Genomic DNA, 71,494 nt, shown 5'->3' with positions numbered 1-71,494 from the left:
CCCCGTGTCGCCCGTGAGAGCGACGCGGGGGTCGGACTGGGCAGGTAACACACTCATATAACATTTAACGTGTCATGCAAATTGTACAATTTAGATTTACCCTTAACTACTTCCGCAAAAAAAATTACCCTTATATTTTTTTGAGATAAACGAAAACTTTATTCATTAGAGATAAAAAGTACATCGTTTGTGAGGGTCATTACAATTTCATTTACAGGTTCCTCAAACCAATCAGAAATTAACGAAAATCTAGCTAAACTCGCAAGCTCATGAGCTACTTTATTTGCTTCTCTGTTACAGTGTTCGAATCTAGTAGCAACGAAGTCACAAGCATAATGAAAACAATCGTCGAAAATTGCCGCCGCCGCACCCGCCGACTGTCCTCCGTTCTTCATGGTATCAATCACCTCCAGGTTGTCCGAGTTAATAATAAGGCAATTACATCCCGCCCTTTGCGCCAATGTTATACCAAATTTAAGAGCTGAGGCTTGCGCCATCAACCCATCTGCGCAATAGTCAATCTTCCCGTTCCCTCCCGCGATAAACCTACCTTTTTCATCTCTCAAAACCGCCCCCATCGTGCCCCTAAGTAGGTCGTGGTCAAAAGAAGCGTCAACGTTAAGTTTCACAAAACCCCTAGGAGGACATGACCAACCCCCCTTTTTCATAGAAGCCTTGGGGGATGATGCATTTACGAAGTTTGACGTAAGGGCTAGAATCCCCATTGAAATTTGAAGTGCATTCTGAGTTGTCTCCTTGTGCACTAACTTTCGTCTTTTCCACCATAGATACCATGCTGAGACAGCAATCATTTCACGCACATTGTGATAACCCATTATCCTCAAATCTTGGTCTGGCAGAAGTAGTAGGTATTGCAGCACCGCCTCTCCAGCAAGGTCAACCTTGCAAGCTTTATCAATGATATCATCCATCCCCAGCCTTGTCCAAACCTCCTTTGCTCTACTGCAAAGGAAAAGCATATGCTTTGTATCTTCAGAACCCTCAGAGCAAGTAGGGCAAATGGGCGTGACCTTCATATGTCTATTTGCGAGCGTAACCTGACATGGAAGCGTTCCATGTAATGTACGCCATATAAAAAAATTGACTTTTGCCGGACACGATAACTTCTTACTCCAAGTAGGATTAACTGTGCTTCGCCCCATCCCATTAGAATGTCTTAGTCTACTTCCATATTGATGGTCCCACTCCACAAAATAAGCAGACCGAACCGAGAACATACCATTTTTCGTATAACTCCACAAAAAATTACCCTTATCTACTTATCTTCATTCTGGAAAACTAAATTTAATTTGTTCACAGACGCAGTCATTTTAACAGTGTACGATTAACCAACACTAATGGACACCGATTTAATTATCTCTAGTGGAACAGGTAGATATGTGTTAGACTCAACATGGGAAAAAAATGTGGAAACCGTTTTACATTAAAAAAATCATACAACTTATAAATAGTTTTTTTTTTAGAATGCTCTCATATCTTATACTCCCTCCGTTTCATAATCTTCTTGTCGTAGTTTTTGTTCAAATTGAGTCCAACTCGTCACAAGACCTATATGGCCATAAATCTTGCATTATAGAAATGGTAGAATTATACAGCTTGATTATTCAGTGGAAAAACCAAACATACAGCATACTGATACCACATTGGAAAAAAAAATCTAACTACATATTCATCATACAATAAGAAACACGCGTTAACTTTATTGTCCAACATTAAAGATCCAAGTAGGTATGACGAGCGTAAGCAACTAAACATTGACAATTTATAATTAAACAGTAATACAGACAGCAGAAACCGTGTAAAGTATCAGCAATCCTCCTAGTCACTACCGTGGTTCTCAACCATGCACACCACTGCGCTTATTAACTGCCCCACAACTATAACAGCCTGCTATTTTCTGAAACACAAGTTCTGAATCACCAAAGGAACCACCAAACTGAGGCCACACACAGGAAATGCAGGATGCGATCTTATCTATGTGGTGAGGATGGGGGGAAGGTAGTCCGACTTGGTGCCGAGGATGCGGGCCCGGGTGTCGGGGAAGAACTCCATGCCCGGCAGCTCCGTCACCACGCCGTCGCTGGCGACGCCGATGGGGTAGCTCAGCAGGTGGCCGGGGAGGTCCTGCTCCAGGTCGTCGCTCGAGTACATGTCCCAGTACTTATCGGCGATCCTGTTCACCTTCTGCACGCAATCGACGCTCTCCGGGCGCTGGAACACGTCGTCCAGCATGCCCAGGTGCTCGTACCACAGCGCCATCCGGAAGCCGTGGATCTGGCCCCGGGCCGGCTCCCTGTTGGCTAGATGGTATGGCTGGTAAGCGCCCATGGCAATCTCGGAGTCCCGGGCGCCGTCCATTGACCTTTGGTTGATGTTTGCAGAACCAATGATGATGTACTCGTCATCAACTGAGAATGGAAGAGGTGAAGTTAGTAGCTGGGCTAAATAACACAAGAGAACAATATAATCGGTTGCTCAATGATTTGCCAACAGGAGTAACTAACCAGCGATAGTTTTTTTTTCTGTTGATTTTAAGAGACAAATCAAGAGCAAGAATGCAATCTTCAAAGGCAATATATAACTGTAAGATGCATATGACAAGTACATTCTGGATATTCAATTCTTTGTGCGAATTAAAAACTGAAGCCTCTGCCTGATCTTTGAAGGAAACAGAATTTGAGTTGCGATCAGTTTTCCCAGTGAACGAGTATGGAAGTATGGATGAACACATGCAAACATTAGAAAATGTGCCGCTTCAACATGCTTTAGTATAGATATAGAAAAGATCATGCAACCCATTCAAAACCCTGATACTGAAATATAATGCAACCCACAGTAAGTAGAACTGAGGGAGTACCTATCATCATTTTGGTATGAACGTAGATCATGAACCTCCTAGCCTCTTGAGCGCGGACGTAATCAGTATCAGGTTCTGGCTGCTCCTGGGGTTCATATTCCCCATCCTGCTTGACCTCACGGTTACCTAGGCAGAAGAAAGTGAGGTATTCCTTGGGGTTTGCTTCAATTCCCTTTGCCTCGAGAGCTTGTGTGATGTCAGTGTACATCATCTCCATTGTTCTCCTTTGCCAGTCCAGAATTGCTTGTACAGATGCACTCTCTGGCATGCCCTCAGGCCACATTGGCACCACAACATAAACAGTAAACCGTTCTCCGGCTTCAATCTTACTGACAATCTTCAACGAAAGCTCCTTAGGAATCACATGCAGAGCACCAATTTCTTCAGGCTTGATTCCTTCAGGTTTCCAGCAGTAGGAACTTCCAAGGAAGTATTGGTTCTCAATGTAGATGAAGTCCTTTGCCCGCCGGATGGCATTTATGTATGCATCCTGGATGCTCCTGTCAATGATTTGATCCTTTCCACTTACAAGCCCAGCCCTTGCAGCTTCCTCAGGAGTATCAGGGAAGCCAAAAGCAGCACCACCATCAATAGATCTGAAGAGCTGGACATTCCATGTATCTCTGTCCTCTGGGAACATGACAGGAGAAGGGGGGATAATTATGTCAGAGAGATCCCTGAGCTGCACGAGAAGATCTTTGCCACCCTGCTTTCTCCATCTCTGCTCGAAATTGTAAAGAACATCCCAGGCAATTGGACCTTCCAATCGGGAATGAATATCATGCCATGGCTCTCTTGGGCCACCTTTGGTGATGGATGCAGTCGCAAAGTTAGGCTGGTGGAAGTCATCATGGTGGACAGTGTCAAGTGTCCTAAACAAGGAGTGGTACTGAGTGTCATATCTTCCGTCGCAGAGGTCAATGCCACCAACGAAGCTGAGTATCCTCCTTTGCTCGGAGCCCTGGCTTGGCAACGCATCGTCAACACATACTATCTTCTGATGGTGAGTGAACATGGTTGAGATCTGCAGATCCTGAACAATGCTGCCTGAATCATCGGGGTTACGAGGGCACAGAACACAGTGCACATCCGTGCCTTGGAAGTAATTTGCAGTCTCCTCATCATGGGTGGCCATCAAGCCATCTCTCTTCAGCAAGCCAACTGAAGTTCTATCATCCCACACTAGCATAAGGACCCGGACACCTTCGCTGGCCTTCCTCTTGAGTAACTCTCCGAGAGTGACATCTCCTCCAGGTTTGGGGCGATTGGTGTCCCTAATCAAGGTGATCTCAGTGTGCACAGACCAGCCGGTGATGTAAATCAAATGCTGAGCATTGCTTATGGCATCAAAGATATCCTCCCAACATCTGGCAGGCTCATAGTTCTTGCCATCCGCAAGCGGAATCTTGGGGATAAAGTTGTCTGGGACATGAGCATCTTGGTACAATCTAACATTGCATCCTTGCCTCTGCGAAAAGAAGGTGTAAGGAACACCAGGAAACTTGACACTCCGGACACCCCTCGCCCAGTTGCGGTCCTTGTCAACGCCAAAGTACTGAAGCTTCACATGGATCTTGCTCTCACCAACAGGCTCCCGGTTGTCATCACAGATTTCAAGCCACCTGTCGATCTCCTCTCCTCCCAGGAGCTCTCCGACAGGCAGGTACGCCCTTCCAATGAGCGTCGCCCCGATCGCGTTGTCGGCCTTCATCGTGAAGATCACATCGGCGGCAAGGTGCGCACAGTAGATGTGGAACGACTCGTACCAGCGAGGGTTGACCGGCTCGTTGCCCAACATCCTGGTACGCCCAACACGAGCTTTCTCAAGATCAATGGTTGCATATAGCTTGGAGCTTCCTTTGCCAACACCGACGGTTTCTTCAATCCCCTCCACAAACTGTCAAGATAAACTTGATGTGTTAGAACATGAAGAGTCATATCATGGACATGACTACAGAAACACACATCGCATACACCAAACTGTGAACCGAGACAAACAGTTCAGGGAATGAAGATGTAACCATGATCAGGCCTAACCCACCTTTAAATTACTGGGAAACTATCATAATCATCTACGACCTCTGTTCCTCAATATAAGACGTTTTGGCAGTTCAATATAAACCGGTAACACGTCTTACGTTTAGAAACAGTGGTGGTATCAACTATGGTAGGCGCAAGCACAGGCAAACTCTAGCAATGATTCTGGATTTAAAAAAACGCAGTGATTCTCTGTATTTTCGGTTACTTTTTATACTAGTAAAAAATGGCTTCCTAACCGCACCATTTTACCATGTGCTAGTGTAGACTAGCACGTCTCGTCGTGCGTGGTAACGATCAATTGATTCGGCTTGGACGGAAAGAGAAAAAATGAAGGGAGAAATCAGAAATGATCCGTGAGTGGGACTGTACTGTAGGAGGTTACCTTGCGGATGAACTTGGGGGCGCCGCCGCTGGCGCGGCCGGGGTGGGAGAGCGACGAGGCCTCGAAGATGGTGACGTGGAGGTTCCCATGGAGCAAGATCTGAGCCATGGCGACCGAAGGACCCCTCCTCCGCGCTCCTGCTGGTCACCTGCCTGCACACAATCCGAGATAGCAGTTAGCTCCCGAAACAAGGGGAAACAACAGGAAAGCGCGCGGACCGGTCGCGACCGCCACCGGCAGTCAAAACCAGAGCGGCAGCAAGCAAGCAAGCAAACGAACAGCAGCGCCCGCGCACAGACTACGTCCAGCCCGCCATAGCCGCAGCAGCACAAGCAGAGACCGACCAGTGAACAGAAGCAGAAACGCACCGCACCGACAGCCAGGAAGCGAAACCGGCGGATCTGGCCGAGAGAGAAGCGGCAGGCACGTATGGCACTACCGCCGCCGCCGCACTAAGCTTAAGCGGCGAGCAAGAGACGGATAGAGAGGCTTACCACCACCGTCCACCGCCGAGGAGAGCCTGCCTGCGTGGTGAAGAGGACAAGAGAGGGGACGGGAGACTATGAATCGGGAGGGAGGCAGATCCGATCGGGCGGTGATATACAACTGGAGCTGTAGAGTCTCTAGACGTGGGAAAAGAAAGAAAAGAGCGTCCGACGCGGCGATTTTTCTTTCCTTCTCTCCCTCCCTTTTTTTTTTCCTTTCATTTTCCTACTATAGTTTAGCTAGAGGGGCGCACGCGGCGGGCACGTCACGGGATAGTAGCGATCGGGGCCGGTTCCCCCGGATACGCGTCGTCTCCGCGGATCTCGAGACGGGAAATCAATCAATTAAGAATGGGATCGAAAATGGGGAGGGAGGGGAGCTATCCGTACTCCGCCCGTCGCGAGCAACTAGTTAATGGAAACCACCACGTCCCGATCAAATCATCCAACCCCGGTGGCCGCCGGTAGCATTCGTCATGATGGCCTCGTTTGTTTTTTAAGTTTCAGATCGCTAACCAGCTCACCGGGTTAAAGCATCACATCTCGTATTTTTTAAAATTTATTTCAGTCTTTTCATTTCAGTCTCGGATGTTCTCTCAGTGGAAGGAGAAATTCTCATCGACCACCAAGCGTCTGTGATGACTTTATCAATCTCAAAACGTTGTGTTGGCTCAGTATCTCGAATGTACTCATACATATAAGGTATATGCGGACTAGCTGATCAACCACCTCCTCATGCCTATACAGATATGGAATTTTGTGTATCTGAGCCCATACATAGAGACCCTTAACGACCACCGATGCAAGATCGTTCCTCCCGTCATAATACTCAATCAACAACTCTAGACTTTTGAATAGCCAAGGATCGTCATGGACAACGCGCTTCCAATCCCTGAGACGACAGAACATTTGAAAGACAAACAAGTTCTCGCCTGTCTCTGTGTACTTTGGCTCATGGGCCAAACTCCACACCGATTTTAGGGTTTCGAACATGGCCGAAGAACTAAAAAAAACGAACGAGACGTGTTCAAGCGCCTGATCACAAGCCATCTAGCTTCAGCCTCATATTGCTTTACTCCCTCCGCCCATGATCACCTAATCAAGTTCCCTCTCCTGCAGCTGCATGTTTTCTTATCATCTCTTCAAGATTCCACTCGGTCCAGCCCTCCGCAAAGGTAGCCGAACTCTCGCCCCTCTCGGCCATCGGGAGGAGAAGCCTTCCAACACACGTAAACTTGATCCCAAGGACCCGTGTGAGTCGCTAAGATCACAATAGCAGTAAACTCTCGTCGATGATTTGGGTCTCTGTTGGAGTAGGATTTTTTTTTTAACATTTGGAGGGAGTAGGTTAAAACCCTAAACAAGAGGGTCGCTTTTGGTGGAGGTTACACCATCAAGAGTCACATTTATGTTGAGTTTGGATATCTATGGCGGAGGAAGAATGATTTTACAAAATCATAAAATTATTCTAAATAAACAGGTCATGTTCGAAATGAAGTCACAAGACGCATTATTTCTAGGCTTCTAGCCCTAGTTCTCCGTACGATCCAGACCTCGGAGGTCACGGATTTATTACAGCCTGCCGATCCCGAGAATAGGCCGGCCGCCCAAGTGGCGAGAGCCTTGACTTGGCCGGCTTCGAGAAGGCGACCGTGCTGGCCGGTGGCGATCGTGCCGAGTGCCGACGTCGTGGGGCCTCCGCCCAAGGCTGGGAGCATCCACGCCCCTGCACGCAAGCAGTTGGACTTGGACCGAATGCCGCGCCTGGATGGATGGTCATGCACATCCCGTGCCGACACCTCGCCTTTACCTACTGTCATTTTCAGTCGTGAACTGATCTGTTTGGCTCGAGTAGTCTCTGAGTGTGTCCCTGTCGACGAATCGCAGTGCGCCACCTAGCAAGGTCATACCGAGATGTCGCTTTTTTCGCTGACGTGTCAGGAACCAGCACCAGCTGGAGGAAACGGTTTTGACCGATCCTCAAATATCTTCTACGGTCGAGATCTGCATGGCCAGGTGAGTCTGCCCCTCACGTTATCCTTTGGATCAGGGACGGTGCTAGGGGTATTCTTGGGTCTTCATGTGAATACCCATAATTTTTCAAAACAGTATTGATTTTGGTAAAAGAGTGACAATTTTTGAAAAATATCAATGATTTTGACAAAATGAATACACATGAATACCCGATTGCAAATTCCTGGAACCGTCACTGTTTTGAATCGTCAGCTTTCGTTACTGATTAATTTATAGACATCAGGGGTTGTGGCCCTTTTCATTCATGGTATCGAGTTGAGTAACTTTTTTTTACTGACATTGTAAGAGCATCTCCAACCGCCGTCCAACACGCCGCGGCGGGCAACGCTGGCTCCAGCGGCCGCGCTAAAATGCAGCGCGTGCAGCTCCAGCAGCGCGCGCAGCTCTCGCACAAACAACATATGCATTCCAAACACAAGTAAAAAGATCAAATACAAGCAAAATAAATCAACAATAAATAGTTCAATTTCGTTATTACAACTCAAACAAATAGTTTATCGTTCAATACAACAAATAGTTCAACAACACAACAAATAGTTCAACAATACAATATCAAACGCACAAATCATGATGCTCTTTGTCGCCCATTCCATGCCCACCATTCCTCAATGAGATCCTTCTGAAGATCATCATGCGCTGCGGGACGTCGGATGGCATGATAGGAGGCAACAAAACGGGACACCCTTTCAGCCCTCCGTCGCACTCGCACGGGATGTCCTAAGAGCTCATACTCAGAGTAGTCTACATCTTGGCCACGCTCATTCTCGATGATCATGTTGTGCATGATCACACAAGCGTGCACGATGTACCAAAGCATCTTTTGATCCCAAAATCTAGCCGGTCCTCTCATAATAGTAAATTGGGCTTGCAAAATCCCAAAAGCTCTCTCCACATCTTTTCTAGTCGCCGCCTGAGCATTGTGGAAATCAAGTTTTTTCTTACCTTCCGGTTTTTTCAACGGCTTCACAAATGTTTGCCACTTTGGGTAGATGCCATCCGCAAGATAATAGCCATAGTTGTATGTACGCCCATTTGCTACAAACTGCACCGGTGGCAAATCACAACTTGCAATCTTATTCATCAGTGGTGACCGGTTGACAACGTTGATGTCATTCAAAGATCCAGGCATTCCAAAGAAAGCATGTCAAATCCAAGTCTCTTGATCGGCCACCGCTTCAAGGATTATAGTGGAACCCTTTTTTTTGCCGTGAAATTGCCCATGCCATGCCTTTGGACAATTCTTCCAACTCCAATGCATGCAATCTATTGAGCCAAGCATACCTGTGAAGCCGCAAGCTTTGTTCATCTCTAATAGCCTTGCGGTGTCTTCAACATTGGGAGATCTCAAATACTCCAGGCCAAACACTTGGACAATTCCGACTGCGAAGCGCTTGACACACATGATGGCTTGGCTCTCGCCCATAGCCAAGTGATCATCAACTAGATCAGCCGGGATATTGTATGCCAACATACGCAAAGCGGCTGTCACCTTCTGAAAGGTGCTATGCCCGAGCTCTCTGGCGGCATTCCTCCTTTGCTGAAAAAACCGGTCATGGCTCGCTAGTTTCTCTGCAATGCGCCTGAACAACTCGGTGCTCATCCTAAACCGGCGACGAAAGTATGACTCGGGGTATGTGGTATTCTCTGCAAAATAATGCCTGATCAATCTGTTGTGGGCATCGATCCTATCCCTCCAAATTTTCTGCCGACCCATAACCAAACCACCGTGCTTCGGTTTTTTATTGATGTGCATAGTTAGGATCGTTGCAAGATCCTCCTCCTCTTCCATATCAAATTCTTCTTCGGAAGAATCATACAACGAACTCATCTACAATGTTTAATACTAGGCTATAAAAACTACAATCAACATGCACCAAATTCATGAAGTTTGAGCAATACATACCTTGCGGGCGTTTTGTCGAACACCTTGCGGGCGCCAAGCGGCAGCGAGCGGCTGCGTGCTGTTTGTCGGAGGACTGCCGCGCGCGAGGGGCAGCGGTGACTAGAGGGAGGCGGAGGAAGCCGCCGCGGCGCGGGGATAGGTCGGGGAAGCGCCGGAACGGTCGCCGGGTGGCGCGGGCGGCGGCGGCGCCACGGCTGGATGGGTAGGTGGAGTTGCGAGCGAGCGCTCGAGAGTCCAGCGTGCGGGAGCGGGCGCAGCAAGTAAGCGGCACGCGATAGCGTTTCGGCCCGCGCGCTGAACTAGATATGCCGCGCGCGCGGTTTTTTCGCCTCCACTGGAGCGCCCGGAGCGGTAGCGCATGCAAAACACACTGATTTTAGCGCGCGACGCTTATATAGTGTGGCTGTTGGAGATGCTCTAAAGCAAACTCAGACCAGAGCTTGAAAGCTCTTGGGAGTTTGGAGAAGGGAATCGACAACACAACCAGAGCTGCCCTATTTTTTGGTAATATAAGGAAGGATTTGCTTTTGTTTTGCCACACTTAGGGCTGCAAACTAGTCGAGTTCGAGCGAGTTGGACTTGGCTCAGCTCAACTCATATTCAAATTTGAGCGAGCTCAAACTAAGTGAAGCTCAAGATCGAGCTGTAGAATATGACTCGTGCAGAGCTTGTAACGATGCCGAGTCGATCTCGAGCTGGTTTCGAGCTAAATGTGAAGGAAATATGCCCTAGAGGCAATAATAAAGTTATTATTTATTTCCTTATATCATGATAAATGTTTATTATTCATGCTAGAATTGTATTAACCGGAAACATAATACATGTGTGAATACATAAACAAACATAGTGTCACTAGTATGCCTCTACTTGACTAGCTCGTTAATCGAAGATGGTTGAGTTTCCTAGCCATGGACATGAGTTGGCATTTGATTAACGGGATCACATCATTAGGAGAATGATGTGATTGACTTGACCCATTCCGTTAGCTTAGCACTTGATTGTTTAGTATGTTGCTATTGCTTTCGTCATGACTTATACATGTTCCTATGACTATGAGATTATGCAACTCCCGTTTACCGGAGGAACACTTTGTGTGCTACCAAATGTCACAACGTAACTGGGTGATTATAAAGGTGCTCTACAGGTGTCTCCGAAGGTACTTGTTGAGTTGGCGTATTTCGAGATTAGGATTTGTCACTCCGATTGTCGGAGAGGTATCTCTGGGCCCTCTCGGTAATGCACATCACTATAAGCCTTGCAAGCAATGTGACTAATGAGTTAGTTGCGGAATGATGCATTACATAACGAGTAAAGAGACTTGCCGGCAACGAGATTGAACTAGGTATTGAGATACCGACGATCGAATCTTGAGCAAGTAACATACCGATGACAAAGGGAACAACGTATGTTGTTATGCGGTTTGACCGATAAAGATCTTCATAGAATATGTAGGAGCCAATATGAGCATCCAGGTTCCGCTATTGGTTATTGACCGGAGACGTGTCTCGGTCATGTCTACATAGTTCTCGAACCCGTAGGGTCCACACGCTTAAAGTTTGGTGACGATCGGTAGTATGAGTTTTTGTGTTTTGATGTACCGAAGGTAGTTCGGAGTCCCGGATATGATCACGGACATGACGAGGAGTCTCGAAATGGTCAAGACGTAAACATCAATATATTGGACGACTATATTCGGACACCGGAAGTGTTCCGAGTGGTTTCGGAGAAAACCGGAGTGCCGGAGGGTTACCGGACCCCTCCCCCCGGGAGAAATAATGGGCCTTATGGGCCTTAGTGGAGAGAGAGAGGGCTGGCCTAGGGCAGGCCGCGTGCCCCTCCCCCACTGGTCCGAATTGGACTAGGAGAGGGGGGGGCGGTGCCCCCCTTTCCTTCTCCCTCTCCCCCTTCCTTTCCCCCTCCTAGTAGGAGTAGGAAAGAGGGGAGTCCTACTCCTACTAGGAGGAGGACTCCTCCTCCTGGCGCGCCATAGAGGGCCGGCCGGCCTCCCCCTTGCTCCTTTATATACGGGGGTAGGGGGCACCTCTAGACACACAAGTTGATCTATTGATCTATTCCAGCCGTGTGCGGTGCCCCCCTCCACCATATTCCACCACGGTCATATTGTAGCGATGCTTAGGCAAAGCCCTGCGTCGGTAGCAACATCACCACCGTCATCATGCCGTCGTGCTGACGGAACTCTCCCGTGAAGCTTTGCTGGATCGGAGTTCGCGGGACGTCATCGAGCTAAACGTGTGCTGAACTCGGAGGTGCCGTACGTTCGGTACTTGGATCGGTCGGATCGTGAAGACGTACGACTACATCAACCGCGTTGTGCTAACGCTTCTTCTTTCGGTCTACGAGGGTACGTGGACAACACTCTCCCCTCTCGTTGCTATGCATCACCGTGATCCTGCGTGTGCGTAGGATTTTTTTTGAAATTACTACGTTCCCCAACAAAATGAGCCCGTAAAAATTATAAATTTATGACGATTATTCCAACGAGATAAGGACACAAGACGACACAACTTTGTACCCCCATCTTGTCATGCTCGGGAGAGATCATCTTGGTCTCTTGGGCGAACTAGCAATAGATGATGGTCTTCGTGGACAAAGAAAAGGAAAACGAAGGTGCATATGCTAGGAACTTATGCCAAAAACAATAGGATATTTAACACATAGTCAACCACGTACCATAATTAGGCCTAAATATTCTCTGCACTTATATTATAACAAAAATGAAGGTGCATAACCTTCCATGTTTGCTGGTAAATAAAATGGAGAGAAATCGTGGACATCATATATGATAACAAATTATCTTATTTCCATTTAGTATTTGGCATGATCATTGAACATAACGATATTGTGTCGAACTATCGAGTTAAAATCGAGTGAGCCAATATTGGCTCAAGATCGGCTCATTTCTCGGTCGAGCTGCATAAAGTGTTCAAACTCATATCATTTCTTTTCGAGTCGATCTTGAATCGAGCTAAAAAATGAGTCGATCTCAAGCGGCTCACGAACCTCGAGCTTTTCTTACAGCCCTAGCCACACTGTTCCACGATTTTTTTAGGATCACTGTTCCACTATTTCGGAGCTATAAGAGCATCTACAACCTGCATATGACAAATATGACCCCTCAAACGCCTGGGACGCGTCCACGGATAGTGACCAGACACTTCTCAAATTAACACAACTGCATCCGAACATATCATACGAGATTCTTAAATCCATACAAAAGCATGCAAACGATAAAACCTACATACTACGTCTAGCTACTCCTCGTCGGAGATGTCGACAATCTCCGTGCCCGGCTCCGGCAGCGGCAGCTGCAACTCCGGCTCCTACGGCGCCTCCGGCTGCTTCGCTCCAGCCTCCTCCTCCGCGTCGAGTTCGGCAAAGAGGCGTCGGACGCCGGGTGCTCCTGCCGGAGGAACCGCCTATTGGCCTCCACATAGGCCTCATCCTAGATGGACTCCGGGATGGCCTGCTGCTCCGCCATCTCTGTGGCTTGGGCGACAACGAACTCTGCCTCCGCCTCCGCCATGTTGAACCCCGGAGCAAGCTTCTCCTCCTCCTTTGGATCCGCCACTTCCATCGGCTCCGGTAGATGCTCTCCCTCCTCCTCCTCCGGCTTCGGCGAGTCCAGAGGCAGCCCGGCAGCGATGTGGGCGGCGCGCCTCCCCTGGATCTCCTCTGCGATCTGCCTCCGGCGCTCCGGCGTCAGCATAGCATATGTCGTGATCTTACGCGAGGAGGCAGACGGGCTCGGGTGGTGGCGCAAAGAAGGAGGAAGTGGAGGGGCTAGGGTTTAGGGACGCTGGACGGCTTAAATAACCGGATTTGGCCTCGGGCAGCAAGCCGGAGTGGCACCACATGGCGTTCACACCGCAGCGACGGAGGAGGCGTCCTTCGGACCACCGGGTTTCCGGGCAATTCCGCGTGGGACCCCATCGTAAGTCCTACGTGGCGGGCACGTCCGGACGTGCCCCATATTTGTGTTGGATATGAGGGGTGCCGATTAGCCCGAACGTTTGAGGCCCGTTTGAGGCGTCTGAGGGAGTCCTGGATTAAGGGGTCCTCGGGCGTCCGGGCTATGTAACGTGGGCCGGGCTAATGGGCCATGAAGATACAAGACAGAAGACTTCCTCCCATGTCCGGATGGGACTCTCCTTTGCGTGGAAGGCAAGCTTAGCGTTCGGATATGAAGATTCCTTCCTCTGTAAACCGACTCTGTATAACCCTAGGTCCCTCCGGTGTCTATATAAACCGGAGGGTTTAGTCCGTAGAGACAATCAGAATCATAATCATACAGACTAGACTTCAAGGGTTTAGCCATTACGATCTCGAGGTAGATCAACTCTTGTAACGCCATATTCATCCAAGATAATCAAGCAGGAAGTAGGGTATTACCTCCATCGAGAGGGCCCAAACCTGGGTAAACATTGTGTCCCTGTCTCCTGTTACCATCGGTCCTAAGACGCACAGTTCGGGACCCCCTACCCGAGATCCGCCGGTTTTGACACCGACATTGGTCCTTTCATTGAGAGTTCCACTGTGTCGTCGTCAAAAGGCTCGATGGCTCCATCTGTCATCTACAATAATGCTGCCCAGAGGGAGGTCTTCCTCCCCGGCCAGATCTTTGTGTTCGGCGGCTTCCCACTGCGGGCCAACTCGCTTGGCCATCTAGAGCAGATCGACAACTACGCCCTAGGTCACCAGATTAGCTTCGGAAATCTGGATTATGTCGCTGATATCCGAGGAGACTTGGTCCTCCAAGGGTTCGCGACCCAGACTTTCGCTCTGGCCTTAGAGCCGGAGCACATCACCAGATCCGAAGACGGGATTCCCGATCCCGCCGGACTCTCTGCGGCTGTTGAGCCTAGTACGGGAGAATCGGAGGAAGTAGCATCACCGGCAATCATCTTGAAACCAGACTCGTCTCCAAACACTGGCTCGGAATCCTCGGAGTCGGTACCGCGTGAGCTCGGCCAAGGGGCCTCTTTCCCGCCGTACTCCACGGACTCTCTTCTCCCTGGCCAAACCTCACCTTTAAGCGAGGCCCTGGACTTAATGCGATCCCTCATCATTACAGAGGGGTGACGTCCGAACTACGCCCAACCCGGACTAGGGGCTGAGAGCGGGGAATTTTACGTCCCACCCACCACCCACTTCATAGCCACTATTGAGGACTTAACCGACATGCTCGATTACGGCTCCGAAGACATCGACGGTATGGACGAGATGCCGGAGAAGAGCAGGCCCAAAACCCACCGTTTACCGGACGCTGGACGGCCACCTCTTCGTATGACATGTACATGGTGGATACACCCAAAGAAGGTAACGGCAATAACGAGAAAAATCCGGTTGAGGATACACCTCCTGAGATACAACCAAAGCGCCGACATCAGCGGCGCCACTCTAAATCACGCCGTGGAAAAGACAGCAATACCGGCACCGGAGACAATAATACTCTGGACGACGCCGAAGACCAAGAAAACCCCGTCGAGCCAACCTCCGAACAGGACGACCGGGAAGATGGGCAAACTAGCCCTGACGAATAGGCTGCAAACGAAGGCTCGGAGGACAGTAATTACCTTCCACTCTCCGAGGATGAGGTGAGCCTCGGCGACGAAGACTTTATCGTGCCTGAGGAACCTCTTGAGTAGGAGCGCTTTAAGCGCGGGCTGATAGCCACTGCAAGGAGTCCAAAAAAGAAACAACAGCAACTTCAAGCCGACCAAGATCTGCTCAATGACAGGTGGACTAATGTCCTAGCAGCCGAAGAATACGGCCTCGAGCACCCAACCAAGAGTTACCCAAAGCGTAAGCTGCTACCCCAATTCGACGACGAGGCGCTGGGGCCCATACCATCAACGCGTAATGCGGCGGACCGACCACCACGTGGTTGTGACAAGACGGCAGCTCAAGCCGAACACTAGCCCGCACTACCTCGCCGTAAAGGTAGAGACACAACAGCTCGGGGATATACATACGACTTACGGCAGGACCTGGAGAATAGAGCAGGTCAGACCAGATCGATCTACGGATCACGAGGGCATGCCCCGACGCACGAGGATGACTATCTAGCCGGGCGTGACAAGCATAACCACATCCAGGCCGAAAACCGCAGACGGACTCCATCCGAACTGCATTGCGACTTGGCCCGATATAGAGGCGCCGCACACCCCCTCTGCTTCACTAACGAAGTAATGGAGCATGAATTCCTAGAAGGGTTTAAACCCATGAATATCGAATCATATGATGGAACAACAAATCCCGCAGTATGGATTGAGGATTTTCTTCTCCATATTCATATGGCTCGCGGCGATGATCTTCATGCCATCAAATACCTCCTGCTAAAACTCAAAGGACCAGCTCGACACTGGTTAAACAGCATGCCGGAGAACTCCATTGGCAGCTGGGAGGACCTGGAAGACGCCTTCCGCGACAACTTCCAGGGTACATAGGTCCGACCTCCGGATGCCGATGACTTAAGTCACATAGTTCAACAGCCCGGAGAGTCGGCCAGGAAAGTCTGGACTAGATTCCCGAAGGAAATATGCCCTAGAGGCAATAATAAAGTAGTTATTTATATTTCCTTATATCATGATAAATGTTTATTATTCATGCTAGAATTGTATTAACCGGAAACTTAGTACATGTGTGAATACATAGACAAACAGAGTGTCACTAGTATGCCTCTACTCGACTAGCTCGTTGAATCAAAGATGGTTAAGTTTCCTAACCATATACATGAGTTGTCATTTGATTAACGGGATCACATCATTAGAGAATGATATTATTGAATTGACCCATTCCGTTAGCTTAGCACTTGATCTTTTAGTATGTTGCTATTGCTTTCTTCATGACTTATACATGTTCCTATGACTATGAGATTATGCAACTCTCGAATACCGGAGGAACACTTTGTGTGCTATCAAACATCACAATGTAACTGGGTGATTATAAAGATGCTCTACAGGTGTCTCTGATGGTGTTTGTTGAATTGGCATAGATCGAGATTAGGATTTGTCACTCCGATTGTCGGAGAGGTATCTCTGGGCCCTCTCGGTAATGCACATCACTATAAGCCTTGCAATCAATCACTATAAGCCTTGCAAGCAATGTGACTAATGAGTTAGTTACGGGATGATGTATTACAGAATGAGTAAAGAGACTTGCCGGTAACGAGATTGAACTAGGATTCGGGCAAACAACATACCGGTGACAAAGGGAACAACGTATGTTGTTATGCGGTTTGACCGATAAAGATCTTCGTAGAATATGTAGGAACCAATATGAGCATCCAGGTTCTGCTATTGGTTATTGACCGGAGATGAGTCTCGGTCATGTCTACATAGTTCTCGAACCCGTAGGGTCCGCACGCTTAACGTTCTGTGACGATCGGTATTATGAGTTTATGTGTTTTGATGTACCGAAGGTTGTTCGGAGTCCCGGATGTGATCACGGAGATCACGAGGAGTCTAGAAATGGTTGAGACATAAAGATCGGTATATTGGATGGATATGTTTGGACATCGGAATGGTTCCGGATGAGTTCGGGCATTTACCGGAGTACCGGGAGGTTACCGGAACCCCCCGGGGAGTCAATGGGCCTTAATGGGCCATAGTGGAAAGGAGGAGGAGGCGGCCAAGGTGGGGGCGCCCCCCCCCCAAGCCCAATCCAAATTGGGAGGGGCGCCGACCCCCCTTTCCTTCTCTTCTTCTCCCCCTTCCTTCCCTCTCCTACTCCAACTAGGGAAGGGGGAATCCTACTCCCACCGGGAGTAGGACTCCCCCCCTTGGGCGCGCCTAGGAGGCTGGCCCTCTCCCCCTCCTCCACTCCTTTATATACGAGGGAGGGGGCACCCCATAGACACACAAGTTGATCATTGATCTCTTAGCCGTGTGCGGTGCCCCCTCCACCATAATCCACCTCAGTCATATCGTTGAAGTGCTTAGGCGAAGCCCTGCGCCGGTAGCTTCATCATCACCGTCATCACGCCGTCGTGCTGACGAAGCTCTCCCTCGACACTCAGCTGGATCGAGAGTTCGTGGGATGTCACCGAGCCGAACGTGTGCAGATCACGAAGGTGTCGTACTTTCGGTACTAGGATCGGTCGATCGTGAAGACGTACGACTACATCAACCGCGTTGTCATAACGCTTCCTCTTACGGTCTACGAGGGTACGTGGACTACACTCTCCCCTCTCGTTGCTATGCATCACCATGATCTTGCGTGTGCGTAGGAGTTTTTTTTTTGAAATTACTACGTTCCCCAACAGTGGCATCCGAGCCAGGTTTATGCGTAGATGTTATATGCACGAGTAGAACACAAGTGAGTTGTGGGCGATAATAGTCATACTGCTTACCAGCATGTCATACTTTGATTCAGCGGTATTGTTGGATGAAGCGACCCGGACCGACATTACGTGTACGCTTACGCGAGACTGGTTCTACCGACGTGCTTCACACACAGGTGGCTGGCGGGTGTCAGTTTCTCCAACTTTAGTTGAATCGAGTGTGGCTACGCCCGGTCCTTGTTGAAGGTTAAAACAGCACATGCTTGACGAAAAATCGTTGTGGTTTTGATGCATAGGTAAGAACGGTTCTTGCTCAACCCGTAGCAGCCATGTAAAACTTGCAACAACAAAGTAGAGGACGTCTAACTTGTTTTTGCAGGGCATGTTGTGATGTGATATGGTCAAGACATGATGCTAAATTTTATTGTATGAGATGATCATGTTTTGTAACAAGTTATCGGCAACTGGCAGGAGCCATATGGTTGTCGCTTTATTGTATGTAATGTAATCGCCATGTAATTGCTTTACTTTATCACTAAGCGGTAGCGATAGTCATAGAAGCAATAGTTGGCGAGATGACAACGATGCTTCGATGGAGATCAAGGTGTCAAGCCGGTGACGATGGTGATCATGACGGTGCTTTGGAGATGGAGATCAAAGGCACAAGATGACGATGGCCATATCATATCAGTTATATTGATTGCATGTGATGTTTATCCTTTATGCATCTTATTTTGCTTAGTTCGGCGGTAGCATTATAAGATGATCTCTCACTAAATTTCAAGGTACAAGTGTTCTCCCTGAGTATGCACCGTTGCGAAAGTTCGTCGTGCCGAGACACCACGTGATGATGGGGTGTGATAAGCTCTACGTTCACATACAACGGGTGCAAGCCAGTTTTGCACACGCAGAATACTCGGGTTAAACTTGACGAGCCTAGCATATGCAGATATGGCCTCGGAACACTGAGACCGAAAGGTCGAGCGTGAATCATATAGTAGATATGATCAACATAGTGATGTTCACCATTGAAAACTACTCCATCTCACGTGATGATCGGACATGGTTTAGTTGATTTGGATCACGTGATCACTTAGATGATTAGAGGGATGTCTATCTAAGTGGGAGTTCTTAAGTAATATGATTAATTGAACTTTAATTTATCATGAACTTAGTACCTGATAGTATTTTGCATGTCTATGTTGTTGTAGATATATGGCCTGTGTTGTTGTTCCATTGAATTTTAATGCGTTCATAGAGAAAGCTCAGTTGAAAGATGATGGTAGCAACTACACGGACTGGGTCCGTAACTTGAGGATTATCCTCATTGCTGCACAGAAGAATTATGTCCTGGAAGCACCGCTAGGTGCCAAACCCGCTGCAGGAGTAACACCAGGTGTTATGAACGCCTGGCAGAGCAAAGCTGATGACTACTCGATAGTTCAGTGTGCCATGCTTTACGGCTTAGAACCGGGACTTCAACGACGTTTTGAACGTCATGGAGCATATGAGATGTTCCAGGAGTTGAAGTTAATATTTCAAGCAAATGCCCGGATTGAGAGATATGAAGTCTCCAATAAGTTCTACAACTGCAAAATGGAGGAGAATAGTTCTGTCAGTGAGCATATACTCAAAATGTCTGGGTATAACAATCACTTGATTCAACTGGGAGTTAATCTTCCTGATGATAGTGTCATTGAATGAATTCTTCATCACTGCCACCAAGCTACAAGAGCTTCGTGATGAACTATAATATGCAAGGGATGGATAAGACAATTCCCAAGCTCTTCGCAATGCTAAAGGCTGCAGAGGTAGAAATCAAGAAAGAGCATCAAGTGTTGATGGTCAACAAGACCACCAGTTTCAAGAAAAAGGGTAAAGGGAAGAAGGGGAACTTTAAGAAGAACGGCAAGCAAGTTGCTGCTCAAGTGAAGAAGCCCAAGTCTGGACCTAAGCCTGAGACTTAGTTCTTCTACTGCAAAGGGACTGGTCACTGGAAGCAGAACTGCCCCAAGTATTTGGCGGATAAGAAGGATGGCAAGGTGAACAAAGGTATATGTGATATACATGTTATTGATGTGTACCTTACTAATGCTCACAGTAGTACCTGGGTATTTGATACTGGTTCTGTTGCTAATATTTGCAACTCGAAACAGGGACTACGGATTAAGCGAAGATTGGCTAAGGACGAGGTGATGATGCACGTGGGAAATGGTTCCAAAGTCGATGTGATCGCCGTCGGCACGCTACCTCTACATCTACCTTCGGGATTAGTTTTAGACCTGAATAATTGTTATTTGTTGCCAGCGTTGAGCATGAACACCATATCTGGATCTTGTTTGATGCGAGACGGTTATTCATTTAAATCAGAGAATAATGGTTGTTCTATTTATATGAGTAATATCTTTTATGGTCATGCACCCTTGAAGAGTGGTCTATTTTTGTTAAATCTCGATAGTAGTGACACACATATTCATAATATTGAAGCCAAAAGATGCAGAGTTGATAATGATAGTGCAACTTATTTGTGGCACTGCCGTTTGGGTCATATTGGTGTAAAGCGCATGAAGAAACTCCATTCTGATGGACTTTTGGAATCACTTGGTACTTGCGAACCATGCCTCATGGGCAAGATGACTAAAACTCCGTTCTCCGGAACAATGGAGCGAGCAACAGATTTGTTGGTAATCATACATACTGATGTATGTGGTCCAATGAATATTGAGGCTCGCGGCGGGTATCGTTATTTTCTCTCCTTCACAGATGATTTGAGCAGATATGGGTATATCTACTTGATGAAACATAAGTATGAAACATTTGAAAAGTTCAAAGAATTTTAGAGTGTAGTGGAAAATCATTGTAACAAGAAAATAAAGTTTCTACGATCTGATCGTGGAGGAGATTATTTGAGTTACGAGTTTGGTCTTCGTTTGAAACAATGCGGAATAGTTTCGCAACTCACGCCACCCGGAACACCACAACGTAATGGTGTGTCCGAACGTCGTAATCGTACTTTACTAGATATGATGCGATCTATGATGTCTCTTACTGATTTACCGCTATCGTTTTGGGGTTATGCTTTAGAGACGGCTGCATTCACGTTAAATAGGGCACCATCTAAATCCGTTGAGACGACACCTTATGAACTGTGGTTTGGCAAGAAACCCAAGTTGTCGTTTCTTAAAGTTTGGGGTTGCGATGCTTATGTGAAAAAGCTTCAACCTGATAAGCTCAAACCCAAATCGGAGAAATGTGTCTTCATAGGATACCCAAAGGAGACAGTTGGGTACACCTTCTATCATAGATCCGAAGGCAAGACATTCGTTGCTTAGTATGGATCCTTTCCAGAGAAGGAGTTTCTCTCGAAAGAAGTGAGTGGGAGGAAAGTAGAACTTGATGAGGTAACTGTACCTGCTCCCTTATTGGAAAGTAGTTCATCACAGAAATCTGTTCCTGTGACTCCTACACCAATTAGTAAGGAAGCTAATGATGATGATCATGTAACTTCAGATCAAGTTACTACCGAACCTCGTAGGTCAACCAGAGTAAGATCCGCACCAGAGTGGTACGGTAATCCTGTTCTGGAGGTCATGTTACTTGACCATGACGAACCTACGAACTATGAGGAAGCGATGATGAGCCCAGATTCCGCGAAATGGCTTGAGGCCATGAAATCTGAGATGGGATCCATGTATGAGAACAAAGTGTGGACTTTGGTTGACTTGCCCGATGATCGGCAAGCCATCAAGAATAAATGGATCTTCAAGAAGAAGATCGATGCTGACGGTAATGTTACTGTCTACAAAGCTCGACTTGTCGTGAAAGGTTTTCGACAAGTTCAATGAGTTGACTACGATGAGACCTTCACACCCGTAGCGATGCTTAAGTCTGTCCGAATCATGTTAGCAATTGCTGCATTTTATGATTATGAAATTTGGCAAATGGATGTAAAGACTGCATTCCTGAATGGATTTCTAGAAGAAGAGTTGTATATGATGCAACCTGAAGGTTTTATCGATCCAAAGGATGCTAACAAAGTGTGCAAGCTCCAGCGATCCATTTATGGACTGGTGCAAGCATCTCGGAGTTGGAATAAACGTTTTGATAGTGTGATCAAAGCATATGGTTTTATACAGACTTTTGGAGAAGCCTGTATTTACAAGAAAGTGAGTGGGAGCTCTGTAGCATTTCTAATATTATATGTGGATGACATATTGTTGATTGGAAATAATATAGAATTTCTGGATAGCATAAAAGGATATGTGAACAAGAGTTTTTCAATGAAAGACCTCAGTGAAGCTGCTTATATATTAGGCATCAAGATCTATAGAGATAGATCAAGATGCTTAATTGGACTTTCACAAAGCACATACCTTGATGAAGTTTTGAAGAAGTTCAAAATGGATCAAGCAAAGAAAGGGTTCTTGCCTGTGTTACAAGGTGTGAAGTTGAGTCAGACTCAATGCCCGACCACTGCAGAAGATAGAGAGAAAATGAAAGTTGTTCCCTATGCTTCAGCCATAGGCTCTATCATGTATGCAATGTTGTGTACCAGACCTGATGTATGCCTTGCTATTAGTTTAGCAGGGAGGTACCAAAGTAATCCAGGAGTGGATCACTGGACAGCGGTCAAGAACATCCTGAAATACCTGAAAAGGACTAAGGATATGTTTCTCGTTTATGGATGTGCCAAAGAGCTCGTCGTAAATGGTTACGTCGATGCAAGCTATGACACTAATCCGGATGACTCTAAGTCACAAACCGGATACGTATTTATATTGAACAGTGGAGCTGTCAGTTGGTGCAGTTCTAAGCAAAGCATCGTGGCGGGATCTACGTGTGAAGCGGAGTACATAGCTGCATCGGAAGCAGCAATTGAAGGAGTCTGGATGAAGGAGTTCATATCCGATCTAGATGTCTGATACGTCCATTTTGCATCATGCTTTTATATCGATATTTATTGCATTATGGGCTGTTACTACACATTATGTCACAATACTTATGCCTATTCTCTCTTATTTTACAAGGTTTACATAAGGAGGGAGAATGCCGGCAGCTGGAATTCTGGGCTGGAAAAGGAGCAAATATTAGAGACCTATTCTGCACAACTCCAAAAGTCCTGAAACTCCACGAAAGTTATTTTTGGAAATAATAAAAAAATACTGAGCGGAAGAAATACGTCAGGGGGGCCACCACCTGTCCATGAGGGTGGGGGCGCGCCCTACCCCCCAGGGTGCGCCTCTGCCTCGTGGGCCCCCTGTTGGCTCTCCGGTGGCCATCTTTTACTATATGAAGTCTTTCGTCGAGGAAAAAATGATAAGCAACCTTTCGGGACGAGACTCCGCCGCCACGAGGCGGAACCTTGGCGGAACCAATCTAGGGCTCCGGCAGAGCTGTTCTGCCGGGGGCACTTCCCTCCGGGAGGGGGAAATCATCGCCATCGTCATCACCAACGCTCCTCTCATCGGGAGAGGGCAATCTCCATCAACATCTTCACCAGCACCATCTCCTCTCAAACCCTAGTTCATCTCTTGTATCCAATTCTTGTCTCTAAGTCCGGGATTGGTACTTGTAGGTTGCTAGTAGTGTTGATTACTCCTTGTAGTTGATGCTAGTTGGTTTATTTGGTGGAAGATCATATGTTCAGATCCTATATGCATATTAATACCCCTCTGAGCAAGTTAAAGTTATACACCTCCTGAGCAAGTTAAAGTTGAACCTAATATTGCTATTGTTAAAGATCTCTTGGCTGATAATATTGATGGGCATGTTATTTATTTTTGTGGTGAAATTGCTAGAATTGCCAAACCTTGTGCTAAAGATAAACATAGACCTGTGGTAGGCATGCCTGTTATTTCTGTTAAAATAGGAGATCATTGTTATCATGGCTTATGTGATATGGGTGCTAGTGCTAGTGCAATACCTATTGACTTATACAAAGAAATTATGCATGAAATTGCACCTGCTGAGATAGAAGGTATTGATGTCACCATCAAACTTGCCAATAGAGATACTATTTCACCAATGGGAATTGTTAGAGATGTTGAAGTCTTGTGTGGGAAAACTAAATATCCTGCTGATTTTCTTGTTCTTGGTTCCCTACAAGATAGCTTTTGTCCCATTATATTTGGTAGACCCTTCTTGAACACAATTAATGCAAGGATAGACTGTGAAAAGAATGTTGTTACTATTGGCTTGGGTGATATGTCTCATGAGTTTAATTTCTCTAAATTTAGTAGACAACACCGTGAAGAGGAATTACCTAGTAAGGATGAAATTATTGGTCTTGCTTCTATTGCCGTGCCTCCTAGTGATCCTTTAGAACAATATTTGCTAGACCATGAAAATGATATGTTTATGAATGAAAGAAGAGAAATAGATGAAGTATTCTTTAAACAGGAACCTATCCTGAAACACAATTTGCCTGTTGAAATCCTAGGGGATCCTCCTCCACCCAAGGGTGATCCCGTGTTTGAGCTAAAACCGTTACCTGATACTCTTAAATATGCTTATCTTGATGAGAAAAAGATATATCATGTTATTATTAGTGCTAACCTTTCAAAGCATGAAGAAGGGAGATTATTGAAAACTCTGAAGAAGCACCGTGTTGCTATTGGATATACTCTTGATGATCTTAAGGGCATTAGTCCCACTCTATGTCAACACAAAATAAATTTGGAGGAAGATGCAAAACCAGTTCGTGATCATCAACGGCGGCTGAATCCTAAGATGAAGGAAGTGGTAAGAAAAGAAACACTAAAGCTCCTTGAGGCAGGTATAATTTATCCCGTTGCTGATAGTCAGTGGGTAAGTCCTGTCCATTGTGTCCCTAAGAAGGGAGGTATTACCGTCGTTCCTAATGATAAAGATGAGTTGATCCCGCAAAGAATTATTACAGGTTATAGGATGGTAATTGATTTCCGCAAATTAAATAAGCTACTAAAAAAGATCATTACCCCTTACCTTTTATCGATCAAATGCTAGAAAGATTATCTAAACATACACATTTTTGCTTTCTAGATGGTTATTCTGGTTTCTCCCAAATACCTGTGTCAGCCAATGATCAATCAAAGACTACTTTTACTTGCCCTTTTGGTACTTTTGCTTATAGACGTATGCCTTTTGGTTTATGTAATGCACCTGCTACCTTTCAAAGATGTATGATGGCTATATTCTCTGACTTTTGTGAAAAGATTTGTGAGGTTTTCATGGACGACTTCTCCGTCTATGGATCCTCTTTTGATGATTGCTTGAGCAACCTTGATCGAGTTTTGCAGAGATGTGAAGAAACTAATCTTGTCTTGAATTGGGAAAAGTGCCACTTTATGGTTAATGAAGGTATTGTCCTGGGGCATAAAGTTTCTGAAAGAGGTATTGAAGTTGATAAAGCCAAGGTTGATGCTATTGAAAAGATGCCATGTCCCAAGGACATCAAAGGTATAAGAAGTTTCCTTGGTCACGCCAGTTTTTATAGGAGGTTCATTAAGGACTTCTCAAAAATTTCTCGGCCTCGGACTTATTTATTGCAAAAAGATATACCATTTGTTTTTTATGATGATTGTGTAGAAGCATTTGAAATACTTAAGAAAGCATTGATCTCTACACCTATTGTTCAGCCACCTGATTGGAATTTACCCTTTGAAATTATGTGTGATGCTAGTGATTATGCTGTAGGTGCTGTTCTAGGGCAAAGAGTTGATAAGAAATTAAATGTTATTCAATATGCTAGTAAAACTCTAGACAATGCTCAGAGAAATTATGCTACTACTGAAAAAGAATTCCTAGCAGTTGTATTTGCTTGTGATAAGTTCAGGCCTTATATTGTTGATTCTAAAGTAACTATTCACACGGATCATGCTGCTATTAAATATCTCATGGAAAAGAAAGATGCTAAACCTAGACTTATTAGATGGGTTCTCTTCCTACAAGAATTTGATTTGCATATTATTGATAGAAAGGGAGCTGAGAACCCCATTGCAGACAACCTGTCTAGGTTAGAAAATGTTCTTGATGACCCACTACCTATTGATGATAGCTTTCCTGATGAGCAATTAAATGTCATAAATGCTTCTCGTAGTACTCCATGGTATGCTGATTATGCTAATTACATCGTTGCTAAATTCATACCACCTAGTTTCACATACCAACAAAAGAAAAGTTTTTTCTATGATTTGAGACATTACTTTTGGGATGACCCACATCTTTATAAAGAAGGAGTAGATGGTGTTATTAGACATTGTGTACCTGAGCATGAACAGGAACATATCCTACGCAAGTGTCACTCTGAGGCTTATGGAGGACACCACGCTGGAGATAGAACTGCACATAAGGTATTGCAATCTGGTTTTTATTGGCCTACTCTCTTCAAGGATGCCCGTAAGTTTGTCTTATCTTGTGATGAACATCAAAGAATTGGTAATATTAGTAGACGTCCAGAAATGCCTATGAATTATTCACTTGTTATTGAACCATTTGATGTTTGGGGCTTTGATTATATGGGACCTTTTCCTGCCTCTAATGGATACACACATATTTTAGTTGTTGTTGATTATGTTACTAAGTGGGTAGAAGCTATTCCAACTAGTAGTGCTGATCATAACACATCTATTAAAATGCTTAAAGAAGTTATTTTTCTGAGGTTTGGAGTCCCTAGATATTTAATGACTGATGGTGGTTCACATTTTATTCATGGTGCTTTCCGAAAAATGCTTGCTAAATATGATGTTAATCATAGAATTGCATCTCCTTATCACCCGCAGTCTAGTGGTCAAGTAGAATTGAGCAACAGAGAGCTCAAATTAATTTTGCAAAAGACTGTTAATAGATCTACCAAGAAACTTGATGATGCATTATGGGCCTATAGAACTGCATATAAAAATCCTATGGGTATGTCTCCATATAAAATGGTTTATGGAAAAGCATGTCATTTACCTCTCGAACTAGAACATAAGGCTTATTGGGCTATTAAAGAACTCAATTATGATTTCAAACTTGCCGGTGAGAAGAGGTTATTTGACACTAGCTCACTTGATGAATGGAGAACCCAAGCCTATGAAAATGCCAAGTTGTTTAAAGAAAAAGTTAAAAGATGGCATGACAAAAGGATACAAAAGCGTGAGTTTAATGTAGGTGATTATGTATTGCTATACAACTCTTGTTTAAGATTTTTTGCAGGGAAACTTCTCTCTAAATGGGCAGGCCCTTACATTATCGAGGAGGTCTATCGTTCTGGTGCCATAAAAATCAACAACTTCAAAGGCACAAATCCGAAGGTGGTAAACGGTCAAAGAATCAAACATTATATCTCAGGTAATCCTATAAATGTTGAAACCAATATTATTGAAACCGTAACCCCGGAGGAATACATAAGAGACACTTTCCGGAACGTTTCAGACTCCGAAAAGGAATAGGTATGTGGTACGGTAAGTAAACCGACTCCAAAACAATTTTTATGGCACTATTTCTCCATTTTGGAATATTTAGAAAAATAGAAAAATAAGAAGCAGTCCGGGAAGGACACGAGGCCTCCACGAGGGTGGAGAGCGCGCCCTACCCTACTGGGCGCGCCCCCCTACCTTGTGGGCACCTCGTGTGCTCTCCGGACTCCGTTTTCTTGCACGATACGAATTTTGGTCGGTAGAAATTCATTATATATTCTCCCCAAGGTTTTGACTCCTGTATCACGCAAATATCCTCTGTTCTCGTTTCGAGCTGTCCTGCTGCAGATAAGAGCAACATGTCGTCCCAGGATTCTGAAGGAGAAAGCTATGTGGCCGATTACCTTGCAAGTCCTAAGGTCTATGGAGATGTGGAGCATTGTGGTTGGACTACGGAGGAAGAAGAAGACTATGAACCCAAGAGGTGGGAGGAGACGAGCTCAGATGAAGATGAAGTCCCACTACCTCAACCTGGGGACATGCATGTGGAGTTCAAAAAGTCAAGCCTGCCTGATAGAGCAAAGAAATTTAAGATCGAGTTTATCCCTTTTCGTCTCTTGCGGGAAAACAAGCAGGAATTATGCAAAAAGATATTAAGCCTGGAGCAGGAGATTGATGACTTGAGGGATCAAAATTCTGTCCTCAAGTGCAAATTAAGGAAGAAGACTACACCATCAACTAAACCATCATCTTCTTCACCAGCAAAGGAGACATAATCATATGGGTATGGGCACTCCCCTTGGCAACTGCCAAGCTTGGGGGAGATGCCCCGGTATCGTATCACCACCACACTCCTATCTTTACCGTTTTTCTTAGTTCGATCCTATTAGTAGTATCTTGATCTAGTAGAATAAAGTTTTGGCATGATCTAGTTTTGAGTTTTGCTTTATGATCTCTTTATGTAATCGAGTCCGTGAGCTATATAATAAATATTAGTGTTAAGTCAAGGGCTTGATTATTTTGCTATGATCTTGAGTGAATAAAATAAAAGAGAAAAGAATAAAAAGAAATAAAAATATCATATTGATCTTATTGAGAGTAATGACTTCACATAGAAAGAGTATGATGATTAAAAATTGTTGAGATTTGACAAACATAGCTTTGGTCATCGTTGCAATTAATAGGAAGTAATAAAGAAAGAGAGGTTTCACATATAAATATACTATCTTGGACATCTTTTATGATTGGGAGCACTCATTAAAATATGACATGCTAAAGAGTTGATGTTGGACAAGGAAGACAACGTAATGGGTTATGTTTTCTTATATGTGAGATAAAGTATATTGTCATGGATCATCCAACATGTTGAGCTTGCCTTTCCCCCTCATGCTAGCCAAATTCTTTGCACCAAGTAGAGATACTACTTGTGCTTCCAAATACCCTTAAACCAGTTTTGCCATGAGAGTCCACCATACCTACCTATGGATTGAGTAAGATCCTTCAAGTAAGTTGTCATCGGTGCAAGCAATAAAAATTGCTCTCTAAATATGTATGATTGATTGGTGTGGAGGAAATAAGCTTTATACGATCTTGTGATGTGGAAGAAATAAAAGCGACGGACTGCATAATAAAGGTTCATATCACAAGTGGCAATATAAAGTGACGTTCTTTCGCATTAAGATTTTGTGCATCCAACCCTGAAAGCGCATGGCAACCTCTGCTTCCCTCTGCGAAGGGCCTATCTTTTATTATTATCTTCTACCTTATGCAAGAGTCATGGTGATCTTCACCTTCCCTTTTTATATTTTATCCTTTGGCAAGCACAGGGTGTTGGAAAGATCATGATAGATATATCTAATTGGATGTGGGCTAGCATGAACTATTATTGTTGACATTACCCTTGAGGTAAAAGGTTGGGAGGCGAAACTATAAGCCCCTATCTTTCTCTGTGTCCGATTAAAACTCCGTAACCACAAGTATTGCGTGAGTGTTAGCAATTATGAAAGACTAAATGATAGTTGAGTATGTGGACTTGCTAGAAAGCTCTGACATAGACTATTTCTGATGTTATGATAAATTGCAATTGCTTCAATGACTGAGATTATAGTTTGTTAGTTCTCAATAAAGTTTCGGATTCATACTTTGCATTGTGAATAGATTATTACTTGAGCATAAGAAATCATATGACAATATCCATATATGTTGCTGTTATGAGAATAATCATGATGCCCTCATGTCCGTATTTTATTTTATCGACACCTCTACCTCTAAACATGTGGACATATTTATCGTTATCGGCTTCCGCTTGAGGACAAGCGAGGTCTAAGCTTGGGGGAGTTGATACGTCCATTTTGCATCATGCTTTTATATTGATATTTATTGCATTATGGGCTGTTACTACACATTATGTCACAATACTTATGCCTATTCTCTCTTATTTTACAAGGTTTACATAAGAAGGGAGAATGCCAGCAGCTGGAATTCTGGGCTGGAAAAGGAGCAAATATTAGAGACCTATTCTGCACAACTCCAAAAGTCCTGAAACTCCATGAAAGTTATTTTTGGAAATAATAAAAAATACTGAGCGGAAGAAATACGTCAGGGGGGCCACCACCTGTCCACGAGGGTGGGGGGCGCGCCCTACCCCCCAGGGCGCGCCCCTGCCTCGTGGGCTCCCTGTTGGCTCTCCGGTGGCCATCTTCTACTATATGAAGTCTTTCGTCGAGGAAAAAATGATAAGCAACCTTTCGGGACGAGACTCCGCCGCCACGAGGCAAAACCTTGGCGGAACCAATCTAGGGCTCCGGCAGAGCTGTTCTGCCGGGGACACTTCCCTCCGGGAGGGGGAAATCATCGCCATCGTCATCACCAACGCTCCTCTCATCGGGAGAGGGCAATCTCCATCAACATCTTCACCAGCACCATCTCCTCTTAAACCCTAGTTCATCTCTTGTATCCAATTCTTGTCTCTAAGTCCGGGATTGGTACTTGTAGGTTGCTAGTAGTGTTGATTACTCCTTGTAGTTGATGCTAGTTGGTTTATTTGGTGGAAGATCATATGTTCAGATCCTATATGCATATTAATACCCCTCTGATTATGAACATGAATATGCTTTGTGAGTAGTTACGTTTGTTCCTGAGGACATGGGAGAAGTCTTGCTATTAGTAGTCATGTGAATTTGGTATTCGTTCGATATTTTGATGAGATGTATGTTGTCTATCCTCTAGTGGTGTTATGTGAACGTCGACTACATAACACTTCACCATTATTTGGGCCTAGAGGAAGGCATTGGGAAGTAATAAGTAGATGATGGGTTGCTAGAGTGACAGAAGCTTAAACCCTAGTTTATGCGTTGCTTCGTAAGGGGCTGATTTGGATCCATATGTTTCATGCTATGGTTAGGTTTACCTTAATACTTTTGTTGTAGTTGCGGATGGTTGCAATAGAGGTTAATCATAAGTGGGATGCTTGTTCAAGTAAGAACAGCACCCAAGCACCGGTCCACCCACATATCAAATTATCAAAGTACCGAAGGCGAATCATATGAACGTGATGAAAACTAGCTTGACGATAATTCACATGTGTCCTCGGGAGCGCTTTTCTTTATATAAGAGTTTGTCCAGGCTTGTCCTTTGCTACAAAAAGGATTGGGCCACCTTGCTACACTTTATTTACTTTTGTTACTTGTTGCTCGTTGCCAATTATCTTATCACAAAACTATCTGTTACCTATTATTTCAGTGCTTGCAGAGAATACCTTGCTGAAAACCGCTTATCATTTCCTTCTGCTCCTCGTTGGGTTCGACACTCTTACTTATCGAAAGGACTACGATGGATCCCCTATACTTGTGGGTCATCAATGTCATACCTAGTGCATTAGGTCCAATGAAAATATTTTGTGACAATACTGGTGCAATTGCCTTGGCAAAGGAATCCAGATTTCACAAGAGAACCAAGCACATCAAGAGACGCTTCAATTACATCTGTGATCAAGTCAAGGAGGGAGACATAGAGATTTGCAAGATACATACGGATCTGAATGTTGCAGACCCGTTGACTAAGCCTCTCTCAAGAGCAAAACATGATCAACACCAAGACTCCATGGGTGTTAGAATCATTACTGTGTAATCTAGATTATTGACTCTAGTGCAAGTGGGAGACTGAAGGAAATATGCCCTAGAGGCAAGAATAAAGTTGTTATTTATATTTCCTTATATCATGATAAATGTTTATTATTCATGCTAGAATTGTATTAACCGGAAACTTAGTACATGTGTGAATACATAGACAAACATAGTGTCACTAGTATGCCACTACTTGACTAGCTCGTTGAATCAAAGATGGTTAAGTTTCCTAACCATAGACATGAGTTGGCATTTGATTAACGGGATCACATCATTACAGAATGATGTGATTGACTTGACCCATTTCGTTAGCTTAGCACTTGATCATTTAGTATGTTGCTATTGCTTTCTTCATGACTTGTACATGTTCCTATGACTATGAGATTATGCAACTCCCGAATACCGGAGGAACACTTTGTGTGCTATCAAACGTCACAACGTAACTGGGTGATTATAAAGATGCTCTATAGGTGTCTCCGATGGTGTTTGTTAAGTTGGCATAGATGGAGATTAGGATTTGTCACTCCGATTGTCGGAGAGGTATCTCTGGGCCCTCTCGGTAATGCACATCACTATAGCCTTGCAAGCAATGTGACTAATGAGTTAGTTACGGGATGATGTATTACGGAACGAGTAAAGAGACTTGCCGGTAACAAGATTGAACTAGGTATTGAGATACCGACGATCGAATCTCGGGCAAGTAACATACCGATGACAAAGGGAACAACGTATGTTGTTATGTGGTTTGACCGATAAAGATCTCCGTAGAATATGTAGGAACCAATATGAGCATCTAGGTTCCGCTATTGGTTATTGACCGGAGATGAGTCTCGGTCATGTCTACATAGTTCTTAAACCCATAGGGTCCGCACGTTTAACGTTCTGTGACGATCAGTATTATGAGTTTTTTTATGTACCAAATGTTGTTCGGAGTCCCGGATGTGATCACGGACATGACGAGGAGTCTCGAAATGGTCGAGACATAAAGATCAATATATTGGATGGATATGTTTGGACATCGGAATGGTTCCGGATGAGTTCGGCCATTTACCGGAGTACCAGGAAGTTACCGGAACCCCCCGGGGAGACAATGGGCCTTAATGAGCCATAGTGGAAAGGAGGAGGAGGCGGCCAAGGTGGGGGCGCCCCCCCCCCCCCAAGCCCAACTCGAATTGGGAGGGGGCCGGCCCCCCTTTCCTTCTCTTCTTCTCCCCCTTCCTTCCCTCTCCTACTCCAAATAGGGAAGGGGAATCCTACTCTCACCGAGAGTAGGACTCCCCCCTTGGGCACGCCTAGGAAGCCCGCCCTCTCCCCTCCTCCACTCCTTTATATACGGGGGAGGGGGGCACCCCATAGACACACAAGTTGATCATTGATATCTTAGCCGTGTGCGCTGCCCCTCCACCATAATCCACCTCGGTCATATCGTTGCAGTGCTTAGGCGAAGCCCTGCGCCGGTAGCTTCATCATCACCGTCATCACGCCGTCGTGCTGACGAAGCTCTCCCTCGACACTCAGCTGGATCGAGAGTTCGTGGGATGTCACCGAGCCGAACGTGTGCAGATCACGAAGGTGTCGTACTTTCGGTACTAGGATCGGTCGATCGTGAAGACGTACGACTACATCAACCGCGTTGTCATAACGCTTCCTCTTACGGTCTACGAGGGTACGTGGACTACACTCTCCCCTCTCGTTGCTATGCATCACCATGATCTTGCGTGTGCGTAGGAGTTTTTTTTTTGAAATTACTACGTTCCCCAACAATTCCTAACTAAGAAGAACCAGATCGTCGACTGTCCGGATGCCGAAGCCCTAGCGGCCTTTAAGCATAGCATCCGCGACGAATGGCTCGCCCGACACCTTGGCCAAGAGAAGCCGAAGTCTATGGCAGCCCTCACGGCACTTATGACCCGCTTTTGCGCGGGCGAAGATAGTTGGCTAGCCCGCAGCAATAATAATGCAAGCGAATCTGGCACCTCTAAAGCCAGAAATAGCAATGGCAAGCCCCGACGCAACTGGCACAAGCGTCGAAGCAATGGTGACAATACCGATGACACGGCGGTCAACACCGGATTCAGCGGCTCCAAGTCCGGCCAGCGGAAGAATCCATACAAAAGAAACAATCCGGGCTCATCCAGCTTGGACCGAATCCTCGATCGACCATGTCAGATCCACGACACCCCCGATAAACCCGCCAATCATACCAACAAAAGCTGTTGGGTCTTTAAACAGGCCGATAAGTTAAATACCGAGAATAAGGAGAAGGGGTCACCAAGTGAGGAGGACGACGAGGAGCCCCGTCCACAGAACACAGGGGGACAGAAGAAATCCCCCCCAAGTCAAAATGGTGAACATGATATACGTTACTCATATCTCCAAGAAGGAGCGCAAACGTGCGCTCAGGGACGTCTATGCGATAGAGCCAGTCGCCCCAAAATTCAACCCATGGTCATCCTGCCCGATCACCTTCAATCGCAGGGACCATCCGACCAGTATCCGTCATGCGGTTCAGCCGCACTGGTCCTCGACCCAATCATTGACGGATTCCACCTCACGCGAGTCCTCATGGACGGTGGCAGCAGCCTTAACCTGCTCTATCAGGACACAGACCGCAAGATGGGCATCGATCCGTCAAGGATCAGGCCCACAAAAACTACCTTTAAAGGAGTAATACCAAGTGTAGAGGCCCGCTGCACGGGCTCAATCACATTGGAAGTCATCTTTGGATCGCCGGACAACTTCCGAAGCGAAGACCTAATCTTCGACATTGTCCCCTTCCGCAGTGGCTATCACGCACTGCTCGGACAAACCGCATTTGCTCGTTGCAATGCGGTGCCACACTATGCCTATCTCAAACTCAAGATGCCCGGACCACACGGTGTCATAACAGTCAATGTAAACATGGAACGCTCCCTTCGTACCGAGGAGCACACCGCAGCCCTGGCAGTGGAAGTACAGGGCGGCCTAATCAACCAGAACATCAATTTAGCGGCCAAGCCCCCGGTTACTATTAAACGAGTCTGAACTACTCCGCAGCATGACAGTCCAGCTCGTCATGAGTAGCAATTCGGCCTCCGTCTCAGTCCTGACCGAATGGCGGCATACGTACCGCGCGTACATAACTACGCACTCAAAATACCATGGGCAAAGACAGAGGCATAACTCGATCGTGGTTCACAATGCGGCTCGACCTTACCGGGGCACACATACTTTCCCTTTTCTTTTCATCCTTTTCAGGTTTCCTTTCCACGGGCCCCTCAAGACGGCCTGATCATCGATCCTTTCGAAGGATGGACGTAACAAGGCGGCAAGCTGCATAGACGTGCGGTAGAATATTTAGATGGTCTTCTTGACGATCACTTTACCTGTTTTCAGGACCCGCACCAGCTGCCCCTTGGTCTCGGCATGTTAAATAGCCCTGTTGCTTATCGCACTATTTGTACAAATACGCTTTGACGTATCATTATAATGGAAACAGTTTGTGGCCCAACTTATGTGGCACTAGCTTACTCCTTCATTATATTTCACTATTTTTATCGATTGCACCTGTACACTTTGGTACGACCTAACTCGCCAAGGGCTCCATCGCTCTCCATATGTTGGCAACAAGTCCGAACACTTTTTACAGTATAGTTCGGCGCCCCGAATATAGCATTATATGCATCGGCTCCGAATCATGTCTTTGGTCAATAGTTGGGTTGCCCGGCTCCTGTGCTTGCTACCTTACGTTCCGTCTTATCGGCTAGGGTAGTAAAGGGAGAACTACTGCGATTGTGTTCCTGGTTTATCCGGATAAACACCTTAGTAGAGAAAGCCGAAAACTGACTGTCATGATGTGGTGAGAGCTGGTCAGCTATTCGGAGGCTAAACTTAAATCTCTTGCGATTTTTTCTGCATTATGCGACGGATCGGCCTTCACCCGATCAGGTGTCTACAGCACCCTAGTTCGGATAAACAAATACTAACTAGGGGCTGCGCCTACACTCCTATTATAAAACGCCTATGGCTAAGTGAGGGTGATAAAGGCACATAGTACGATTGCCTGGTTCGCTGCGCTAAACACCTCCTTCAAGGACCAAACTTTTGGGTCAAGTGTGTTTAGGTTCCAACCCGAACACCCCCGTACTACCTACGTGGGGGCTGAAGCCGACGACTGGCCAACTCTCAAATTTAATAAAACGGCCGCACAGGGGGGGAAAATTTCAAAAAAAATTACAAGCAATATATTACATATAGGCTTTGTTCCATGATACAGGACTGGATAACATGAATGTATTCATTCAAGGATAATGTCCTTCGCGCACTGGACCTCCACAATGCGGGATCCCTCCAGGACATCATCAAAATACCGCTCGGGCGTGCGATGCTCCTTGCCCGCGGGCAGTCCCTCGGTCGCAAGCTTGACGGCGTTCATCTTCACCCACTGTACCTTGACACGGGCGAAGGCCATCCGCGCACCTTCGATGTAGACTGACCACTTTATGGCATCAAGCCGAGGGCAGGCATCGACCAACCGCTTCACGAGCCCGAAGTAGCTGCTAGGCATGGCTTCGGTAGGCCATAGACGGATTATCAAATCCTTCATGGCCAATTCGGCCACCCTATGCAGTTCGGTCGGCTGTTTCAGTTGATCGCTAAAGGGCACCGGATGCTCTGGCGCAAGGTATTGCGACCAGAACAGCTTCTCCGTTGGGCTCCCCTCTTCGGCTTGGAAGAACTCCGCGGCATCAGCAACACTGCGAGGCAGATCCGCAAATGCCCTTGGAGAACTCCAAATTCGGGTCAGTAAGAGGTACCTTTTCTTCACATATTTGCTCTGCATAATAAAGGCCTTACCCGTCGCAATCTGCTTGGCCTCCTGGATTTCCCGGAGGGCGCCCTGGGCTTCAACCCGGGCCTCTTGTGCGCTTTGGCGGGCCTTAGCAAGTTTGGACTCTTGGTCCGCAATCTTGCGCTCCAAGGACTCGCATTTCTTTACGGCATCCTGGAGCTCTTGCTGCACCTCCCCGACCCTTGCCTCGTGTTTTTCGCGGGCAGCTTGTTCCGTCACCGCTTTCTTCTGGGCCTCGGTCAGTGCGTTCTTGAGGGACTCCATCTCGGCCGTAGCTCCTGTGAAACACCATAATAACATGATCAACACAAACAATTCATATCATTTTAGATCTGCATAGGCCATTGCATACCTTGCTTGCCCTCTAGTTGTTTCTTGACACGGCCGAGCTCTTCATCGGCCTGCTCCAGACTCTGCTTCAGTTTGGAGACTTCGGCAGCATGGCAGGTCGCAGCCAGCATCGACGCCTGCTTATTCACATAGACACATATGATAAGTCCCCTGCGAAAATTATTCGATCCTCTGTTCGGCCTTTCTTTTCGAACACCGGACAGAGTCTTAGGGGCTACTATCTATACTACGGCATTCTTTTTGTGTATTTGCTTTACATACCTCAAAGCCCGTTAGAAGGCTGGTGCAGGCTTCGGTCAGTCCGCTCTTAGCGGACTGAACCCTCCCAACCACCGTACCCATAAGGATACGGTGTTCCTCAACAATGGAAGCACTTTGCAGTGCTTCCAGTAGAGTATCCGGTGCCTCTGGATGGACGTCACTGGCGGAATAGGTCCACCTCCTTCTTTCAAAGGAGGTTTCTTACCTGCTTCCGGAGCCGTATGGGCCTCCGGAATAGTATTCGGCTGGGGGCCGAATTGGATATGGCCCCCATCGCCAGTCTCTAGGGGGATCTGCTCCCCCATGTGTCCGGCGGCCGAGGTATCACCCTCTGGCGCCACCCTGACGGCCTCCTGTACCTCTCCCTGGCCTGGGAAGGTCCTTCGGGACAACACCTCGCCGTCGTCCGTGGCCTTGGGAGAGGAGGCCGCCGGAAGTGACCCGTTGTCCATCACATTTGGATCCAGCGAATTCCCCGAGGATGAGGATCGCTGGGGGCGGGCGTGAGCCGGACTGCAGCACATGATTTAACGTATTAAAACCATGAAGTAAAGAAGCTGGATATATATGTTTATAAGTGCCCTTGAGTACTTACGATTCGGCCAGGGGCTTCTCCCTGGGACGCCACTCGGAGCTGCTATCGGTGTCCAACACGGAGTCATCCGCAAGGGAGACCCTCCCCTTCTTGGACGCCTCTGCCTCTAGATATGTGGAGGCCGCCCTCTTGTCCCTTCCCCCCTCGGGGGGAGAGTTGCTTTCCTCCTCCTCCTCCTCGTCCTCGGCGGTGGGGGAGGAGTGGGTTTCGGCGTCTTCGCACGTCACGTCCGAAGTGCCTTTACGGCAAAGGCTGCCTCTTCCCGCCTGGCCCTTCTTCTTGGCCTTCTTCTCTGGCGCCTGGTAGGGCGCCGGAATCAGCATCTTCGTCAGAAGTGGGATAGCTGGGTTTTCAGGCAGCGGAGCCGGACGCTGGATCCGCTCCGCCTTGTTTGTCCAACCCTAACAAGAGAAATGGGGAAGCTTAGACATCTTCCTTGAATGTACAGGTGAAGGATACACCATGAAATACGAAAAACTTATCGGACTGGCTGGATGGGTCAGGTTGTACCCACGGTCCTCGGTCGTCTTCGGTCACGTCTCATTGGCCTTAAAAAGCACCTTCAGATGCCTTCATGTGTAGCGCCGAAGAACTGTTGCAAGGTCTGGTGCTTGGCCGGATCAAACTCCCACAAATGGCAAGTCCGGCTTTGGCAAGGAAGGATCCGGCGAAAAAGCATCACTTGGATCACGTTGACGAGCTTAATGTTCTTGTCCACCATGCTCTTGATGCGCGTCTGCAGCATTGTCACCTCGTCCGACGAAGCCCAGTCCAGGCCCTTGTCTAGCCAGGAGGTGAGCCGCATCGGGGGCCCGGACTTGAATTCGGGAGCCGCGGTCCAGGTGGTGTCACGGGGCTCTGTGACGTAGAACCACTGCTGTTGCCACCCTTTGACGGTCTCCACGAAGGTGCCTTTGGGCCATGTGACGTTGGACAGCTTGCTCACCATAGCGCCTCCGCACTCTGCGTGTTGACCACCCACCACCTTCGGCTTCACATTGAAGATATTTAGCCACAATCCGAAGTGGGGTGGGATGTGGAGGAAGGCCTCGCACATGCCAATGAATGCCGAAATGTTGATGAAAGAATTTGGAGCTAGATCATGGAAGTCTAGCCCATAGTAGAACATGAGTCTGCGGACGAAGGGGTGGAGAGGAAACCCTAACCCGCGGATGAAGTGGGGAATGAATACCACCCTCTCATGGGGCTCCAGGGTGGGAACGATCTGCCCTTTGGCCGGAAGCCGGTGGGCGATTTCCTAGGCCAAGTACCCCGCCTCCCGGAGCTTCAAGATGTCCTTCTCCGTGACGGAGGAGGCCATCCACTTGCCCTGCGCTCCAGATCCGGACATGGTTGGAGTGCTTTTTGACGCGGAAAGGATGGAATCTTGGACGCTAGAGTTCGAGAGCAGATGTGCAGAGGGGAAGAAGGCGTGGGTGAAAGAGTGGATCCTTATCCTCTTATAAAGGCGGCGAATATCACGCCCCCCCACTCGCCTTAAAACTCGCCTATTCCCCAAGGGTCGCGCGGATGGCACGGTTGGATTACCCACGCCCGTATTAATGAGAATCCCGTGATAAGGGGACACAATCTCTGCTTCGACAAGACGTGCCAATGAAAACCGCATCTTGAAATATGGAGCGGGAAGCTGAAAAACGGTTCGAAATGATGACCGGGCAAGGATAAAACGTCTCGCTACAAAAGTTGTCAGTAGATGGGACTTGTTAATTATTATATTCTTCGCGGCTGTGTGTGGAGCTTGTTTTGCAGATTCGGACACGTTTTCTGTGTCCGAGGACTACTTTAAAGTATTCGGAGGAGGAACTCGCCTTGCAATGCCGAAGACAATCTGCGCGCCGGACACATCGTCATTGAAGCCTGGTTCAGGGGCTACTGAGGGAGTCCTGGATTAAGGGGTCCTCGGGCGTCCGGGCTATGTAACGTCGGCCGGACTAATGGGCCATGAAGATACAAGATACAAGACAGAAGACTTCCTCCCGTGTCCGGATGGGACTCTCCTTCGCGTGGAAGGCAAGCTTAGCGTTCGGATACGAAGATTCCTTCCTCTTTAAACCGACTCTGTATAACCCTAGGTCCCTCCGGTGTCTATATAAACCGGAGGGTTTAGTCCGTAGAGACAATCAGAATCATAATCATACAGACTATACTTCAAGGGTTTAGCCATTACGATCTCGAGGTAGATCAACTCTTGTAACCCTATATTCATCCAAGATAATCAAGCAGGAAGTAGGGTATTACCTCCATCGAGAGAGTCCGAACCTGGTTAAACATTGTGTCCCTATCTCCTGTTACCATCGATCCTAAGACGCACAGTTCGGGACCCCCTACCCGAGATCCGCCGGTTTTGACACCGACAGCGTCCGTCTGGGTTAGATTTTCATGACTGGGTGAACCGCCCGAGCGTTTGAGGCCGGTTTGGAGCACCCGGCTCTAGTTGCTCTAAATCAGTTTGCACTTGGGCGTTAACGGACTGATTTTGCGACCTATGTAAAACGAGCAAATGTCCCAACTCGGTCCTGTATATTTTGAACAGAAATATTAGAAGATATTTTATGAAAGTGCTATTGTGAGCTCGAGCTCACAGGCACCCTTTGCTATGGTACAAACGAAAAAATATATTTAAAAAGTTCAAAAAAATCTGAAATTTTTGTCAAGAAACTTTGATGTTTTTTCTACATGCGTGCCAATTTTTGTGATGAAATGACATTCATGCAGGTCTTGGCAAAAAAAATTCGATGCTCCAAAATGCTTCCAAAAACAGTTTTTTTAGCGTGATTTTATTTTTTTTGCCGAGACCTCCACATATGTCATTTCATCACGAAAATTGGCACACATGTAGAAAACATCAAAGTTTCTTGACAAAAAATTTCAGATTTTTTTTGATTTTACTGTTCATCCTGGATCACTGGTGCTCGGGATCACATGCTCCATGTCCGTTATTTTAGCGTTATGTACCAAAAGAGAGTGAAGAGCAAGTTCAATCCGGAGCCATGTTGAGAATCTTGGGGTGGTTATTTGTCAACATCATTGTTTCAATTTTCATTTAACTGATTGCTCCGGTTTTGTGACAAGGGACAGGGCCAACCTGGGCCATGCGCTCCCCCTCCCCCCATTGAAAACTTATCATGATTTCAGCTCCGCCACTACTTGCCTTGTCATCTGCTCTAAAAATTTTCTCATACTGTTGTTCACAAGAGAGTTGTTTTGGCTATAGGGAACATATGCTTCCGAATGAATAGTAAATTCAAAATAAATAGTAAATAAAATTTAAAAAGTCTGTTTTTTATGCTCATATTAGTGTAACAAGCATGCTTGACATTTTTTATGCAAAACGGGACAACAGTGCTTCATCGGTGAAAAAAAAAACAAAATTAAGTGTAACATTTGGCATTTGATTTTTTTTTGCCGCAAGTCAAAATGCTTAAAATTTTCACCTAAAAATTTGCAGGTAGCATTTGGGTGTGACAATGAACATATCTAAATGTTTTCCTTTTTTTTACATTTGCATTTATCATTTTTTGCTCGCAGGAACATATGCTCCCAAGAGCCGAATTGGATTTCTGCTTGTTCACTAGATATTTTACAGAGTTCCATGTCAAAAAGTTTCACAAAGTGACAACTTACCGATCGGGTAACTACTAAACTAACAGAAAACACAAATATTACTTGGTCGAATCTTGCTTCTCTCGAGTTGGTACATATGTTATTATCAGCCTTTTCTCTTTTGTTTCACCACACTGCTTGACGGTTTTGGAGCTAAATTCGTTTACAGTTGGGAGTTGATGGACTAATTTTGCAAACCTATGTAAATACGAATAAACTGTCAACTTGCCCTTGTATATTATGAACTAGAAACACAAGTTTTTTAGTGTTATGTATCGAAAGAGAGTGAAGAGCAAGCTCAAATAGTCATGTCGGAAGTCTTGGTACATAGGTGGTTATGCGTCAACGTTCTCGTTTCAATTACATATAAATGATTCCCCCGGTTTTGTGACAAGGGACAGGTGTTTTCATCTTGTCACCGCTTTAAATTCTCTCATACTCTCAATACTCCAGAGTATTTGACAAAGTCCTGCGTCAAAACTAGTTCACAAAGTGGCGCCTTATGATCCGGTTACTACTCGACTAAGAGAAAGCGTAAATATTACTTGGGTGAATCTTGCTTCTAAAGATAAAAATTGGTGATCACCTTCTTAATCTGATCGTGTTAAAAATGCATTATACAGGTCCCACAAAACAAATAGCATATGGTGATTTTGGTATGGTGAGCTCTCCTCAGAAATCTCCAACACGAACTGTTATTACGTCTGAAATTGAAATATGTCGACTCACCATGTTGTCACCCTTGCTCATGAAGAAGGTTTTCAAAAAGGTTATTGTGGCTCCCGATCGCCTCTCTATCGCTCAACGGATTCAATTGACAGTTCAAGACCCCTCCAAGGTTGGCATCCTGGTCTGTGGCATTAAGAAAATACAGATGTGTTTCCTTGATTGATGCTTTATTCATGTTAATGGCTTGTCCAATGTTTCGGCGCATACTTTAGCTCGTTATGCTGGGCACTCAATTAGCAATGTAAGTTCGGATTGTTTCCGTGAGACCCCATATAATGATGCAATTCAATCAATGAAGTGCCCGTAATTGACCAAAAAATAATATTCTCCGGAGCGACACAACCGTTGGTGCTCTGAAGATGACACCAAAAAAGTAGGTACAGTCTATCTGTCGGACCATGCTCATCAGTCATCAGTTAGTGCTAGGACACTGATGTCTTCCTTATCAGAATCACGTGCAACGCTTTGTGTTTGGTCTGCCTGAATTGCAAAATGAGTATGGTGGGAGCCCAAACATGTCAAGCCCACTTGTGAGAAACCCTTCCACTAACACTTTGTTTCCCATGTTCATCACGAGTGCACATATACTAGCAGGCCTTTTCTGACTGTAGCCTCCCGATTCCCATTTCCTCCGTGAACCAAAAGTACCACTGAAGTGCTACTTGTGGGCTATCTGTTGGTAAATATGGGAATTGGTCATGTGGATGGAGTTCACTAATGAATTTTACATCTCTCTGAACAACTGATTTTTATCTTGGAGGCGCCCAAACTCCATTGTGACCAAATTGCTCAAAAATTAGTGGGCTGCTCTCTTTTCCCTCACTCTCTCTAGACCAATGAGCTTAAACATGTTACTCATGTTGCCTTGAAATGGCTGTCGTAACGGTGTTTCTCCGTGTTAGAAATATTATAGCTCTATCACATCACCAGGTTTCTGAAACCATCAAAATGCTACACATCTCTGGCCACTAATCAGAAACGTATGGTCTGCATCTGATTGTTACTATGCTGGAGCATATAGGTCGGTTATGTGGGTGCAGTATGGCAACCTAGCACTTAGAAGCTGAGGCCTGAGTGGCTGCTGCTATCTCACACAACAGAACGACTCTTGCACAATTCGATGAGGGATGATATATCAATTGTGAAATATGCAGGTTGATATTCTAGCTGTAATCCACACCATTCAGTAGTGCATGATCCACTTGCTACCCCACTGACCAAAATTGCGACAAGGCTGCACCAATTGGAAGATATCACAAGCTGAATGGCCCTATATAATGAACAATGCGATTGCATGATTGCCGCAATCAGGATTGTTCTTGATAACCGTTACCTAGACCATGTTAGCATCAGAAATAGCAACCGTTTTCTTTCTGTTCAATGTTTTGTTGAGAAGTTCTTTGGTCCATAGCCAAGGACTTCAGAGAGGATTCTACGACTCCAGCTGCCCTGACGCAGAGGATATCGTGAGGTCTACCGTCGAGAAGTACTACAACAACGACGCCACAATTGCCCCGGGCTTGCTCAGGCTGCACTTCCATGACTGCTTTGTCCAAGTCAGCTCTATAATCCTGTTCTGTGTAGCCTGTAGTTCTATAATTCTACTATTTATTTACTCTGAATCCCATGTTAAATTGTTCTTTCCATTCTGCAATAGATTTTGCTTTCCTGTCTGACATTTCGTTTTGCTGGTATGCTTTGTAGGGATGCGATGCTTCAGTTTTGATTTCTGGAGCGTCATCTGAGAGGAGTGCACCGCAGAATTTCGGCCTCAGGGGATTCGAGGTGATAGACGACGCCAAGTCCCAGCTGGAATCGACGTGCCCTGGGGTGGTGTCCTGCGCCGACATACTGGCCCTCGCCGCACGCGACTCCGTCGATCTGGTAGGCAAGTTCTGTTTCTGACTGAACTCCTGCCAAGAACTGTTTGACTGAGAGCCTGATGACTGAACTGTCTGTCTGTGACGTTCTGTAACGATGGCAAGACCGGCGGGCCAAGCTGGTCAGTGCCTCTGGGACGAAGAGACGGGAGGATCTCATCAGCCGCAGATGCCAAGGCCCTGCCGTCTCCGGCCGATCCCGTGTCCGTCCAGCGGCAGAAGTTCGCAGACCAGGGCCTATCTGACCACGATCTCGTCACACTAGTCGGTAATAATCTTCCTTGATCCTTCATACAGATGCATGGCACATAATGTTCAGTCAATCGCCCGGTATAACATCTGCTGCCCTGTCGATGTCTCGACGATGATCTGCAGGCGCGCACACGATCGGGCAGACGGACTGCGCGTTCGTGCGGTACCGGCTGTACAACTTCACGGCGACGGGGAACGCGGACCCGTCGATCAGCCCGGCGTTCCTGCCGCAGCTGCGGGCGCTGTGCCCGCCCAACGGCGACCCGGCGCGGCGGGTGGCGCTGGACAGGGACGGCGCGGAGTCCTTCGACGCGGCCTTCTTCAAGAACGTGAGGGACGGCAACGCCGCGCTGGAGTCGGACCAGCGGCTGTGGGGCGACGGCGCGACGCAGGGGGTGGTGCAGAAGTACGCCGGCAACATCCGGGGGCTCTTCGGGCTCCGCTTCACCTACGAGTTCCCCAAGGCCATGGTCAGCCTGGGCGGCGTCGCCGTCAAGACCGGCCGGCAGGGCGAGATCAGGAGGAGGTGCTCCAGGTTCAACTGAACTGATAGCACATGCAATTCTGTACGAGTATGGCTGGCTTGATGCGATGCTTGTGGTAATAAACCAATTGATTGGTGGGCAACATACGTGCCTGGTGTGAAAGTATCTTTGTTTGCATGTTTTTCTTTCACTCTCTGCTGTGTGAGCCAAGGCTAATGTTTGTTCCATAATTATCTGCTTTTAGATACGCTGACGGCAATACTGTGATCTTATATCCAGCTGAAGCTGAGGGAACAACAAAAGGGCAATTGGTCTAGTGGTATGATTCTCGCTTAGGGTGCGAGAGGTCCCGAGTTCAATTCTCGGATTGCCCCATTATTTTTCCTGTTTTTTTCCCTCTGTACTGTTGGACAACGTACACTCTGAAACCAATACACTGTGTAGATGATGCAACTGACCTGTTGTATTAGCATTTCTCGAAGAAGCAAGGTCACTGATTCACTGGAAGTTTGATCCAGAATAGAATTCAGATGCCCAAGCAAGTGAAAACCACAGACCACAGATTTATTCAAGGGATCCAAATCATCTAATACACTGTGCTCCCTAATTTTAGAGTCTTTCTGTTTAATTCAGATGTTACGGTTGGATTTGGTTCACGATTTTAACTGGGTCAATAATTTATCAAAGATCTCTTTCATTCATTTCAATAATCAATTTTGGATTTGTTTCACGATTTTGACCGGGTCGGCTATTTCTTAAATTAATGGCAGCAACCAACCTAAAAAAACACATCAGTTTCGCGTATCCCCTCGCCACCTAGAAAAAAAAAAACGTCGGCATATGACATTGTAGCACCAATATAATACATGCGGCCACCAACATAAGCAAATTTCTCACATAAGTATTAGTTGATTATCAAATAACACAGAATCACACCGTCAAGAAAGCCCACCAAAACACCGCATTAATAAAAAGACACCACCTTCCCCCGCGCCAAATCAAATAACAAAAAAAATCATGAAATCCCAACAAACACCAATTACACAGCGGAGCGCGCTCGACCCTTATGTATAGTATGTTATATGTTATGTGGGCAGGCAGACTGATCGTTGGGTTTTGAAATGTGTGGACTGAGCAGCGACATGCCTGGCGGTTCAGTGGGGATCAGTGGATTCGACCAAATCCCCGGCTAGGTGCCGTCGGGCTCTACACCTCACACTAATTTAGGTGCCAGTTCCTTGTTGCACCTTTTTCGCCTCGATACCAAGTTCTCGGTCTAGTCGGATCGTTGACCCTACTTTAGCGTGATTGGTTCCCTTAACGGTAAGATCCCCCGAGCTATTTTACATTTGTGCGAATCCAAATGTTTCAATGGTAGTAACCCTCGCTGATATCAGTGATATCGTGTTTCGGCGGCCTTTTGGACCGGTGGAAGTTGTTGCCTTTGGACAGATTGGTCTCGGACTTGGAGGGATTCATGTTAATGATGGATCATGATTTAGTCTCCTGGTGACTATAATCCTTTGGAAACATCTTCGCTAGATCTCTATATGTAACTATTTATGGAGGAATCTGGTCCTTCAGAGCTAACCGACATTTGGTCGATTAAGCTGCCCCTCAAAATCAAGATTTTCCTCTGCCAATTAGTTCGTGGTCGCCTGCCTACAGGGGTGTAGGTCTTGAAGCAGAACAACCCCGGCCGATGGCATATGTCCGTTGTGTGATGTCCTAGAAGATAACAATCGCTTACTTTTCACTTGTGTGACCGTCCAGCTTCTTTGGTGTTGCTTTCCTAAGGTTGTAGGATACAGGAGTATCCTTTGAACTTTTCGGATCTTTACAAGATTATTTGGGCTAGCTCACGCAACACTCGTCACCACCTTTAGGTTGTCTTTGATGTTGTTGCTTGGACGCTTTGGCCCATTCACACCAAGCTTGTCCTTGATAATATTCATTGTCGATGCCCTACTGATGCCATTTATAAATTGCACGGTTTGTTGTACTAGTGGCGGGTCCTTAGTAAAAAGCTGAATAGTCGTCATCAAGGTTTCACCGTTTCGGTTGGGGGATTTGGCTCTTCGACTCTCCCCTCCGCCTGTCCCTTGATCTTGGTTGTATCCATTGGGCCTTTTGTTGTGATGTTGCCCATTTGATTTGGAGCCGATAACTGTCACACGTGTGGCACGTAGTAACACCGCCCACACGTTTTTTACATTAAAAGTTGTCTGAAAAAACAAATTAAAAAAAAAACTGAAACTTGCAATCCGAACAGAAAGTTGTCATGCTTCACAACTAAAGTTGCCATCAAAAAACGTATGGACGGAATTGCTTCGTGCCACACATGTGGACGTTATCATTTGGATTTGCTTTTGGATCTGTTTTATGATGCAACGTGTGGGCGAAAGGCTTATTTACTTTGTCAAATACAGAAATTCAACTGCACAAATAGAGTATTGACTTTGTTTAAATCACACAAGGGCATTTGGTCTAGTGGTATGATTCTCGCTTAGGGTGCGAGAGGTCCCGAGTTCAATTCTCGGAATGCCCCATCATTTTTCCTCTTTTTTTCTTCCTCTGTGCTGTTGACATACACCCCGAACCAACCAACACCACTGTACAAGATGGTACTACTTTTTTTCTTTCCATTGGAGAAGGCAGTTCTGTGGCTACATTTCTTGAATCGGTCCATCGCAGAAAATCAGAGTTCCAAACAAGAACACAGACTTATTACTCTACTGCAGTAGAATAACTAAAGAATCCACCGGCTTAAGGGATCAGATTCAAATTCAGTTCAGTTCCTCTGCGCGCGATGGATCCAGCTACACGCCTTGGAATTTACTAGCGGTTTTTTACTGCGACTGATGCGGCGGCAGATACGGCAGGCCTAGGCGAGCCCGCTTCATGAGGTTGTACTCCACCAGCGGCGCCGCGTCCGGCACGATCTCCCTCACGCCGTCCAGCGCGCCGAACCGCTCCGCCCACGCCGCCAGCCGCGGCGTCCTGGCGGGGTCGATGGTCCGCACGCCGCACATGGCCTGCGACGCGCGCAGCCACCCGAGGAACCCGCCGAGCGCCACGTCCACCAGCCCCACGCCGTCCCCGCCGAAGAAGCCCCTGTCCCCGAGCTCCCCCTCGAACGCCTCCAGCACGGCGACGACCTCCCTCGCCGCGCCCGCCCGCTCCTCGGCCGTCCTCCCGCCGTAGAGCGGGGCCCACGTCGGGAGCAGCTTCTGGTCGACGTAGGCCGCCCAGAACCGGGCGGCGGCGCGGCCGTGCGGGTCGTCGGGCGGGGGCAGGAGGCGCGGGAGGCGCTCCGGGAACGCCTCGTCGATGTACTCCAGGATGACCAGCGACTCGGCGACGGGGCGGCCGCCGTGGATGAGCACGGGCACCTTCCCGCCGTGGGCCGGGTTGGAGGCGACGAGGAGCGGGCTCTTGCCCCGCTCGCCGAACAGGTCCTCCTCCACGTACTCGTAGGGGATGCCCTTGAGGTTCAGCGCGAACCGCGCCCGCAGCGCGAACGGGCTCGTCCAGAACCCCAGCAGCGTCAGCGCCTCCTCACTGCTGCCGCCGCCTCCGGTCGCTGCCGCCATTGCTGCGGTGCCTGCCGATCCAGTGGTGCGATGATTGAGCCTCGCGGGTGTGTATGGTGGGGATTGTTAATGGTTTCGGTGCGACGAATCATGTGGTTGTTCAGATATAGCACCTCGATTCGTCATGCGTGACGGTGAGTGTGTGGCCGTATTGTGCGATTGGAATGGTTATCCTGTCTCAGATGCCATTTTTTGGCGCGACCAAGTGAGCGAACAGGTCATTTCTTGCCATTTCCTTTCGTTTTGACCGCTACTGAAGATTGGAAAGTCAAATATGCAAACTCTCATCAGTCGGTCGCTCCGAGCTTCCCTCGGTGGTGGCTTGCCGGCGCTGTGAGCACGTAAGGGTGAGGCCACGCGGATCATGTGCCAACGATCTTCGTCGATATTCGGAAAATGGTTTGTGTATATAAACTGTTCGCTGTTCGTTTTTGTGTGTAATACATTTGCATACTATGGCGGTATACCTGATTGTGTGGGGTTAGATACTTGTTCCGTGGAATCGATTAACAGTGGAATACAGAATCAAATATACAGACATAATACAGATGAGCAAACGCGAGTCATTATGCTCATTTAAGAACAATGGAAATATGAAAAATTCTTTGCTTTTTTCTTAGAAAAAGAGGATTACCTCCGGCCTCTGCGTCAGTCGATGCATGCAGAGCTTTGCTTACCTACAGCAATCCCACAACGTATTTTGATTGGAAAGTTCAGCGATCACATAAGAGATACTTATTGACAAATGGTAAATTTTCATTTTTATAGTTTAAAAGCTCCAATTCAAGTTTATTTACATTAGAGTCTATACTACCCCCTCGGTAAATTAATATAAGAGTGTTTGCATCACTAATTTAGTGATGTAAACGCTCTTATATTAGTTTACAGAGGGAGTATGTTTAAAGGTGAGACATTCTGTAACTCAAGAATATAAGCCGATGCATGCTAAAAGAATCCGTGAGTGGAATATCAAGAAGGATAAAATAGCGAGAGATGTTATTGAATTTATAGATAAAGTCTTCTTGTTGTTAAACCAATCGTGCATGTGTTGCACCAAAAGAATGTCGACTAGACGTTTGCTTGAGAGGGCAAATAAATCAACATGCATCGCAAAAAAACTGGTATTATGTAAGTATTATACTTGAGTTTAACTAAGTGATATTATATATTTTTTCTTATTTCATATGGTCAGTTTATCTAGTTTCGTAGAGTATTTTGAAACAATTTTCTGGTCTCAGTAATGTTCATGCAGTACCACAAGGTAAACTTTGTTCTAAGCAACTTTTTGTTCATGTCTTTGATATATTGTTCTCATTAATGTTCATGCAGCATCACAAGGATGATTTGAAGCAGATTAAGCAGGATACATGCAAATTTATCTCGATCTCATGTGCCGCGTTCAGCTCCATTGGAGTGTTTTCGCTTAGGGCGAGTGGGGACGACGACAACAACAACAACAGAGGAATACCAACACTAGCTATCATGGGTGCCGATGGTTGGAGCCGTGAAGTTGAGGCGACCGCCGCCAACACCGTCCAATACCAATGACAAGAGAGTAGATACACAAGATGACACTGGAAACAATGACCATGAGAGGAAGAGAGGAGGCATGAAGAAGTTCATACTTCTACGCAGCAAGCTGGGTTGGGGGGCACATTGTATGTGAAAATTACATATACGATGTTGAGCCGCCCATGCATCCAACCTCCACACCCCCGAGTTGCAAGCATGTTGTGCCCTTTACAATTACATATACATTGTGGTATAAGACAGCCATGCAGTTGGGTGACACATTTGCAGAATAAAAGACATCCCTATTCAAATAATAAATAAACCCAAATCACAAAATAAAATGAAAAGAAAAGCAAAAAAAATATTTTTTTTGGAAAGTAGATTTCTTATAATAATAAAATAGATATAGACAACCGGTAGCAGGAAAATGGGAATGGATTTGAGGAGGAAGGACCCTTGAACACCTAAGAGTCACGTACAATGATTTGTGACCGCTTCCCAGGAGCAACTGACTGGAGGTTACCCTCTCCGAGGGACCTCCAAGTATTACTTTTGGTGGTTTGGGAGCACGCCAAGTGGTCATCTAGCTGCCGCCACATGTCACATGTTGGACGCTTCCTCTGAATTTTATTTTATTTATTTTTATATACCTTTTTTCAGGTTTTAGATGATTTTCTTCTTTGATTTTTTGGCTTTATGGTTTTCCCCTAGTTTTCCCTAGGTTTTGGATTTCTTTTTGCACGGAAAAACATTGTGTTTCCACGAGAAACACACTTGAGCATCACAAAAAAGGGAAAAATCAGTACTCCAATGAGAAAAACAGGTTTTTGTCCCGTGTAAGCACATATTTACTTCCTTGAGAAGCACAGAAAAAAAGCATGTGCTTGCACGAGAAGCACATATTGCTTCTCGTGGAAGCACACATTTTCTTCCGTGAGAAGAAAAGTTGTGCTGCTTGAAAAAGGCAAAAAAAAAAAATGGAGCTCTGTTTTGCTTTCTTTGAGAAGCATAGTTGTGCTTCTCCCGAAAAAGAAAAAGCATGGCCTATGCTCCAAACAAAATGAAGAACTGCAGCCGTGCTATTGCTTCCGAGCTTCGCTTTTTTGTTCTTTTTTTGTGCGAACCGATTTTTTTGTATTCGCTTTTTGTTTTTATTTTTAGGATATACTCTTTTTTTGCAAAAAAAAAGTTCGGCGAAACCTATTAAAATGTGATCTAGTTTCGAAGATCTCGACACGAGAATCCAACAGTGAAGACGGTTCTGGATTTGGACACCCATGTTGTGACAAGTGACACGCGCCACTTGTCAGCATCGGAGAATGTGCAGTGACCTTTACAGTTTAACTGGTGATTTTTCCGCTTTCCCTTCCCCTCTCTATCTGTAACAGTAAAAAATCGCAGCTTAACAAAAAAAAAGACAACCAAACCGGGCGCCCGTATGTCTCGCTTCTAGCGAGAACTAGGAACCCTCCAGTCAAGCAGAGCACGAGATGGGCCGGCCCAGATGCACGGGAGGCCACAACCTCTTTTCTTTGGGTTTGTTCTCATGTATTTTGTCTTTGTTTTTTCTTCCTTTCTTTACTTTCGTTTATACTTCCAAATATTCTCAATAAATATATTACAAAAAACTCTTTAGATATAACATTTTAAAAAATGTTAACCAAGCATTTGAAAAATGTTTCTCAAGTATACAAAAAATATACAATGTGTGTGAATTTTTTAATCATGTAATTAGAAAAATGTTAATCCAAGCATTTGAAAAAAGGTTAAACGTGTATTTGAAAAATGTTAATCAAGCATTTAAAAAATGTTAAATATGTATAGAAATAATTTTGATCTTGTATTCAATAATTGTTAAACTTGTATTTGAAAAATGTTAATCAAGCATGTGAAAAAAAGTTAAATATGGATATAAAAATGTTGACCATGTATTAAAAAAATTAATCTGGTATTTGAAAAATGTTAATAAGTTATTTAAAAAGTGTTAAATGTGTAGAAAAAACTTGATCATGTATTCAAATAATATTAATCTACTATTTTCAAAATGTAATCAAGTATTCGAAAAATGTTAAATGTGTATAGAAAAATGTTGACCATGTATTCAATAAATATTAGTCTTGTTTTTGAGAAATGTTAAACATGTATTAGATATATGTATGACAAATGTCTATATAAAAACAGTAAAAACCCGACATAAAACAAAAAAACTGATGAAAAAGAGAAAAAAAGAAGGAAAAAAATAAAGAAAATAAAAAAGCTAGTGCAAGCTGAGAAAGGAACAAAGAAAACTGAAAAAATAAGACAAAAGAAAGAAAAGAAAAAATTTAGTGAAAACCGAGAAAGAAACAAAGAAAACAAAGGAAAAAACCCTAGTAAAAACAGAGAAAGAAACAAAGAAAAACCGATGAAAAAATAAAATAAAATTGAAAAGCAATGGAAAACTGCTCTATTCCTTCAAGTAGGTCGCGCCCTACTAATTTAACGTGAACTTGATGGTGACTCATTGGCTAGCAGGGCTACACAACAAAATGGTAGATCCTGGGATCGATCCCCTACAAGGAGCTCTGTTTTCAAATCATATTTCCACGACGCGAAAAATGCCAAATTTATTTGTGGACACACAACCCATGTATAGTACATATGTGCAAAATTTCAGGGCATTATACTTTCACACGCGATGTACAAAAAAAAAAGCAAAAATGTATTTTTCGATGGGCTTTTTATTTTTATTGCTGGACCTTTTTTTTACAGCCTACAAATCACAACTTTTTTAAACGAAATTTAACATGTTCTTGCGGAATACATATATGTTTCCATGGAAAAAAATTCGGATTTTTTTTAATTACTTCTAAGTATGCTTTTGGATTATTTTTTCAAAATACCGAGCTCCCTCGAGCTCGGCCTCCAAAAGTTCGCACGCCTTACACAGGCCGAATGAAGACAAATCACTCCAAGCGTGAATCTTGAAGCAAGGAAGAGGATCTGACGGTTGGCGCTCCTACCTCTTTCTCTTTTACGGGAACTCTGCTACTCCTACCTCCTTTTTAGACAGCTGCGCCCCCTGACCCTCCTCCAACCACCAAGCGCGAGCTAGTGAGCGGGAGCAGCCCACCTTGCTCAGCATCCTCACTCTCGCTCTCCTCTCCTCTCCTCGATCCCTCCGCCTCTCTCTCTCTCTCTCTCTCTCTCCCTCCCTCCACCGAAAATGGGCGGCAAGGACGTCGTGCCGACGGCGACCACCCAACGGAAGGGCGTGGCGAGGCGGCTGTGGCGCGTGGTGCGCGCCGTGCTCTACATGCTGCGGCGCGGGGTGCTGCCGTCCGGGCGCAAGCTGGCCATGGACCTCGGCCTCCTCCTCCGCCGCGGCAAGAAAGCCGGCAAGGCCCTCGGCGGCCTTTCTTCGGCGAGGCCGTCCTCCTTCTCGTGCCGCGCACTCGACCCGGCCCTCGCGGTGCACGAGCCCTCGCGCAGCCGCCGCGAGGTCGAGTTCAGCTGCAGCAACACCCCTTTCTCCGCCGCCGCCGGGAGCCGCGGCCACCGCGGCGACGAGGACCCCGGGTACTACTACAGCTACGACGCGGCCGACATCGCCAAGGTGTTCGAGTTGCTCAACGAGGGCGGCCACCCCTTCGACGACGACGCGCTCGTGATGGCGCCGGCCACCGCGACGCCGTCGCCCGCGCTGTGGAGTTCATCCGCCTCCGGGGCCGGGCACCACCCGGGGACGAGGCGGCTCCGCATCGCCGACTCGCCGTTCTCGGCGCCGGGCTACGAAACGCCGGGCGAGCAGCAGGTGGACAGGAAAGCCGACGAGTTCATCAGGAGGTTCTACGAGCAGCTGCGCGCCCAGAAGAGCGTCGCCGCCACGCCGGAGAACGACGGTTACGCCGCCGGCTTGTACACCGGCCGTTCCCCACGGCCGGTCGCCGCCGGCACCGTTTAGTGAAGTGTCTCAGTTGAGCACTGGAGCCCGAGGCGGCCACCGGTCGCCCGGCCGGCAGGAGGGTCTAGAGTCTAGACACGCCGCATGCATGAATCTTTTGTGTTGACCCTTGTCCTTGTGCACCAGTCCATGTTGATGTCGCACTTAATCAGTTTGCTCTGGTTTTTGTTAATTGCGAGAGATTTTGATGTATTTCCCGTAGATTTTGCTTAAATGGTCCTCGGTTGTTTACATGCTTAGATCAATATAATCTTCCATGAATGCTTTAATTTGGATTATCTAATATGCTGCAAATAAAAGTATAAGCGAGTGACAATTGCTTATACTGAACAGCACTAAAGAAAGAAGACAACAAATATTGAGGAGTTGGATAACTGTCTTTGAATTTTGTGTAGTACTAGTGCTCGCTTTAGCATGTTTGTTGGATGTGTCGGATGGTACACCAATATTTGCAGAACATCGTCACTCTTTATGGTTGCAACCTTTCAAACCAAGAACTAGACTTAGGAAACATACTAACACGTATTGCTCCATATGTTAGGAGATAAAGGTGGCGACAGCTCCCCAAGCATCCCACTCTCTCCCTCGTCCTTGTCGAGATACTCCACCTGGCGAAGCCTGGGAGGAGCACATGGGGGCGACACTTTCCTCTTTCGCCTTGAATAACGACCCGCTCGCGGTGGTCCTCGGTGTGGTGGCATGTTGCTAGTCGCAGTGCGGCACATGAGGTGGTTGCTCGACGGGCATATTGGTATTACATGTTCCATGTTGGACAGGAGTGGTGGCGCTGACGTTGACTCGGTTGCTACTCCAGTGCGATGTTGTAGTTGTGATGTCCATTTGGTCCATTTGGTGTGCTTAGTTGTTGTCGAACACAAACAAAGATGTTGCTCGGTCTCGTAGGTTCAACGGCTAGCCCTCCAACCCAGTATTCGCCGAGGTGGCGAGGAATTAGGCTTTGGGCCAAAGCTTTCATTCAACGGGCCGTGTCCGCTTAGAGTTAAAGCGGCAACGAAGTCTGTTTCCTCGGCTAAACCATTCACCAAGGTTGATCTGGGCGGTCGAGTGCGAGTCAGGGCACAAAAGCTTTGTGATCGACGAGGGTCGATGACAAGAATGATATCATACACAAGCGTTGTTACTCTTGTCGAAGGCTTTTCTGAAGACATCAGTCTCAATAACTCGAGGCGGTGATCATGTTATGTGGTGGTGGTATGTTAAGGACGACTTTTGTGTTATTGTGTTTTCCCTTTTATTTGGGTTTTCATCCTAATTTCCTTATAATTTGGATCACTCTATATTTTTTTTCCGTGTCTACATGCTTTATGATGAAACACCCTAATTTTCTGACGATATTTACTTTCGAAAAACAGCTAGACTCAGGGAGACAAATTAACCGATAGCCATACAGTAAACACTCAGTTAGGACCAGCGCGAGACTCCTCAGTTCGGACTACTGTTGACAGATCAAGCAGTATAGGACCAAGGAAAAGGAGAGCGAGCTGGTACGGAAGTTGGAGGTCGAGGTCGTGGCCGGTGACATGAATGCCTGCATTTGCAGGCTGCCGGGTCAAACGATCTGCTGCGGACTCGAAATCATCCTCTTCGGTTCTTAAGTAGATTTTTCGCGGTGTATTGACTCGCTGAAGGGACCCTCCCGCGACCGATCGAGGACCACGGACACCGCTTCTCTCCGTAAACCCATAACGATTGATGTGAGTGCAAGGCCAATTCCACGAGCTGACTATCTAGGAGCAAGTGAGACAGATGCTGCAGGCTAGCCTCACCGAATCAGAGCATCTCCAACAGCCGCGTCAAAAGACGCATGCGCGCGGTAAATTGGCTTTTTAGCGAGCGGGACGTTTTCACGCGCTTCAGCGGTGGCGGGAAACTAGCGCGCGGGGGAAAAGGCGGTAGCTCGGGCGCTACGTTTGGCGCGCTGCGTCCGGCGCGCCTATAAATTGCAGCGCCCTCCGCCGCTCTCTCCATCTCTCCATCGCCCTCTGCCGCCAACACGCCACCACCGCGCCACCATGCCGCCTCGCCGCCGGGGAGCTTCGGCTACCGCGGCGTCCGCGTGCGTCCGTCCGGCACCTACTCCGCCGAGATTCTGTCGCACGGCGGCATGCGCCTCCGCCTCGGAACCTTCGACACCGCCCAAGAGGGCGCCCGCGCGTACGACGCTGCGGCGTGGCGCCTCCTGCGGTCCCGTCAGGACATGAGCTTCGCCGACGTGGCGACGCGGGAGCGGGCACAGGAGTTGGCGCCTTTCCCACGGCTTCTCACCGACGAGGATCATCGCAAGCACCAGAGGCGGGAGCGTTGTCTCAGGCTGGCCGAGATGGACGAGCAAGCCATGGCGCTGTGGAGCCATCACTTCCTGGAAGACACCAATGAGGAACAGTTCTTTGCCCAAAGGAGGGCGAAGAGAAGGGAGGAGCAAGCCGCCTATTGCTAGGACAAGCCAACGTGGAGGGCGGTAGCTAAATACAACATCGTGCTAGGAGATGCGTCCTCCTGGGACTCCGGCGACGAGTGGTTCCTTGACGCCTATGCACAGACGTCGGACGAGGACATCACCGAGACAGAGTCCGAGTCGGACGAGTACTACTAGTTTTTCATTTTATTTTGTATTGTAGAAGTAGGCTATCGTAGAAGCAGGCAGCGTTCGAGTCGGATGAACTATAAACTATCTATCGTAGGAGAAAACTATCTACGTATCGAATCGTAGTAGGAAAATCAGATGAAATATAGTGCGCCTGTTGGAGCGGCTCGGGCGTGCTTTAATCTGCGGCGGCCGCTGGAGCTAGCGCATCGCCGCATAAAAGCTGGCTAACCCGACACTGTATTCTGACTTTTAGCGCGCGACGCGTTGCGCGGCTGTTGGAGATGCTCTGTTACGGGGCCGCGCCTAGTCCTCGCGTAAAACCTTGTTGGACCGCGGCGTATGCTTCACAATCGAGTGGCCGCGAGGGCTCGGTCAATACAGGAACGGAGACGACCGACGTGTTGCCCTGATCCATCCTCTGTAGCGGCCTGTGGGTGATGTTGGTCCTTGGTCGCTGATATGCGTATGCCACCACTAGCCGCTAGCCCACTGGCCCGAGCCATGCAGCACAGTGCGCGCGGGACCGCCATCCTATCCTTTCCCCCATCCAAAAAGGAAGAAAGTGGCCACCGATTTGCAAGTACCAACTACCTCTGTCAAAGTTGAGGCCAGACTCGGAAAGTTGCAGCATCATGCACAGGGCGCCAAAATGCTGGGGCATCCAATTTTTAAGTACTAGCAGTATTTTATCACTCTCTTCATTTTATTTAACCTTGACTGAGGTCAAACTTGATAAAGATCGATGATTTTTTTATAGAACATAAAATGAGCATTCACAAGAAAAAAAATCCATATGCCGTGGAAATATATTCAGTGATGAATTTAATACTAGTATTGATTTGGTATTGTATATATTAATATGTTTTTCTATAAATTTGTGAAAGTTTGTAAAATTTGACTTCAGACAAAACTAATATGCACAATAAATAAAAGCAGATAACATACTAAACAGGTATTATTAGAGACTAATGAATGGATTGGATCCTTCCGATCTATGTTATTCTTCATCTGCGGCGATTGCTGTTCTGGTGCGCTGGTCCTATGGGGCCTTAGCACGACGACTTCCCGACTGTCTACTACAACAAGTTGTGCCCGACTCTGACGATGGAGGGGCAATGACGGCGGCGCGCCTTCGGCTCGCTTTAGTGCTTGTAGCCGTCGCTAGGTGGTCTACGGATCTGGATGTAATTTTCATTATTTTTGGTATTCGTTGTACTGCCATGATTTGAAGATGAATAGATCGGAAGATTTCCCGCAAAAAAAGAACACCTCCTAAAAAAACGAACACGACCTCAGCCCACTCCCAAGGTCATGTAACGGTCTCACTTTCAAGGGACTCAAAGCAGTGTATACACGCATATGCATCAAGTATACCTTTTTTTTAGAAAAGGAGGATGACCCCCGGCCTCTGCATCTGGGCGATGCATCAAGTATACTTTAGTGTTAGCAGCAACTGAAATTGCTGCAAATTACTCCCATCTTGTTCTCCTCCCGTTGATGGTGGCTATGAATGGTAGGTTGTTGGCTGCTACTTCATACTTACTATTGCGTGGATTTCGGGGCAGTTTGGTTGGTGTCCTCGACACCGTGCCTGAGAAAAAAGTGTGCCTGGAATGAGCCTGAAATTTTGCTGTTTACTGCCTGGCCAGGCAAGGCACACAGATCGGTTATTTGGTTCGTGACCAGGCCTGGTGGGTATTAAAGTATGTCAAATCAGCCCACTGCATTCTCTGCCACTCCTGTTTTTTATTTGAAACATAGGATTGGCTCACCAGGCAGCTGCCCATGCGTCCCGTTTCGGATGCCTGGACCAGGCTAATTCGGTTTCCATGCTTTGAGCCAGGCTAATGACATCGTGAGATCCCCAGGCCAGGCTAGACGTGGAATAGATGAGGACACGAACCAAACATACCGCAGGCAAGTGCCAGGCCAGGCAAGTTTGATCCAGGGCAGCAACCAAACTGCCCCTTCTACCGATTCTCCATTCTATTGTTTCCTCCATATAAGAGCAACATGAGTTCCTTTTCTTTCCTTTGGTCAAGAGCAGTTGGAGCCCTATACGCGCCATCACTGCTTTCTGGCCTTGTTTGGTTACGACTAGATCCACATGGATCGTCGGGGATCGTGGCTGAGAGCTCCCTGTTCTGGCGCCCCTATGTCTCGCCTATATATCCAGACCTAGGGTATCCCCACATGAAGGGGAGCCCAGATAGACAGGCCCAGGCGCACGGGAGGCCACAATCTTGTTTTTTTTTCTTCTGTTTTCTTTTCATGTTTTCTGTTTTCATTTTTTTCTTTATTTTTCAATTTTATTTATAGTTTCAAGTATACAAAAATATATATTAGGAAAAACACTCTACGTAAAACATTTGAAAAAAATTCAATTAAGCATTTGAAAAATGCTAAATGTTTACAGAGGAAATGTTTATCACACATAGGAAAAATGCATAAAAAATACAATGTGTATGATTTTTTTGATCATGTACTTAAAACATGTTTAATCAAGCATTTGAAAAAATATTGAACAAGTAGTTAAAAAATCAAGTTTTTAGAAATTGATAAATGTGTTTAAAAAATGTTGACCATGTATTAAAAAAATGATGAATTTCTTAATTATGTATATAATTTTTTTAATTAAGCATTCAAAAAATGTTGAATAAGTATTTGAAAAATGTTAAATGTTTATATAGAAAAATGTTGACCATCTATTTGAAAAATGATAAAATTTGATCATTTACTTAAAAAATGTTAATCAAGCATTTGCAAAATGTTAGATGTGCTTAGAAAAAAAGTTGAACATCTATTAAAAAAATGAAAAAAATTGAACATGTATTTAAAGATGTTAATCAAGCATTAAAAAAATATATTCAACAATTATTAAAAGAATGTTAATCAAGCATTTTAAATTTTTTAAATGTGTACATAAAAAATCTTGACCATTTATTACAAAAATGAGGAAAAAATAGATCATGTATTTAAAAAGTTTATCAAGAAATTTGAAAAACAAATGTTGAACAAGTATTTGAAAAATGTTAATCAAAGTATCAAACATTAAAACACCAAATGTGTATAGAAAAATTGTTGACTATGTATTATAAAAATATTAATCTTGTATAAAAAATATTAATCAAGCCTTTAAAAAATAATAAATGTGTAGAAAAATGATGACCATGTATTACTTAATGTTAATCTTTTTATTAAAAAACCTTAATGGAGCATTCTAGAAAATATTTTTTTATAGGAATAATGTTCATCATGTATTAAAAAATGTAAAATATATGTATGAAAAATGTTAAATGTGTGTGATAAAAATGTATTAGTTATATACCATAAATGTGTGTTGAAAAACAATAAATACCTGAGAGAAAACAAAAGAAAATTGTTGGAAAACGAGAAAGAAAGAAACAAAATAAAAGAAAAAAGAAAGAAAAGGAAGGAAAGAAAAAGGCATTGAAAACCGAGAAAAAACGAACAAACCAAAAACAGTCAAAGAAAAATGGAAGAAAAAATGGAAACCGGAGAAGAAAACGGAAATCGGTGAAAAAATAAAATTAAAAGAAAAGAATGAAACCAGTCAAAAACCGCGTAAGAAACAAAGAAGAATGGTTAACAACAAATAAAAACAGAATAATTGGATAAACTAGTGAGGAAGCAAAGAAAAAGCAAGAGAAACCGAAAAACCTAGCAAAACCGGGGAACGAAGCGTAGCGAGCGAGCGAACTCCAGCGACTAGTGAATGGAAAAAACCATGAAACTGGGCCGGCCCAATAGGTACATCGCAGTGGATAGCTTCAGCGAGACAGAAGGAAGTCTCGCATGAATTGAGATATAGGGTGTGTTTGGTTGGCTAGGTTGCTCTAGCCTTCATCGCATGAGGGATGCTGGCTGAGTGTGGCCTGGTTGAGGTGATGCAAGTATTAGACAAGATTTCTGTTTGGTGGACTGTATGATACTGGTGCTCGAGACATGTTGTATACAACACATGTTGTTTGGTAGGTTGCACTAGTGATTAATTCTGTTAACTCTTCGCCGCCCTCCTGTTTGGCACGTTAAGCGCCAAGTTCATACGCCTTCTCGCGTGGGCCGGCGCAACACACATGAATTGATTTATCGCTTGGATCGATCGTCCCCTTCGCTAGCTCGGTCGGACTTCCTAATCCTCCTTGTACGCGGTAGAAAACCACTTAACACGAAGCACCTTGTCCCCGCGCACAAACTTGGGATGGCCCAAGTGAGGGGGCTCCCCAATTTTTGTTTACTTTTCTATTTTTTTCATCTTTAAAAAGTTCCAAGTTTTAAAAAATGTTCACGACTTCAAAATAAATAACAATCTTGATCTAAAAGAAAGTTCATGATTTGGAAAACAAATACTTTTTGAGTTCGGATGATCGATTTTTTATTTATGAAATACTTTTTAACATTGACGAACACTTTTTATTTTTGCAGAACAAATTTTGAATTCGATGAGCATTTTCTACAATTTGATGAAAAAACATAAATTCAATTTTATTTTTGAATTTGATGAATTTTTTTAAATTCATGAACGATTTCTTGAATCTTATGATCATTTTTTAGAATTCGGTGAAATTTTTTTGATTTCATGAACATTTTTGAATTTGATGAACAATTTTGGGCTTGTTTTAATTTTTTAGTTCAGTGAATAAGTTTTGAAAATGAATGAACATTTTTTGAATAACAAAAAAAGGAAAAAAAATAAAGAACAAGGAAGAGGAAAACAACGAAGAAAAAACAATACGTTACTTGACTATTGTGCAGGGGGGTGATCGGGTTGTGCGTTACTTGACTATTTCCCGCCTACGCGGAGGATAGGAGCCACGAGTCTACTCCGCTAAAAAAAAGTTGGACTGATTGACATACTGGCCGTTTGAGCATTGACCATTTGATAGTTGACCATATGACTATTAACTATTTCAGAAAGGGCCATTTGCAATTCAGCCTCTAACTCGAACCATCTATTCAGATTGTTCTCTAAAAAGATTATGTGCTCAAATTTGCCCCTCTTCATTAAGTGCGCTTATAGAAATGCCCTTGCGTACATTTTCTGTCTAGTCAAAGGCCTTTGGCCGTTTAATTTTTCTATACGCGCACTTAAGTTCAAAGGCCTTTGAGTGGATGAAAATGTAGGAAGGCATTTCTGTAAGTGCACTTGACGAAAGAGGGGCAAATTTCGGCATATGATTATTTTAGGGGTAAATCTTAGGGTGGGCACAAATTAGGGACATAAATATAAATGTCCCTTTTAGAAATAGTTTATTAAATTGAAAAACTTCGTGCCTTTTTGAAAACTTTCATGGTTTGAAAAAGAATTTAGAGTTTGAAAACTATTCACGGATTTGAAAAATTCACAAATTGAAAATTTTTCATCTATTTGAAAAAAGTTTCAAGAATCTGGAAAAACATTGAATATTTCTAAAAATGTTCAAGAATTTATAAAAGTTTGTGGATTTAAAAAAAGAGTTCACAAATTTGAATTTTTTTCATGACTTTGAAAAATGTTCAAGAACTTGACAGAGGTTCATGGATTTGAAAAATAGTCATGAACTTGAAAATAGTTTGTGGATTGGAAAATGTTCAAGAATTTGAAAATTCTTCGCGATATTGGGAAAATATTATGAAATTGAAAAAAGAAGCTGATGGAAATTTAAAATGGAAAAATTGAAAACAACAAGAAAAGGAAACCCATAAAATAAAAAACAGAAAAGGAATGGAAAAACAAATAAACAAAAAAAAAGTAAAACGAGAACAAAGAGAAAAAGTTAGTTTAACATATGTTCACGGTCTCCCGTGTATTTTATTTATTGGTGTGCTCGCAGGATAGGGATGTAAGATGAGATTTCCAGCTAGTTTGTCGCGCCTCCTTTTGCTTCCGTGCTCCTGAGAGAAGATAACGTAAGGCATGTTGATCCGTATGCACAATCACCTTAGAATTAATAATATAAGATCTAAACTTATCACAAGCAAAGACAATAGAAAGTAATTATTTTTCAGTAGTGGCCAAGTGCCTTTGATCGTCATCGAAACTCCTGCTAGCATAAAAGACAACGTTAAGTTTCTTCTCATCCTACTGCCCTAAGACAAATCCAATGGCATAATTGCTAGCATCACATCCCAAACGTTCATCCCACTTGGGAGGTTGCATGATCGGGGCGGTGATCAAGGAATCCCTCAGCTTTTCATAAGCTGATACACATTCCTCATTGAAAGAATATGTGATGTCTTTCTGCAAGAGACTAATAAGTGGCTTTGACAGTTTAGAGAAATCTGTAATGAACCGCCTATAAAAATTTGCATGTTCAATAAAAGTTTGCATCCCTTTTGCATCTTGAGGATAAGGTAAAATTTCTATTACCTCGATTCTCTCTTGGTCTATTTTGAAACTCTTAGAGAAAACTCTATGGCCCAAGACCACACCTTCGGTAACCATAAAGTGACACTTCTCCCAATTCAATACGTAACCTGTTTCCTCACATCTCTTCGAAACTTTCATGAGATTGTAAAAACAGTGGTAGAATGAAATGCCTTGGACAGAGATGCTGTCCATGAACACTTCGACAATTCGTTCACCAATCAGAAAAGATAATAGAGGCACAATTTTGAAATGAAGATGTCCTATTGCGTAAAATCAAAGGGCATTGTGCGATAAGTATATCTACCATAGGGACATGTGAAAGTGGTATTTTCTTGGCCTTCCAGTCGAATGGGTATTGGGGAAAAACCTAGAGTATGCATCAAGATAACAAAAATAAGAATTGTTAGCCATCCTTTCTAATACTTAATTTATAAATGGCAATGGGTGATGTCTTTTTAACACCAATACGAGTTTTTCTTTCTCTTTTTCTGAAAAAGTTAACATTAACAAGAACAAGTATTTTTTTTCAGTGCTTGATGTTTGCCTCACTTCAAACATCGGTCAAGCCAAGCGTTTGTGCTGAATTTGCCAGGTCGGGTTGGGTGATAGTTTTCTGTCCGGGTAGGCTGCCCAGACATTTGAGATGGATATGGGGTTCCGGTTGTACATGCTCTTAGGCTGTTATCCAGTACTCCTAGTTTAGGACGAAACTCTCATAGCTACGAAGAAGAGATGCCGAAATAAAACCATTGGTTAACTCTTAACCAGTCATGTACTACCATTGAGCATCCGAGCTCGCATCCGACATGTCCCCCATATCTCCCCCCATTCCCAAAACGAAGACATAAAAAGGCGCATATGAAACAAAATATGTAGTACTTTTCATGCTCTTATGTAGGAGTAGGCATATTAACCGAGCACCGAACTACCGAATCGAAAAACCCGGGACTGAAGCCGAAAAGACCGAAACCAAAAATTCTGGTCCTTAGTTCGGTCTACACTTTGTAAAAACCAAACTTAATTTATGAATTTTGGTCTTGTACTTTAGTTAACCAAAGTAACCGATGATACCGATTAGATGTGAACATGGACAAATTTATACGTAAAAGCCCGGCCCACACACAGCCCAACATCTCAAGCCTTTTCTCCTCCTGTACATACGTGCCTCCTCCAACGGCCCATCCTACTAATCTCAGCATCCACTCCCGATCGATTCCCCAGTCCTTACCCTAGCCACCAGTGCGTCGCCTCTCCTTCTACTCGCTCTACACCCCAACGGGCGACGGTGTGTCAGGCATGGAGATGCATAATATCTTCAGTTAACTGTTGAAGTTCAGATAACGCTTCGTCAGAAACCAACGACCAGGATCGCTCCTCACCTAAGCTTCGTCGCGAGCCATTAGATCATCTACTTACCGTTTTCAATAGTTACTGTTTACTTTCATTGTCTTGCCAGTAAAACGGCTATCCCTATAAATACAGTCGGGTTGTGGCTGTCCTGCGCATTCTATTCCTTTCCAGAAGATTGCCTCGATGGCTTCTCTTATACTCTCATAGTTCATACTTTTATCAATACAAAAGGGGATCTGAAGAGAGTCCAATACAATTTTCGTATACAAATCCTTTGATTCTTTAGTAGATCTTAGTTAGGTCCTGACAAATTGGTATCACGAGCCAACGATCCTTGGCGGATGAGTGATTTAGGGGGAGAAATTTTGTTTCTCAGATCAGTGATTCCCACCCTTTGTCCCACCCTTCTTCGCAATTGGTGGCGGTGTCCTGTGGGCGGAGGGGCGGCGAGGTTGTAGTGATTGGCGGCGGTGTGGAGGCGCTGGGGGCAGTGAAATTCGGGCACAGATCTGTCGAGTAGAATCGGTTGTTCGAGCACACTACTTGATCGATAAAATTTCGAGTTCGTGCGTAGACCCGTGTGCTATGGCAGCGTGGACCGTGGCGGCAGCAGGATCAGAGGTAAGGGCAGGGTTGATGGGAGTATCCAGTGGTAAAATTCCTCACCCGAGTCTCTGATCAAGGCGATGGGTCGTACCGAAATAATTGATGATGCTGATCTGCAAGAGGTTCTCGCCCTCCGTGAGGATTTTGGTAATCTGCAGCAAGATAATGTACAGATGCGCTCTGAGATGTCCAAGTTACAGGGGGAAATGTTATCTATGAGTGATAAGCAAGGAGAAATCTCAAAGCACGTTGGTAATGTGGAGCATGTGGTTCTGGATCTTAGCAAACAATTATCTGCAATGAGTACAGTGCTGCAGTCGCTGGTGAAAGCTACAACTACAACTCCTCTGAGTGATCTACCATCTAGTTCTAATCAAGTTCCTAAATCCCCAACATTACAACAGGAGAATATATACAGGACCAGTTAGGCAGAACAGAGCAATTGAGAAAACAGCTCGAATTAGAGAAAGAGAAATCAAAGCAAATAGAAGAGCAACTACAACACTTACCTCCTATCAGGATAGGCAGAGTCCAAGTACCTCCAGGGTATGCAAATCCAATCAGAACAGAAACAATACACATCATTAGTACTCCAGTGACTGCCAGAGATAATGTTCATACTCCAGCCTTCAATCAATACTATCAGCAAAACAGAGCCAGGCAACTTTGGCAAGGATATTACAAGACATATGAGCAAGATATGCAAGCACGGTTCATGAAAGCGTTGACAAAAGGTCCTAAACTAGATTTCCCCGGTTTTTTGGTGATGATCCAGTGGGCTGGTTGAGGCAATGCAACAAGTATTCCAGATGTCTGGAGCTCCAGAAGAGTATAAGGTTTCTTTAGCTCAAATGTATGTTACTGGGGAAGCTGATGTGTGGCTGAGGAGATTTGGATTACTAAAGAAGCAATTGACATGGAAACAGTTTGGAGCTGAAGTGGTCAAAAGATTTTCTGACAAGGGCTCTTATGACTTGACTGAAAAATTCAATTTAGTCAAGCAGTTGCACAATACAGTGTCTGAATACACTAAAATGTATGAGGACCTAATGGCAGATATCCAGGAAGAAAACCCTGAATTAGGGGAAATGTGGTTTGTCAGATGTTGTGTTAATGGCCTGAGAGAAGGTATCAAGTACCAAATCAGACCCCTTCGTCCACAAACCCTAACAGATGCTTATTGTTTGGCTAAAGATATAGAACCTTGTCATCCTCACATAGCAGCAGCACCTCAGAAACAAGGGACAACTTTTAACAATTTCTATCAAAAATCAAGCTGGCCTGCTCAAGCAAATAGAGCACCCATGTCCATCCACAACAACTACCAATGAGACAAGGTGAAGTGCCTGTCAACTGTGACGCCCGGATAATTAGACTACAGTAATTCCCTGCTATTGATGCCACGTCACCTCTGTCACTGTAGTTAATCCCGCATTAGTTCAAAAACCAATTCAAATTCAAAATTGAATAAAAGGCAAACAACAAAAGTTTTCAAACTTTAAAACTAAAATGTTCGGGTTGTGCCAAATAATGCGTAGGTAATTATGGACGAGAACCACACTTTTATAAAATGTTCAAATATTCAAATGGTAATAAAACAGTAGCAAAACTATTATTTAAATACTTTAAATACTAAACAATTACAAAATATTTTATTTTAGGTGCCAAGTTAATTGTGGCAGTGGACTAATTAGTAATACTAATTTAGGTGCTCATTTGGCATTTTACAAAACTAAAATAAAATGTAACTAAAATAAAACAGAAAAGAAACACAAACAAAAAAGTGAAAAGGAACCCCCCTGGCCAACTGGGCCAAGCGGCCCAGCCGGCCAGCACCATCCCCCCGGCCGAAAGGCCCACTCCGACCCACCTGGCCCAGGCCGCCCCCCACTCACTCCCTTATCCCCTTGCAACCGCTAACCCTAACCCACTACCGCTCTCCCACTCCCCCCCGACGCCACTCCCTCTCCCCCTCTCCTCTCGATCCCATCTGGATCAGGGAGGGGCTCAATCCCGCGCCTCCCATCGCCGCCGTGCTCCACCACCGACGCCGCCGCTCGGACTCCCCCCCTATGCCGGACCGCCTCCTCGACCCCGTCGCTCGCCTCCCTGTCCTCGCCCCTTCCCGATCCATAACTGGATCGGGGCACGACCCCGACGCCGCCATCGCCCAACGTGCCTCGGCCTCCTCCTCGTCCCGTGCCGAGGCCGCCGTTCCTGCGTCGCGCCATCGACCCCGTCGTCTCGCCGCACTGTCGCCGGCGACCCGGACGCCGCCCCTTCGTCGTCCTCCTCCCCGTGCCCCCGACGACGGCGCCCGTCCTCGGCACTGCTCTGCCCCGTCACCGGACCTCCTTCGCGCCATCCTTTCCCTCGTGCGGCGCCCGCCGGAAGCCACGGCCTCGCCCCTGTCACCGATCCTCGCCGCCCGGGGCCCGACGCGCCTCCACCTCGCTGGACTCCATCGCCCTCGTCTTCTCCGTCAACGCGGCCGTCCCCGTCTGCCTCCCCGCGCCCCACTGCCAAAACCCTACGGCCCCCGTGAGCTCTCCCTCTCCTCCTCCTCTCCCCCTGCCGGATGCCGTCCACCGTGCCCGGCCGCGCCGTCCACCGCTCACAACACCCGCCGCCGACCGCAGCCCCCCTGTGCCCGCCGTCGAGCGTTGCCCCGCTTCGGCCGCCGCCTCTACCCCGCACTTCGCACGCCCGTGTCTTCTTTGCTCGCCGCGGCAGCCCGTGGGACGACCCCGAATGACACCGCCCGTTCGCCGGCGACCATCTTCGCTCGTTCGGGCTGGTGCCCGTAGCAGCGCCCAATCGGGCTGCGGGATGCGCCCGCACCGTCCTGCACCCAGTGCCCGCAAAGGCCCCCTTAGCTAATGACAGAGGGGCCCCACGGTCCAAAACGTTTAAAAAAATAATTAAAATAATAATAAAAAATATATTAATTAATTATTTAACTAAATTAATTAACTTAATTAATTCAGTTTAATTAACCTAATCACTAAATTAAGTTAACTAATCCTGTTTAGTTAACCTAAGTCATTGACAATCGGGACCCACTGGTCAATTTGACCAGTCAACGGTCAATGCTGACTGGGCCGTTGACTTTGACCGGCCCCATCAGTCAGCCTCTGCTGACTGGGCAGTTGACCAAGTCAACTGGGCCTACCGGTCATCCACACAAGCCCATCTGTGGGTACACTTCTGTGTACCCATAGCAATTTAACATTTAATTTTCAAATTAAAAATAATTTAAAAATGATTTAAATCTTTTAAAATTATTATAAAATAAACCGTAGCTCGGATGGAAAAACTTTGTACATGAAAGTTGCTCAGAACGACGAGACGAATCCGAATAAGCAGCCCGTTCGCCCGCCACACATCCGTAGCATAGTAAACCTGTAACATTTCACCTCCGGTTCATCTGTCCGAAAACGCGAAACACCGAGGATACTTTCCCGGATGTTTCACCCTTCGCCGGTATCACTTACTACCGCGTTAGGGCATACCTAGCACCGCATATTGCCTCGTTACATTTTGTGATGCTTTATTGCTTCGTATTTACTGTTTCTTCCCCCCTCTTCTTCTCCGGTAGACCCCGAGACCGGCGCTGATGCCACCGAGTACGACTACGTCACCGACGACCCTTCTCCCTGTACAACAGAGCTTCCAGGCAAGCCCCCCCCCTTGATCACCAGATATCGCCTATTCTTCTCTATACTGCTTGCATTAGAGTAGTGTAGCATGTTACTGATTTCGGTTAATCCTATTCTGTCATATAGCCTGTCATTGTTGCTACAGTTGTTACCCTTACCTGCTATCCTACTGCTTAGTATAGGATGCTAGTGTTCCATCAGTGGCCCTACACTCTTGTCCGTCTGCCATGCTATACTACTGGGCCGTGATCACTTCGGGAGGTGATCACGGGTATATACTATATACTTTATATACATGACACATGTGGTGACTAAAGTCGGGTCGGCTCGTTGAGTACCCGCAAGTGATTCTGATGAGGGGGCTGAAAGGACAGGTGGCTCCATCCCCGTAGAGGTGGGCCTGGGTTCCTGATGGCCCCCGACTGATACTTTGTGGCGGAGCGGCAGGGCAGGTTGAGACCACCTAGGAGAGAGGTGGGCCTGGCCCTGGTCGGCGTTCGCGGATACTTAACACGCTTAATGAGATCTTGGTATTTGATCTGAGTCTGGCCATTTGGTCTATACGCACTAACCAACTAGGCGGGAACAGTTATGGGCACTCGACGTCGTGGTATCAGCCGAAGCTCTTCTTGACGTCAGCGACGGAGCGGCGCGCGTCGGATTGGACTGGAACGCCTGCTAGGCTAGGTCTGCTTCCGGCCGCCCTCGCAACGTGCAGGTGTGCAATGGGCGATGGGCCCACACCCCTGCGCGCATAGGATTTAGACCGGCGTGCTGACCTCTCTGTTGAGCCTAGGTGGGGCTGCGACGTGTTGATCTTACGAGGCCGGGCATGACCCAGAAAAGTGTGTCCGGCCAAATGGGATCGAGCGTGTTGGGTTATGTGGTGCACCCCTGCAGGGCAGTTTATCTATTCGAATAGCCGTGTCCCTCGGTAAAAGGACGACCCGGAGTTGTACCTTGACCTTATGACAACTAGAACTGGATACTCAATAAAACACACCCTTCCAAGTGCCAGATATAACCCGGTGATTGCTCTCTAACAGGGCGACGAGGAGGGGGATCGCCGGGTAGGATTATGCTATACGATGCTACTTGGAGGACTTCAATCTACTCTCTTCAACATGCTGCAAGATGGAGGCCGCCAGAAGCGTAGTCTTCGACAGGACTAGCTATCCCCCTCTTAATCTGGCATTCTACAGTTTAGTCCACTGATATGGCCATTTACACAGATACCCATGCATATGTAGCGTAGCTCCTTGCTTGCGAGTACTTTGGATGAGTACTCACGGTTGCTTTTCTCCCTCTTTTCCCCTTTCCTTCCTACCTGGTTGTCGCAACCAGATGCTGGAGTCCAGGAGCCAGACGCCACCGTCGACGACGACTCCTACGACACTGGAGGTGCCTACTACTACGTGCAGCCCGCTGACGACGACCGGGAGTAGTTAGGAGGATCCCAGGCAGGAGGCCTGCGCCTCGTTCGATCTGTATCCCAGTTTGTGCTAGCCTTCTTAAGGCAAACTTGTTTAACTTATGTCTGTACTCAGATGTTGTTGCTTCCGCTGACTCGTCTATGATCGAGCACTTGTATTCGAGCCCTCGAGGCCCCTGGCTTGTATTATGATGCTTGTATGACTTATTTATGTTGTAGAGTTGTGTTGTGATATCTTCCCGTGAGTCCCTGATCTTGATCGTACACATTTGCGTGCATGATTAGTGTACGGTCAAATCGGGGGCGTCACATGTTGGTATCAGAGCCAACTGCCTGTAGGAATCCCCCTTTCCAACTCCTTGGCCGAAGTTGAGTCTAGTCAGTGAAAACTGTTTTACTAACATGGCTGTGTGGCTTACGGGCCCACGTCGCCATTGGGTGGTATTAGGATCTTTTACTCCTTGTCTATACTCTGGGACTCTGAACTCTCTCCTATTCGGGTTAAATGATTTTGCTAAAAGGACTAACTGTAGGTTCTCGTAAATAATTTCTCCCGGAGAGCCCTTTATCACAGATGGTCGCCGACTGCACCAGAAGATGTTGAAGATACTCTTCGATCATTCCCGAGACCCTTGTGCCCTCTGCCTTTTCAATTCCCTACTACCGATATATCCATATGGATAACAACATACACTTGTTGTTCATACAATTACTCTGAGTTTCTCTTGTTATTACCAGATACATCGAATTGCTCTCCGGCTTTTTAAGAATCCCTTGTACCACTGCCTTGCAGTTCTTTGCCACCTGAATACCCCTACGAATAATTTCTCGCACTTATCGAGTATCCGCTCATCCCCAAATGATTCATGTATTTCACAAAGTCTTCGAAATACCATTCGATCTTCCGAAAATCCTCAGCAACCTATTGCTCTGGAATTTCTTGCTTGCTTTAATTATGATTAATCCCATAAGTCTGGTAATCTTATTAGCATCCTTTGTCATTATCATTTGAGTCTGTTGATTCAATATGTTGCGATGCTCGCATTCCTCAGTCGAATCCTAGAATTCATCCTTCCGGCTCAGATGTCATTTGAACAGGAGCTGGTTCTCGACTAATCAAATTACTGTCGATTGTATCCCTAAGGCTATTCAACTAATCCATCCCTAATCAGAGCATTGCTTCAAATCCCTTGATTTGGAAATCATAATTCCTTTGCCTTTGAGCTTTGAGTTAGTCAGTTGTTTCTATAATCTGATCTCCTTGCATTCTTCTTCCTCTAGTGGAGTACCGTTGCTCACGTCAGATCCCTTGTGGACCACCAGATCCTTTGTTGGATTTTATCCGACAGCGTCCTTCATATTCAATAAGCCTGTGAGCTTTTCCTCGGATACATAATGCCTTTGGTAAATTGTATCCTCTTCTTGTCAACCATGCTCTACTTTTGAGCTTGTGTTATTTACTCCTAAAGTTTGTAGTATATCTTTCTACGATGCCGCGATGGGTTGAACCTATGCCTTCCTTAATCTGTGTGAACCCGAAATATTTCGCGGGACATACTTATCTGGTATTGCTCCAGGTAAAACTTTCGACAACTAATGTCATTATCAAAATACGAGAGGCGAATGGAAGGTTATGCATTGAAGAAGTGGGAGTCGACCTTGAACCTTTGTGTTCATGCCCATGGACACGATGTAGATCCTATCATGGAAGCTTCTTATAATAATAGCTATTTCCCTGGTATAATATCATCTGGTATCGGTGAATTGATCCTTTGCAATCGTGGTTCCGACCATGTTTCTCCTTGATTCCGTTTCTCGTGCAAGTTTGAGCACTTGTCTTCTGCAAAGCAATACCCTAGTCCAACCTCTACCTTGATCTGTCGTCGAG

The 71,494-nt window shown here is 45.9% G+C and overlaps 4 protein-coding genes and 2 non-coding genes across 7 annotated transcripts; 4 read left to right on the top strand and 2 right to left on the bottom strand.

The window, feature by feature from the left end:
• Positions 1 to 1,696: 1,696 nt before the first annotated feature.
• LOC109777211 (phospholipase D alpha 1) lies at positions 1,697 to 6,104 on the bottom strand. Of its 2 annotated transcripts, none has more exons than XM_020335849.3 (4): positions 5,795 to 6,104; positions 5,301 to 5,452; positions 2,879 to 4,775; positions 1,697 to 2,429 (listed from the first exon to the last, which is right to left on the bottom strand). In XM_020335849.3, the coding sequence occupies exons 2-4, from the start codon at positions 5,406 to 5,408 to the stop codon at positions 1,996 to 1,998; spliced, it is 2,439 nt and encodes an 812-aa protein (XP_020191438.1). In that variant the 5' UTR covers positions 5,409 to 5,452; positions 5,795 to 6,104; the 3' UTR covers positions 1,697 to 1,995. The 2 variants fall into 2 exon arrangements, with proteins under 2 accessions (XP_020191438.1, XP_040259503.1); XM_040403569.3 differs by having other exon boundaries at positions 5,669 to 5,865.
• A 37,094-nt stretch (positions 6,105 to 43,198) lies between these two features.
• LOC109777144 (peroxidase 25) lies at positions 43,199 to 44,723 on the top strand. The gene is made up of 4 exons (XM_020335796.2): positions 43,199 to 43,472; positions 43,621 to 43,800; positions 43,902 to 44,064; positions 44,172 to 44,723. Exons 1-4 carry the CDS (start codon positions 43,257 to 43,259, stop codon positions 44,591 to 44,593), a joined length of 981 nt encoding a protein of 326 aa, XP_020191385.1. The 5' UTR covers positions 43,199 to 43,256; the 3' UTR covers positions 44,594 to 44,723.
• Positions 44,724 to 44,835: 112 nt separating this feature from the next.
• TRNAP-AGG (transfer RNA proline (anticodon AGG)) lies at positions 44,836 to 44,907 on the top strand. The gene has a single exon. It is a non-coding gene; the product is annotated as a tRNA-Pro (tRNA).
• A 2,102-nt stretch (positions 44,908 to 47,009) lies between these two features.
• On the top strand, positions 47,010 to 47,081 carry TRNAP-AGG (transfer RNA proline (anticodon AGG)). The gene has a single exon. It is a non-coding gene; the product is annotated as a tRNA-Pro (tRNA).
• A 67-nt stretch (positions 47,082 to 47,148) lies between these two features.
• LOC109777142 (probable glutathione S-transferase GSTU6) lies at positions 47,149 to 48,517 on the bottom strand. Its single transcript, XM_020335795.4, has one exon. It carries the CDS (start codon positions 48,124 to 48,126, stop codon positions 47,383 to 47,385), a length of 744 nt encoding a protein of 247 aa, XP_020191384.1. The 5' UTR covers positions 48,127 to 48,517; the 3' UTR covers positions 47,149 to 47,382.
• A 4,185-nt stretch (positions 48,518 to 52,702) lies between these two features.
• LOC109777141 (uncharacterized) lies at positions 52,703 to 53,850 on the top strand. Its single transcript, XM_020335794.3, has one exon. It carries the CDS (start codon positions 52,844 to 52,846, stop codon positions 53,579 to 53,581), a length of 738 nt encoding a protein of 245 aa, XP_020191383.1. The 5' UTR covers positions 52,703 to 52,843; the 3' UTR covers positions 53,582 to 53,850.
• The last annotated feature ends 17,644 nt before the right edge of the window (positions 53,851 to 71,494 follow it).

Source organism: Aegilops tauschii, chromosome 3 (assembly GCF_002575655.3).
Source record: "Aegilops tauschii subsp. strangulata cultivar AL8/78 chromosome 3, Aet v6.0, whole genome shotgun sequence".
NCBI classification, from domain to species: Eukaryota; Viridiplantae; Streptophyta; class Magnoliopsida; order Poales; family Poaceae; genus Aegilops; species Aegilops tauschii.
The sequence above is the reverse complement of the archived record's forward strand: the minus strand, read 5'-3'. Positions and strand labels throughout refer to the sequence as shown.

Excerpts from the sequence above, each read along its gene's own strand:
- LOC109777141 (XM_020335794.3), top strand. The coding sequence starts at position 52,844 with ATGGGCGGCAAGGACGTCGTGCCGACGGCGACCACCCAACGGAAGGGC.
- LOC109777211 (XM_020335849.3), bottom strand. The coding sequence starts at position 5,408 with ATGGCTCAGATCTTGCTCCATGGGAACCTCCACGTCACCATCTTCGAG. Across the intron at positions 4,776-5,300 it reads CCCCCAAGTTCATCCGCAAG|TTTGTGGAGGGGATTGAAGA; the intron begins GTAACCTCCTAC and ends TTATCTTGACAG. Across the intron at positions 2,430-2,878 it reads TCATACCAAAATGATGATAG|TTGATGACGAGTACATCATC; the intron begins GTACTCCCTCAG and ends TTCCATTCTCAG.
- LOC109777142 (XM_020335795.4), bottom strand. The coding sequence starts at position 48,126 with ATGGCGGCAGCGACCGGAGGCGGCGGCAGCAGTGAGGAGGCGCTGACG.
- LOC109777144 (XM_020335796.2), top strand. The coding sequence starts at position 43,257 with ATGTTAGCATCAGAAATAGCAACCGTTTTCTTTCTGTTCAATGTTTTG. Across the intron at positions 43,473-43,620 it reads TCCATGACTGCTTTGTCCAA|GGATGCGATGCTTCAGTTTT; the intron begins GTCAGCTCTATA and ends TATGCTTTGTAG. Across the intron at positions 44,065-44,171 it reads CGATCTCGTCACACTAGTCG|GCGCGCACACGATCGGGCAG; the intron begins GTAATAATCTTC and ends GATGATCTGCAG.